Source organism: Epargyreus clarus, unplaced genomic scaffold (assembly GCF_041222505.1).
Source record: "Epargyreus clarus isolate Ecla_fem2 unplaced genomic scaffold, WU_Ecla_fem_2.2 ptg000023l, whole genome shotgun sequence".
Lineage (NCBI taxonomy): Eukaryota > Metazoa > Arthropoda > Insecta > Lepidoptera > Hesperiidae > Epargyreus > Epargyreus clarus.
This window is the reverse complement of record NW_027332230.1, coordinates 15,953,374-16,025,462: the sequence shown is the minus strand read 5'-3', so window position 1 is coordinate 16,025,462 and position 72,089 is coordinate 15,953,374. Positions and strand designations below refer to the sequence as shown.

Here is a 72,089-nt window from a genome sequence, read left to right as displayed (position 1 = left end):
ATAATACACACAAATATCACAATTAATAAATTAGAATAGATTATAATTATAATGTCAAGACTTTTCGCCAATTTATACAAAAAAAAATCAATTTAATAAAACTTAATATTACATACTAAATAAATTAATCATTTTATGTCAAGAAATTCTTGCACATTGTAAAAAACATTTGTCAATTAGCCACAATCTTAATTTATGTTTGAATTTTGTTAGTGGCAAGTCTTTTATATCCATAGGAACAGCGTTGAATATTCTTCCACATATAGCGACACAATTTCGGTGATAGAAAGCTGTTCTAGGTTTTCTAGGAAGTACTAATCGGTCTGGATTTCTAGAGTTCCTAGGGTATATATCACTTGCCTTTACAAATAAATTTTGATTAGCTCTAGTAAAGCATGCTACTTCCAAGATATACATACAGGGTAAAGTAAGGAGCCCTAGTTTTCTAAAAAGTGGTCTACATGAGTCCCATGGCGCCTTTCCACAAATTGCTCTTATACATTTTTTTGGCTAACGAATGCTCTGTTTATCTCAGAGGAAGTCAGATATCTGTAACGTTGCAGATACTGTCATCAAAAACTATGCCGCGAACGGCCAGTGGGGAGCGACTATACCTTTGGTTACAGTTCAAAATTGCTTTTTTTATAAAAATATAGGAAAAGCAGACGAGCATGCAGTCCATCTGATGGTAAGTGGCTACTGCCGCCCATGGTCATCTGTAATCAACCCCAGATAAGATTAGATATTAGAACGTCTCGGAAAAGTATGTCTCCCTTACCACAGCCTTCAAACCAGAACAGAGTAGCGTTTAATATTGCTGTTATGAGGCAGAAATAAGTGTGACAGTGGTGCCGCCGCAGTCGAACCACAAGGGGTTCTACCACCTTCACCTCTAAGGGTTCTAGTGTTCTACTACCTTGTTAATAAATACCCAGCCTAATACAATTTAGACCTTATCGGTACATATTGTGCCACTATTTGTAATCAACCTCAAATGTTTTTCAAATAAACTTGATACAATGAGATATGGAAATGTAATGAGATTTTCATGGTTATATCTTTTATTGTTATTTCTAGAAAGTACAATGGGACGTTATGTTGAAATAGCTTCAGTTAAGTGTTAATAAAAATCCATTTCTGTCTACACCAGTGTGAAAACGTGGTTGGCGGTTGTAAACCACAACAAAAGCTTTTTATTTATTGAAATAACGAGGTAAACGGCCGTTCAACACATCGAGTGAAGTAGTTATTAATTTTAAATGGAATAAATGTGTGCATTGTTATGGTTGGTCGTTGTTCGTCCTTTTGCTGGGAATGGATCTCATGCCACCACCAGGAGAGGCCTAAACACACTTTACCATGGTCGAATGCGCATTGTTGAACCATGGCCAACCCGTGTCAAATGTTTTCAAATAAAGTATTAACACTCCAAGAGTATTAACACTCCAAGCGCAAACAACGCGTGCTTCTCCGTCATATTTTTATGACTGACTGTTAATTGTTTTCATTGGATTGTATTAGGTAAGTAAAATTTAATCTTTGAAATATTTTATTTTGAATATCTTGCTTCGAGACATAACATTTACAAGAGAAACAATTTGTAATAAATGTAGTCGCGTCTCAAACGCGTAAAGTGTGAAAGACCCTTACAAAGGCCAATGTCAATAAAACTGGGGGTAAATATATAAGGCCTTTATTAGATCATACTGTTATATTCCGTTGTGAGATCAATAAAAACACAATAAAACATTAAAACGGCCCAACTGTAAAGTGTAGGCCACTTTATGGACAGTCTATAGAGTCTAGAAAGCTCAACTTTATCCTAATGGTCTCGTGTGGAAAGATATCAGTTATTATATAAACTAATGGCTATAACAGTTATATTAGATTACATAGAGATAAATGAAGAAGGATCTTGGCGATGACTTATATCTCGTAGTGATCACTATATCGTTAAACAAATACTTGTGAACTGTTGCGTATAAAAGTTTTACGTGGTACCACTTCACCCCGCGCTACTCACTGGAAATGGCTGTGTTTGCTGTGATACTATGTTAATGTTGCTTAAAGTTTATGTAACAGAAATACTTTTTTTCTTCAATCTATGCAAATTTTACGTACTAGTACCAAAGTTCGCATCGATTTGATAAATTGTAGTAGTTATAAAGTGATGGCGCATAACTCCAGTCTGTTATAAGTTCTTGCCAATGCTAACCATAAGTCAACACAAGGCCATGTTGTTAATTACTGTCCATAAAAATCAATACAATTTGGATATTTTGGTTGATACAGTTTAATGACCCTCAAAATGCGTATAAGTCGAATATGTTATAACGCCGCATATGTGACAAAAAATGTAGTTTCATATTTTATTTATTACTAAAAGTCTCTTTCGGAAACCATTTTCACGATTCGCGAGGATCGTTCAACAAATACGTGTGAACTGTTGCGTATAAAAGTTTCACGTGGTACCACTTCACCCCGCGCTACTCACTGGAAATGGCCGCGTTCGCTGCGTTACTATTCTTATGTCGCTTAAAGTTTTAATAACAGAAATAGATTTAAATAATAAAAAAAACAATTTCAGTGAAATATTTCAAATTTTTTACATTTTTTTTAACACGCTTTTATTAGCTTCAGACGTATGTATGTTGGTATGTTAGTATGTAACGGAATCTTTGAACATGATTTTAACCCCCTTCAAAACGTCGGATTAACTCGAAATTTGGCATACTTATTAAGGACCGATGACAATTCAATATTTTAAACATTAATAGTTTTGTACCATTGTCCTTATCAACATCCTCTGGATTAACGATTTTCGAGGCGAGATTTTTCAAACACCTTCAGCAAAGTTCATCGCAACTTTAGATTGCAAATAATAATTATTGCTATTTAGTTTCAATAGGCGTAACTTTTATATCGTGATTTTTAGTTTAGAAAATAATAATGTTATTTCCCTATAACTCAAATGTTCTGAAACATATCTATAATGCGCTCTTGTAGAATGATTTTTAGGATTCCGTACTCAAAGGTTAAAACGAAACCCTCTGCGGTCTGTTCGTCTGTCGTTGGGCTTTATCTCTTAAATCGTAATAGATAGACACTTGATTTTTTTACAAACGATGAATAATGGTGGTCGCTATAACGAGAAATACTAAAAATTAATAAATAATTATAGTTCAAAAAACTAAAAAACACGCTTTTATGATAAAATCAACTAAAAAGTAGAAAATAATTTTCAATCTAAGAATCAATTAAGGAACAGTAAATAGTATAATTGTGGAAAAAGTGTGGGGTGCTCCATTTATCAGGTTCGAAAAGCACCCCACACTTTTTCCACAATTATACTATTTACTGTTCCTTAATTGATTCTTAGATTGAAAATTATTTTCTACTTTTTAGTTGATTTTATCATAAAAGCGTGTTTTTTAGTTTTTTGAACTATAATTTTTCTAGTAAAGAAAATGTAGGGTGGTATTAAACCAAAAATTATATAATGTTTTGAATTACTTTCATAAGTTATTAAAATAAGTATTTAAATATAGTTTTTTTATTTCAGTTCCATTTAAAAACTTTTAACCTAACTCGCAGATATGTAGATAAGATGTTAAAAGGTAAAAGGAAAAACGGTTAAGTATTTTTAATACACATATTTCTAAAAATCAGACGCCTAGGATTCAAATCTAGTGTAAGAAGCCGCATTTTAAACCACTAGTTTATTAGTGCTTAAAAAACAGGAAAACATTTAAACCAACTTTAATTAACCATGTATAAATAAAATAAAATAATAAATAAATTTAAACCTGTTTCATACCAACCCACTTAGCTATATACTCTTACTATAAGTATAAAGGTACCCTTAACAAAATATGTGTGAAGCGTTGCGTAAATTTTTTTAACGTTAAAACCGCGACCTGCGCCATTTCCCATCGAAAAAAACTTTCCACGCGTGGCTTCAATGTTTTAAATTGTTTTTAACTTTATTAAATTTCACATTTACGTGCCGCTCTCGCTTATTTTCAGAAATTGAAGTTTTCGCATTGTTATTTTAACGGTGAGTTATTAAAAAATTGTTATAAAAGTTTCATGTGCAAAAATTGTGACCGCGTGTAAATCGGTCGGTTTAACTAATTGCGGTTGTCCCACGGAATTTTGTGATTGGTCAGAACCATGGTGTTATTTTTATAGATTGATCTTGCAAGTTTTATTCTGTCTAAGTTTCTAGTACTGGCGTTGAAGTACATATTTATTTCATAGCTATGATACTAAATCAGCGATATTAAAAATCATCAAAAAATATTTGAAAAGTTTGGTAAAGCATAAAGTGGATACAAATAGCAAATTAGTTTCAGCTCGCTCATTGCATGAAAAGTAACCATCATAATATATGAGAAAAAAAATACAATTTTTATAAATTTTATAGCAATCACAAAAACGAATGCGATATAAGTATAACATTTTATTAGAATTACCTAGAGAATTAAGGTACACACGACAGACTTAACCGTAACTAACAACGTCTCGCTGCAATCTAATACACGTAAATACTCGCAGCTTAGAAAGTGGGGGGTAAAATTTAATAAAAAGAACGATATTAACTTTAGCGTTTCATATGGAATGGTTATCGTTGTGCCGGTTGGTGGGAGGGTTATTGGTGGGATATTTTATAAGATTTAAGTAGCAAAGAAGCATGTAGGCTACGTGATGGTAAGTTGTCACTGCCGCCCACAGACTTTTGTAATCAAGTCTATATAGAACAGAAGTTCTACCCCAAGAAAAGCAGTGTTAAGCGCTGCTGTGTTCTGGTTTGAAGGGTGGTAGGGGATACATACTTTTCCGACGCGTTTCAGCTTAGCTCATGGCAGCGGCGCATCTGTGGCTGATCTCGGGTAGGAATTTGGGATTGATTTTAGATGTTCATGGGCAGCGGTAGCTACTTACCATCAGTTGGACTGCATGCTCCTCTGTTACTCCTATAAAAAAAAACTTCCACTCATGTAGAACCCTGCGAAGATGTTATGCGTTTCAGTGTAGATGCTGGCTGATATAATGCCTTATGATTTATCTTCACGAATGATACCGCATCTGTAGCAGCATCTACATCGGTTGATCGTAGGACTTGTTCTACGGAGTTGGTTACAGATATTCATGGGCCGCAGTCATCACTTACCATCAATATGGTTGTTTGCTACTCTCATATTAATATGTTTTTTTATATTTATACCTAACGATAAGGCAGACGGGCTACCTGGTGGAAAGCGGTCGCCGTCGCCTATGGACATTTGCAACACCAGAGTCGCCAATGCATCGCCGGCTTTGAAGGAGAGCTCCTTTTACACCACTCTTGAAGAGCCTCTTGAAGAGATCTTTTGAAGAGAGAGACAATATACTTCATAAAAATAGCGAATAAGTGTATATAGAATTATATATTTTATTTAAACAATCATGCAGACAGATACTATTTCGCTCCGATCGCGTTCATAATATTAATATGCAGTAATGTCACAGTTAGCTTACAAATGAGTTTTGCACATGCAGGCTACGTGCCGTCTCTCCGTCGAACAAAGGTTATCTTACTTGTAAGGCTAACGTGCGAATTTGCTTCCAAAGACTTCTTATAATAATATGTATATTGTACTTAACTAAAGCTTCGTTTGCAAACGGCAACGGAGTCTTGACTGTAATTGTGCGCCATATCGACTGACTGAAGATAACGCCATCTATTAGCAAATTAACAGACTTATATTTAGTTAATCTGTGACATGTATGTATGAATATGTATATATTTTATTGTCCTGATTGTAATTGACGACTGCCACCCATAGAAATCTGTAAATCGTCCCAGAGTCAAATCAAGAGTCTGATGGAGAAATAATTGCTCCCGTGATGCCTCTGGATTAGAGTCACGAAAGTGGAACCACTTTCCACATGTTTTCAACGAGCAACTTCTAGTGAGTGTAGAATTTAAAAGATAATAAATATGTTGGGATCGGAATATTTAGATGACAATTCATCATTATCATGGTGACATATTCAATATCAATTATTTTTATGCATTATGCCCATATATGGATGAATTTATAAGAATACCAAAAAGCTGTTTTTTTTTTAATTTATTTCAATATAAATATATTTATTTAATTTGTAATAAGTCATCGTTAATGACATTACCTGATTAAAAAATGTTGAATCCTCGTTTCGAGATATTTGTAGAATATGCAGGTATGCCTATGTATACAGTCCTAAAAAGTGGTGCATAAAACGAAATCTGGTTTAAATTAACAACAGTTTACTTTATTCAGCGGACGCCTCGCACGCGTATGCAAAAACGAAAATTTGTAATTCAATATTGTGTGTACAGTGGCGCCACCTGGCTCCACGAACCACTTGACTGTGGACTGTGGAATATATTAACAAATTAGCCTTCGAGCACCCATTTCGGTATTGGAAATTTCGAGTTCCCTTTTATCATAAAATATAAAAGTTAACGAGGTCATTTAATCTTTTAAGTGATTAACTGGCGCGCGAGCCCACCTGTCGTTAAGTGGAGTCCATTTTTAATGAGTTAAAATGAAAATACGTGAAAATTCGATTTTCTATATTTTTTTACATTTGTCTGGAAGTTTTACTAAGTGGAATAAATACCAGCACGAACTTTGATCTTAATAAATTACAATCACGATTGTTCAAAAAAGTCTGCAATTATGGCAAATGAACTGTGTATTTCAAAAACATAGATAAGTAAAGATTACTCACTCCTAACAAGAAAATGTACCCAGTTTTGAGAATTGAAATAGTTGCGTAAAAAAGTTATGCCACGTCTCCGTGCTAAAATGTCCCTAAAATATTTGAAATAATTATTTATTGATTATGTAAATTACGCCTTATTAGTTATTTATTCGTAAATTTTCTCTAAAATGTTTTATGTATTTGTTAATATTTCAAAGAAGGAACTTCCTAATAAGCCGTTTATGGCTTCATTCAATTTCAAGGCGGCGAAGTATCTTTACTAATCTGTGTTCAAAAACGACAAAAGTCGACCTTCGTGTTAACATATAATGTCAAAATAACACATACAAATAGTTCATCTGATTTCCTCATTCAAAAGAGCGGCGCTACTGGCGCTATCGTCTTTAAAGTGTAAGCTTGTGTAAATTCGATGTTTTATCACAGATTTAGCCTACGAGATTATAAACCCACCAAAATAACACTCTTGTTTTTAATATCAGGACTTATAAAAACCTAAATTACATCAAAGTATGACCATTATTACTTTTCTTTATCAAAATTTAAGCTAATTTCTACTAGACTTTAAGACTTAGACATGTAAATGAACTAAATGTTATTAGAAAATGTTTAGCTAAACACAATATTGAATACCTACAAATCTTTTAATAAAAACACAATTCAAAAATCGGTAGTGATAAAGCTGCATATCGGCCGTAATACAGCGCTGTTGCGGCTATAAATTTGAATTAAAACCTTGCACTTTATCGTTAGAGCGGAACTGCATGTGCGCCATATTGCATTCTTGTTGACACCGAAAAATAAATTCTAAATTCGATGTTTTATCACAGATTCAACCTACGAGATTATAAACCCATAAAATAACACTCTTGTTTTGAATATCTGGAGCTATTAAAACCTAAACTACATCAAAGTTTAACCATTTAAACCATTTAAGTATAAAAAATTAAGCTAATTTCTACTAGACTTTAAGACTTAGCCATGCAAATTAACTAAATGTCATTAGAAAATGTTAAGCTCAACACGGTATTGAACACCTATAAAACTTTTAATAAAAACACAATTCAAAAATCGGTAGTGATAAAGCTGCATTCCGGCCGTAATACAGCGCTGTTGCGGCTATAAATTTGAATTAAAACCTTGCACTTTATCGTTAGAGCGGAACTGCATGTGCGCCATATTGCATTTTTGTTGACACCGCTATGAGCGTTTATAGTTTTGTAGCAATACTTTCATATTTCTAAACCGGTAACATATTTTGCGGTTATAATCACATTTTATGGTTCACGTGGTTGAGCGAATGCAATACTGGTCGGATTTATGTCCACGACTGTCGTCGACGGTCGTTGTTCATTGGCGGTTGTCGCTGACGACAATCGGCGACGTTCGGCGACAGTCGGTAACGGTCGTTGCAACTTATATATACTATAAAATGTTTATTTACTCATTTTTGTCTGTCTTTATAATACACGACAGCTTAGTACTGAATTAGGAGTGCAAAATGTGTTGTTTAAAAGACAATAAACTATAAGACGAGACGACTACGAGATAGTACCTATCTCGATAACTATATCGTAGTAGGTAGGTATAATGTAGTATCCTCATATCTCAGACAAGCTTAATTCTATGAGAGGTTTTTACAAATTTACATAGTTGGAGGTGGATACTTACCATCAGCTTGTAGTTAGGGTGTATTCTAATTTCTAAACGATCGGGAATGACACTACACAAATACTTTACTGACATTGTTTATGAATTTCATCAGAGTTATGAAAGCTTCAATATTCCGGCGAAACTTCGAAAATATTTGAAGCGCACGTTCAAAAAACCGCCAGAATATCTCGCTACATGGACCTCCTTTGACGCAAGTTTTACCGGATTCCGGACCGGTACGTCGCATCAGGCACCGTTTTGTGCCGTAAACACAAATATTTCAATAAGCGCCCACCGCCCGGCTATATTAAATTCCCGGATCGGTTTAAAAATTATTCCCGCACTTCAATTACCTCAAAATTTTAATTAAACAAAATTAATCCCTTACAAATTTCGTATCGCGAAGAATTCAGACAATTTATTGGGGAGATGTAAAAAGTTGTCTTCGGATTCCGGCCCTGCATATTTCAGCTCTCAGAGTTATTGAAATAATTTTCGAGATCGAAGGGTTAGGGCGCGCCCGCCGCCTCCCTCCACGAGATCGTTGTTTGCAGGTATTGTCTTATCTATGGAAGCGAGTGGATTAGGAATAATATGGATTAAGAAGTGGTCTTCTTTGCCGTTCCTGGATGTTGTAAAAGGCTACTAAGTATTCAATCCAGGTGATAGGTAGGTGCGTCTTATTGCGAAGTTTTATATGCTGCGGTCAACATGTTCAAGCATCGTGGCTACGATATAAACCTTTTTCTGAGGGAAAATTTGCCAATAATAGTTTTAAGGCAGTTCATTTAATTAAGTCACTTTTTAAAGAAACGGCAATAAATAAAGGAAATTAAATTTCAGAGTCTTTAGTTACAAATGTCACTGTAAATTAGTAGAACAAATACAGGTATGTGGTAAATTTATTTACGTACAGTTTGCGTTGGAGTAGTGATCCAATTTGGGATTATTTTATCTTCACCATTATCTGGTCTTGATGAAAAGATGGAAGAACCTAGTATTTTTTGTGTTTGTGTCTTCTGCAAATATTCTTCGACTTATAATCAAAAATAGATCCGAATATATGGACTATTTTAGACGTGTTTTCCTCTAGCTGATAGATATTTAAAATATGCCTCAAGATCGTGATTCTGTTTTTAGCCCTTAAAACTTTTATGAGATGAAAACATCGCTCATCGCTCATTCGTTCGCGGTAGGACAATTATTGCATAATAATGAACGTAGCCACATGTATCCGGTCGTAACAATTCAGTGCCTATTATAGAGGTTACCTTTGTGTAATGAAATTTAATTTTACAGTTTCAAACAACGGTAATCGAAAATTATTAGTTTTGGTTCGCATTAAAATTTATTTAATGGAAATGATTACTTTTATTGTGGTTCAAATTTAAACTGTAATAGAGTTATGTGGAAATTGTTTAATGTATTTATTATACCGTATGAGTATAATAAATATTTCATTATATACTCATTACAGACTATTATATTTTAGTTAAATATTTCTAATTCTGGTTAAAGACATTTTATTCTCAAACAAAATATATATTTCACTTTATGAGATATCTTAATTTAAAATAAATAAATAGTGAGCAATGAGCATGCATTAAGTAAAACATTAAGACACTAACAAAAACAAATTATAGGGCCACCTCTCGATCTCTAGTTTAAGACGGGTTATGTCTCAAGCCTTATGTACCAAGCTTGCCAAGTGCTAATTGGTAGACTTTGCACATTGCACATGACATAACTTTCAGGCATGTAGGTCAATTCATGATATCCACAGTTAAACATGTGATAAATAATTATTTTTAACTTAACACACAAATCAGAAGTACATGCTTGTGATTTGAACTTCGCGGTCTTTTATAGCAAATATAGATTTCAGAAAAGGAATAAAACAAAATGTAGTAGACTTTTTATTCTATAGGTATGATGTTTAAAATACGCATGACATTACATACAGTCCATGCAGCGCCATTCACCAAAATAGTTTAGCAAATAATTCCAGGAAATTCAATTCTGTTCGAGCTTTCCATAGAACAAAAGGATATGTGGAGTCTAATTTACAAAACAGAATTGCACACATTATATTATAAAGTTGTACTCATGATATTGGATGAATTATATTAATTTGTGCTGTATTTTAGTTTCAGCGATCTTATGTTTCTGAAAGGGATCGAAAGGGTGGTAGAATCATTCGTGGTATAAGTTCAAAGCAATAATTCCACATCTATTTTGTGTGTCTGTTGTGAAGGGTGTTGTAAGAAAGCCATTAATATAAGTCAGTCCAATATAATTCTAAGTTTCTCTAATAAAAGAAAATTTTAGTTTGGCTAGGGCGATGTGGCTAAAATGTGGTAAATGCGTAGAAAATATTCTTCTTGAACACCTAATGATATGATGTGTTTTTTTTATTATGATTACTTAAGGTTAAATACAGAGTCTATGCGAACAGAGACGCGGGCGAAAGCTAGTAAGTACCTAATAAAGGTATTTATTTTGTACATTTAAAAATAAACTTTTCCTATATGATCCGTTAAGCCAGTGTAAAACGTATATTGTTTAGCGAGTTCCCGGAACAAGGATAAATATAGCGGGAGAAAATGTTGCTTTCCGGGAACACGTAGATTGTGTTTATTATACCCCAATGTGAAGTTAGTTACGTTTAGTGAATTACGTTTACGTAAAAAAATGAAGTTTTTGTTTACTTATACCCGGATAATGGGTGAATGAATTTTAGTTTGTTAATTTGGGTTAACAATAGTAGTATAAAGTATAGTATAAAGGCAACGAGGTAAATTAAAAAATATTGAATTATAATTAAAATATCAATATTTTTACACTAGTACATACAGGCATTAAATACATAATAGCTACGAGTATCTTATTCAACCATCCTCTGAATTGTACAGGTCAATTTCTTTCTTAAATACTACTAAGTAATTAACTCGCATGTAGTCACTACCGCTCTTGAATATCCTGTAATGTGGGATCAATTTGTAATAGAATTTGATTGTCTTTTGATATCGGTCGTAGATACGTTGTTACCCCAGAAGATGAAATCCCTTAGTCATCTCCTACGCTTACGGTACGGAATGCTTTTTGTAATTGTAAACCGTTACCACAGGACTATCGAGTTTATTCAATTTCCCCTTAATTATTTTATATTAAAACCTCAATAAAACCCAGATAAATTAAAAACCCACTTTGACATGCGGCCCGACGCCTGCAGCGGTGTAGCCGCAAACCCACCGGTTTTTATTTGCCGCTCGCAATCATTGGAACCGCACGATGCATGTACATAACCACAGGCGCCACTTCTGTGGGATTATATGCGGATACACGGATCTGTGGATTACAATATTGATTGTAGCCACAGATACTATGTGCAGTTTTAAAACACAATTGAATATCCAAAAAGTTCAACTGATTTTAAAAGTTTTTGGCGCATTTGCGATAACGGATCAAGCTGTTGTAGTTATCCTTTTTTGGCACGGTTGGGGTAAAGTATGAGAGTGTATTTTTAGCATGGTAGCGTTTTATTCTCTGTTAAAGCAAGGGATAATTAATTTTTAACACGGACAAGACTAAAAATTAGACGGGAGTGGGATTGGATTGGCGCATGGGATTTGTTCTTTGGATTCTGCTTCAAAGAATCCTGTTCTGCTGCTGTTCTGCTATCAAAGCAAATTTATTCACATACTTAACACTTAAGTATGTGAATAAATTATTTCCATTAATCTATAGATTGTTGCGACTTCTCGCAACTCATCAACAGATGACGCCACAAATGAGCTTGGCAAATTAATTAGGTAGGTAAGAAATCCGTATTCCTTTAAAACTTTATTATTATAAATAGTCATATTTTTTAAATATCCGGTGGAATAATTAAAAATATAAATGAAACAAACGGATAACATAACGCATTGTGTAAAATATAATATAACACCCGTGTATAAAATATTTCACAGACACCACGTAACGGAACATAATGAGACAATGGAATTGAAATGTAAATCATAAATTGCACATACGTGTATATGGCTTTGTTACACGGTACACGGTAGTGTATCAGCCAAGTTCGGAAAAAAGGAAGAAAGACGGGTCAAGGTGTATATTACACAAATGATGGAAATCGAAAATGGTACGTCCTTTCCATAAGTGCAAAACTATTTCACCTACATATTTCACACTTGAAGATCTCAGCTCTTTAATTGGTGACAACTACTCTCCCAATGATTGTTGCTTTTTTTTTCAAAAATACCTAAAAGATGTACAAGTGAACGTATATTAAAGAAAACATAGTTTATATAAAAGAATTAATCCAAATTGGTATAACTCTCTACTTCACATTTAAAACATTATAATGCTCTATGTTGAGTTAATATCACCGAGTTTCAAATTAAAATAGTTTATTGGTTACGGCTTTCGAGTAATTAAATCAAGACGCCTAATAACTTAACTTTTCTAAGCCAACACTGTTTTCGGATATTTTTCGGTTAGTAGTAGTATTAAGTTAATTTAGTAATCAATAATTGGTATTTTATCTGAAACTAGAACGACGTGCGTGTTATTAGGTCATATTCTCAAGGCTTGTAAGAATGTATACATACATTATAACAGATATCCGAAAACGAGGAGTTTATCAATTCAGCTGTATGTATTTTATTAATTTAGTCTTGAAAGTATGTAAATATATAATGCAACTAGTGGTGCCCGCGGCTTCGCCCGCATTATAAAGAAATAATATGACATACATAAAACGGAAAATATGTACCTGCATTGGAATGACAGTGGTGCCATCTGTCGAAAATTGGTCTTAGCAACTCCCAAACCCTCGTGGGCTCTTGGACAACAACTTTGCTAAAGATCATCACTTGAAATGCATAGTTTCCGATTCTATAACTACTTACGAATTAAAAATTAATTAGAAAAACCTTTTCCCACGGACTAAATTGCGAATCTAAACCATTCTCAAGTCCCCTTGAACACACACAACAAATTTCATCAAAATCAGCCTAGTTGTTTAGGAGGAGTTCAGTGACATACACACGCACATAAGAAATATATATATAAAGATGACATATTTCAGTTGTTTTCGGAGCAGATAGTAAGTAGAAGAGTAGGAATACACGAAGACGAAATACGTTGTAGGCACAACAACATGTTGTCCCATATGTGTAGGCATTTCGTGTTTTAAAAAACAAAAGCATACGAAATTGGATGATGTGCTCGATGAGTTCAGTAATCGGGGACGTTACCACCTACAGATATGGTTTCTGGTGTTCTGTTTACTCATTACCAATTTTATACACTGTCTCAATTATACGTTTGCGGCACATATAGTGGAATACAGGTAAGCCTTATTTATATATAGACCAGTGCCGAAGCCTTTAAAAATGGTAAAAACTGAAAAAAAATTACAATAGAATGAAACCCATTGGAAAAGGAGGGGAATATGATCAAAATGAAAGGAAAAATAAATTACGGTCGATCCGAGTTCGGGAAGTGGGAGGGGGTGAGCTTTTAAGGGTAAAAAATGGTTTATCTTGATTTCCGGCTAATCTACACGTCCTATGCGAAAAAGTTCAATGGCAAAGTTGTAGGTAATAAAAAGATCTACAACTTCTGTATTTGCAATTTTTTCACATAACCTCAAAATTTGGGTGAAAAATTCAAAAAACCAAGTTTTTGGTTTTTTATTTATATCGTTTTCAAAAAAAAAAAATTTATACGAAATTTGGTGAAAACTTACCTTATTATGTCCCAAATACACTGTAATTTATTTGATTAAAAATATTTATTTTTTCGCCTTATTTTCACTTAATATCAAAAAAGCATCCTAATTTTCAATCGAAAATTCTGACGTCAAAATATCAGCTTTTTTCAAAAAGTTTGTTACATAACTATAGGAAATGTTCTCAGAAAATGCAAAAAATTGAAAAAAACCCAAATTCGAAAACATTTTTTATATCATTATGTACAATTTTGAGGTATTTATTAAAATTTACACTTTAATTACTCAAAAAACGTAAGATTTCATGTTTTATTGATAAATGAAAAAGTTGCAAATTAAAATATACTTCAATAATTAACAAACAAATAAGTTAATAAAGTTAATATTTAATAAGACATCTACAATATTTTGAAAAAGTTGTAGAATCTTATTTAAATAATATTTGTAGATGTCTATTTACTGCTGTTTTAAGATAATTTATATACCTGAGTGACCTTCGGTAAATTTTAGCCCATTGTAAGTTATTTCATAGAGAAGTGGGGACGGACCTAGGAGGGTCTGGGCCTTACTACATACTCGTACCTGCTATTTCGTAGCAGCTGTAAAAACCGTTAGCCAGTATTCGAGATACAGAGCAGTGTACAACATCGTTTTTAAAAATACACGTGCAGGCTCAGTTACTTAAGTGAATTGTGAGAAATTTACTTTATTCAAAAAATCGTTTGGAATCTACATAGCAAGGTAAATACAATCTGTATTTTAATCTATATTAATCAACTTTAAAATAAAAATAGTAATATTTTCTTTCATAAATAGTATGTTTAACATAACATAACCTAAAAAATTAAAATTGAATGATATTTTAGTACAAGAATAAAAAATAGTAATTTCGTTTATTTTATACAAACAAATTTAGTTATACTCATGATAAAAGGAATTCGAATTCCTTCATACAATTCGAAGGTGGTAGAACCCTTTGTGGTTCGACTCCGGCGGCACCACCGCCACACCTATTTCTACCTAATAACAGCAGTGTTAGGCGCTGCTGTATTCCGGTTTGAAGGGTGTGGTAAAGGAGACAGACTTTTCCGAGGCGTTCCAGCTTAGTCCTCAGGGGTAGCGGCGCATCTGTGGCCGACCTCAGGTAGAAATATCTAATCCTATCTGAGGTTGATTACAGATGTCCATGGGCGGCAGTAGCCACTTACCATCAAGTGAACTGCATGCTCGTCTTCTACTCCTATATTATAAAAAAAAAAAATAATAATAATAAAAAAAAAAAAACTTTGAAGGCATTATTAATTTAATTTTGTCTTTTCAGATTATCAGTATGGATGGATCTGTTTGTATAATCTGCAATAAGTCAGATGACAAGCAAGTGTATGAAATAAAAAAATCAGCTTTGAATCGTTATAGTGGAGTCTAGCAAGAAGAGAATCGACAATAAATACAATTGGGTTTTTTTCAATTTTTTGCATTTTCTGAGAACATTTCCTATAGTAACGTATATTTTTTTTACACCATCAGAAAGTAGATATTTCAACGAACAAAAAGCCCCCAAACTTTTTAAAAAAAGCTGATATTTCGACGTCAGAATTTTCGATTGAAAATTAGGGTGCTTTTTTGATATTAAGTGAAAATAAGGCGATAAAATAAATATTTTTAATCAAATACATTACAGTGTATTTGGGACATAATAAGGTAAGTTTTCACCAAATTTCGTATAAAATTTTTTTTTTGAAAAAGATAAATAAAAAACCAAAAACTTGGTTTTTTGAATTTTTCACCCAAATTTTGAGGTTATGTGAAAAAATTGCAAATACAAAAGTTGTAGATCTTTTTATTACCTACAACTTTGCCATTGAACTTTTTCGCATAGGACGTGTAGATTAGCCGGAAATCAAGATAAACCATTTTTACCCTTAAAAACTCACCCCCTCCCACTTCCCGAACTCGGATCGACCGTAATTTATTTTTCCTTTCATTTTGATCATATTTCCCTCCTTTTCCAATGGGTTTCATTCTATTGTAATTTTTTTTGGTTTCAAAAATTATCGACCCTGGTCTAATACTGCATATTGGTCTGCTTTATTTTATGTTATTTATTAAACTTAACAAAACTTGTATAATGGGTAAAAAAGTTTCACTGTGGTGGCGTCGTTTGATTAAAACTTATTCAGTTCAAGATCATCATTTCATATTGGTGTATGCATTTATTACATTTTTATTTAAATTAAGTTTGTTAAATGTGTTTTCTTTTCTATTGGGATTTTTTTCGATTAATAAGATTGATTGTGTTATATTAACAACTTAATATGTTTATCATGATCATAGATAAATATTTTAACCTAAAAAGTATAAAATACATTATAATAATTGACGATGAACAATTATTTACTGGCGAATAAACAAAGAGATGAGAGATTTTTTCGGCTCGCAAATAGTAGACAAAATTTAAAAAAATAAATGGCCAAGTGCGAGTCGAATTCGCGAGGATTCCGTACCACCAAATTTTTATTGTTTAGTATCATAGCAGCCATTGAAGTTAATACATTGTAAAAAAATGAACTGTCTTCCTATTACAGTTCCTATTATAGTTAGTACCCAAAATGCTGAAAGACACCGGTTGAAACAACAAATACTAAAAAGCTTTTAAGCTATTGCATAGCTTTTATCGCGGGGGATTGAAAGCTGTGACCGAATCAAGAAAATAAAACCTAACACCTTAATTCGTCAACTTGAATACAGATAGCAGTAATACATATTTTGTTATAATCCGTGCGGAAATATTAAAATTTGTTTTAGTATTTTTTATATTCCTATTATATTGTATTCAAAAAATATATTACCACATTATTCAAATAATATGTTTTACCAACATAAACTATGTTGAAATTCTGGATTAATAAAATATCGTAAAAGAGTGTTTGTAATTTTTAAACGTAGAATTACAACTGACAGATTAGACAGTAAAAAATCAAAACGCCATTATGATTTCTGGCGCCATTTTTGTTTGTTGTTTCGTGGTGTTGCTGACCAGTTTGCGTAGTCCTACCGAAGAGATATTGAAAAAAATGTTTTTTGTCTTTCTCCTGACTTCGATTTGACCCTGCTATATACATTGTGACCTTGGCTTCGTTTGGACTCCGATTACCTTCGTATATCTGTTAAATAAATAATTATAATTGCAAGTTGATAAAAAATGCCTGAGTGCCGCACGGTTTTTTTTATTTATTATTTATTGGCAAAGCGGTCATCAATCTATTACGATTCAAGAGATAGAGTTCTGTGGCAGATGGACAGATAGAGGTGGCTTAGTAAGAGGGTTCCGTTTTTATCCTTTTGGTGCGGTCCCCTAATAATCCCCGTATCACATTGTAGTAAAAGATAAGATATTAATAGATGCCCGATAGCTGAGACAAAGATAATGTTTTGGTTTACTTATAATGTTGTGGTGACGTTTGATAAAAAGTGTTTGTTTCAAGGGTATGGATTAAAAATCGCGTTTCCCATCGCATATATTATGTTTACAGTTAAAATAAAAATAATATTTCATAAAAATATAAAAAATGTGCAATTTTCTAAATTCACTTGCTTTACAAGATACTAGATCCCTTTGCCCGAAGGATGATTATATTGTATTGGTATGCAAATAGTTACGGGTTCAATCTCTGTCAGGAAGGAATCTATCCTGAATACTTGACTAAGTGCTCATTTTCAATATTCCGTAAAAGTACTTTATTACTAAGCCTCCGCTGTTTAACCGTTTGTCAAATTGTCACAGGGCTTTAATTCTTCTTAATACTCACTATAATATAAAGATAGTTGTTTTTTACGAAGTTAGGAATATCTAATCCTGTCTGGCGTTGATTACAGATGTCCATGGGCGGTAGTAGCAACTTACTATCATGTGGACTGCATGCTCGTCAGCAACTCCTATATGATATAAAAAAAGATTCATGCACACACATGCTGACGTCATTAAATAGACTGTTATTATTTTTTACACTTCTCTTAATCATGTAGTAAGATCATGTATGTTTGGGTGTTTGTATGGCTCTACGGTGCCACGTACGGTAACAATGTACGTGACATACGTATGAATGTCTGTAATTTTTCGTTCCGTCTTGTGCTTCCGTTGAACAGTTCCGCGATGCGTATAAGTGTATGTATAAGTGGGTTCCATTAAGATTGTAGACAAAAATGTTGGCTTGTATATGTTTCTCGCTTGTATATTATAGAGAATGAGTGAGTGGCGAACAGAAACGCTGCCTTTTGGCATACGATTATTATTGAGTCAATATATGCGACCTCTTATTCCAATTTTTAAATATATGTAACGAAATGTGTTATCTTAAAAATCGTTCCAGTATATAAATGTATAATCGAATCTTATCGGATTTTCTCATTATATGTATGTTTATATTTCATTAATTTCCCATTTTAATAATAATATTTTTAGTACATTAATTAAATAACAAAATAATTACAGATGCAACAGTTGTATTACATTAAACTGCGAAGAATCAGGCAACAATATCATGATCAATGTCACTGCGAATTCATTTCCGGTTTAAGAACGGTAAGGAAGCAGGCACACTTTAAACATTTACAATTAATCTGTAGTGGACTGTACGCCACTTTTGTATATAAAATGTTATTTTAGGCAAACTTTGTTTAAAATAAAAATGTAGGAAAATGTAAATTAATATTAGCAATCCTCATTGGATCAGTTTGGCAGAGTACGCTCTAGGTACTTCCCCGTAGTGGGGAGAGATACGTGCTCAGCAGCTTTGTTGAAAAAGAGTTTCAAGTAAATAAGATTTAGATTATCTTTATAACTTTGTCATGATCTCAGATGTTTTAATTATCTTTTTATTACACTTTTGGCTCTCTCCACAACGGCGAATGACCTAGAGCCGCGTTTCCCAACCTGTGGTCCGCGGACCACATGTATATGTATATGTATGGGGGTTCGCGGTGCCATCCCTGGACCATACATAAATCGCTCATTTAATGCAAAAGGGCCGCAAAACGAAAAATCAGCAAACCAGTTTTATTAGAAAAATGTGATCTAAGCACATGGTACTTTAAAAAATTAAAAAGGATGCATCTAATGATGTATAATACTATTATTAATCTATAAAAAAAAAGAAAAAATACGTAAAGTGGTTTTTCAAATTTTGTTTTGGCTCTCCTGTAAAAGCATGATATTTGGGATTGCGTTTTTTTCGCTGTTTATTTTATTAAGGAGGTCCGTGAAAACTTTGCTTGATGTCCTAAGGGTCCGTGGACTGAAAAAGGCTGGGAAACGCTGACCTAGAGCGTACTCTTTTCGTTTCTCGAATGCAGATTAGTGAAGGAATTATATACAATTAAAGTAAAGTTAAAGTAGGGATGTAGATTATTTTGCAGCTTTAGTATAATTGCAGGTTTAGTTTAATTTCTGGGCTCCCATTTTTCAAAATCAATATCTCTGATCATTTGACATAGGTTTGCACATCATACTAAAATAAAGTTTTATTTATTTTACATGTTTTTATACCTTATCGAAAGCCATTGCACTGAGTGCTTATGATCACACATTCAACTTAAATAAAATAAGAGTGTGCGGCTGTGTTTGAGTCGGTAAAACGTAAATAAACCAAACACAGTTATGTCGCAACCGTCTGTAGACGCAGACGAAATTAGCGTAGTTACTCAATTATACTTAAGTTATAAATTAAATTAAGTTAAACTTAAACAAATCCATTTAAATCCAGTGTATTCTATTTAAATTATTTGATTATTAAATATTTGACTTTTATTTTTCAAATTGATTTTTAGAACGTTAAATAAAATATTTATTCAATTAAAAATATTTTTTAAATTAATACGAAAATATGGAGTGAAAGTGTAGTGGTGATTGGAAATAGTGAAATTTAACACCAAAATGGTGCAGTGTGTGTCAAAAGTAACCCCGGAGAAGATTGTGGAAGTGGACGATGTTTTGGATAAGTTTAGTATCTACAGGGTCTACCACCTGCGGGTGATGGCGCTGACCATGCTAGCCTTCGCCAGTAACACCATGTACTGTTCCAACTATGTGTTTGCTGCTGAAAATGTTGATTACAGGTATTTTGGGACCATTTTTAACCGTGCATGCACTTCAATCAGGTTGTCATGGTTATTGTTAGGACGGTTGCAAAATTGACTTTGTTCTAAAGTTTATTTTAAAAGTTAGTGTCTTTTCTTCAATAACATTTATAACGCAAATCAAAAATGTTTTCAGTAAAACTAAGTACTCAGGTATTAGAGTAGTAGACTTTTCTTTACGCATGCCAGCAACAGGTGTTTACATAAAGACAGTGTCAATTTGAATTCGCTGTAAAATTAATTGTAAATTTTAAAACTAAATTAATGTCACTGCTCAGAAAATTTAAATTTTAATAATAAAACAGTATTTTTAATAAGTCAGCGAACAGTGTAAATAAGACTCAATAAGATTTAACGAATGTCACACATGATCAACTACTCACCGTGACTTATGAAGCGTGAAACGGTTATAAAATAGTTATTACCGGTCATGTAACCAAGGATATATTGCTCTAAGTGGAGCACGGTAATTAACTATGATCTACTTTAACTGAGTACGGGAGAGATATAACTTGGTCCTTAGCTTAGTTACGCATTTGCAGCCAATCTTAAATCAAATCAAATCAGTTTATTTGTGAATAAGGTAACATATAATGGCTGTTGGATGTCAAAACAATTGTGGACAATCGCTTATTCTACCACTGAGTGGCTTATAAATATATATATGTAGGTTAATCAATCTAATTTAAAATTCATATTTTCATTATAGTAAATTCAAAATACTTATGTAGGAATCTAATCCTATCGAGGGTAGATTACAGAAATCCATAGTCAACAGTGGCCGCTTGGCATCAGTAAGATTGCATGTTTGTTTGCAATTACATAATTATAAATATATACGATAAAAAATAAGCGAAGACATTTAAGCCATTGAGTGTACACTATGTACTTACTATACGCGAAACTAATAAACTTAAGTGTATGAAAGTAGTTGTATATGAAACAATTGAATGGCATGTTATTATCTGTATTATTTCAAATATTGAGATCTCGTGAAGATGTTATCGATATATTAGAGGTTATTGAAACCAAGACAGGTAGGTCAAATGAAACAAGAAATACAAGAGATTCATAATAACCGTTGTTATTATCAGGGACGTAACATCACGTTACATAACGTTACGTCACGTCACGTCGCGTCACGTTATGTTACGTCCTTCGCGTTACAATCGGACATGTTTAAGCAATTCCAAGGGAAAAAGAAAACTCCTTGATAACAGATTGCAAATCCATGGGCTTTATATATACTATATATACTACACTTTTTCAAAAAATGTTTCTATTGTAGAGTTTATATTTCTACGTTTTCTATTAATTAATGTTACTGTTATTTTTTTCAATATATTATTATTTTAATTTACTTCCAAGTCCTGAGCGCTAATGGCTCTAAATAACGCTGAAAATATTTAGAGCCATTAGCGCTGATGTTAAAATATTGCTTTAAGGAAGAATTAGACATAAATTCACACGGCAGTCGAACTACAGTTCTAGATCCTTAAAATAAGATAAAGATTTTTAAGTTATTTTTATGATATTAATAAAAATACGTAATGCACATTATTGCATATGTACCTATGTTTAGGTGACATTGCTACTCACTTTGTAATAATATTCTGTTTTTTTAGCTGTCACGAACGAGATAAAATATTTGATGTAGTGTTCTTAACGTCTTCCTGAGTCTTTGTGTACAAATATACAAATAAAGGACGTATTTGTGCGATATTTCGAAATCACAGCCTAATAAGTAATAAATAATTCAAATAAATGAAAACATTTTTTGACGTATTCGAAAGATAACCTGTGTCAAATTTGGACACCAATTACTCTAGAACAGAAATCAAAATCCATTTAGATGCATGGCCGTCGATTGAACCTGGAACCCCGTGCAAACCGATATGCCGAACACATTGCCACGTGTGGCATTTAACACTTATCTTTAACAAACGATAATGGATAACAAAATAAATCATCGAACGAGAAAGACAGTTGCTTATAAACATACTTGCTTACTTTCCATAGAAAATACTTAGTAGGCAAAGTAGTTAGGAAAGTTAAAATTCTTTAGCCGACCTTGTTTATAAACTGGTTGCATAGTGAAGTGAAGTGATTGTGTTTTGTTCCGCTTACAAATTAGTCGCACCTTGCATTGGACAGTTGATTGAAGTATGACTTGTTTCTATGAAGATTGTATTTAAAATTCGACATTCGTGTTTTTCTATCTCTACTGAACCTGAAAGCTAAAGATACTGTTTGAATGCGCTAATTTCTAAAAGTATTGCAAAAGTGTCTTTGTATTATACAAGGCAATTATTGAGGAAGGTTTTAGGTGAAATTTAATAAAAATCGGAAATATGGAAACAGAAATCCAGCTTGACCCCTCTGAAGAACGAAGTCCCATACATAATGGAGGCCAATAAAAGTGGTCAGTAATTGATAAAGTAAAGTTGACGATTCTTCCCGTACTTAAATAGTATAAACAATCAATATATACGAGTACAGCTTAATTAGTGCGTTATATTGAGGCAGAGATACAATTTCTTGTTAGTTTTATATAAATAGACAAGAATTCTCGTGTAATAAATAAGTAATTGCTCAAGCATTGCCGCGACGCCTCGTGGAGCGTCGTGTCATTGAATCAATTATTTATTGGCAATTTATTACAAAAACAACTTGTTTATACAAAGGTCAGATTTGATGCTAAGAGCCATTTACGACCTATTTAAGTGATTACTTAAGACTGTAACTGGTATATGGCAGAAATAGGTATGGCCGTGAGTCCATCGCAGACGAATTTCGAAAAATTGTACCACTATCATGATATTAAACGATCATTAACTCAAATATGGTAGGAATTTTCCTTAAAGATGCGTTTGATCTTAAACTTCTTTGGTATTTTTATGATAAATATCATACATCATAGTATTTGTAATTCTTTTTGAATTAATTACGTGTTTACTTTTATGACAACAAACGATTATAATAATCCGAGAGAAGTTTTCATCCTGTCAATATTTATTATTTTGTTTTACTAGTTAGCCCAAAAATAAGAAGACTTCAAGCAGGACGCTAACACTATTTGGTGCTGATTACAAATATCTAAGGGAAATGCCTACTTTCCATTTGGTGGACTGCATACTTACTCCCTGCTTTAATTGTATCCATAACAAAGAAGTCTAACATGCTTAAGATAAAATCCTCGCAATTTGTTACAGATGTATCGAGCCATACAATAATATGAGCCACTGCGCCAGCAATGCTTCAGCTTGTGCTGAGTGGGAGTATGATGACCCAAACAGCTTCGTGGCAGAAGTAAGTTTTATATTGAATAAACTAATCTAACTGTCCTTATACGGACACCAGGTATTCGTTTGGAAAATGGTAGAATTATTTGTGGTTCAACTGAAGTTCCACCACCATTTCTATTTTGTAACTGCTGTAAGCTGGTGTTCAAGTTTGTACACCTTTTAGGTAAAGTATAGTATTTCTGCAATATTAGAATTCTTGTCCTATTTGGGTACACTATTCCGTACCCAGGGTCAATTAACAATAGGGAAAGAAAGGGAAAACAAGGGAAAGGGAAAATAAGGGAAAGGCCTATTTGCTTCAGTCTAACATAAAAAAATGTTAATAAGCGAAAGTGAGAGTGTCAATTGATAATTTCCTTTCAAGTTTGGACTGGCGTGTCAGGATTGGAAGAGGACATTGGTTGGGACTGTACATAGCTTCGGATACATGGTCGGCTTGCTTATCGTGGGACCTATCTCTGACAGGTAAGACTGCAACCCTTTTTTATATGTCATTGTCGAACACAGGTCTCTCAATGAAACTGATGGAAAATAAATTACTTAAGAATATTTTAGAGCTGCCTAAAATCGTTCAAACTAGACGGACTGATGCTTAATGTTCCCTCTGAACCGCTTGTGGTTTTGGATATTTATGTTGATACTTATGAGCTTAATAGATTAACTACATAAGATTGCAAAATAAAAAGGTATTTTAAATTATTATAACTAATTTATTAAACAAAAGTTGTCTTACACATTGAAACAAAACTAAGATTTCAATATAATTAAACTAAATTTGCCATTGAAATTAAGTGAACATGAAATATCAGCATTTAAGAGCAAAACTAAGATTTTAATTATAATATAATGAATTTACAATTAAAATTAAGACAATATACAATAACAGTATCATACCTGAGTTTATTATCCTGTTTTTATTTAAATTATTGTATATTATATTTTCGTACTGCGTATTTGCCCGAAGATAAGATGCGTCGTAATTCGAATAACGCAAAAAGAAGAAAATAACCGCACTTGTTTTTCCAGCCAGTTAAATATCATAAAATTTAATACTTACACAAATTAATATTTTAATGCTTATGTTAATTAAGTACATTATATTCAAATAATTAAATTTTAATATAAATAAAAAATATACATTTCTTAAAATTTGCATCATAGAGAAAATATAAACCTTATTATAGCGTAACGGTGGCTAGTAAGTGCTGTTGATGTTTAAAAACAATAACGTGTCTGAACAATACACTTTCAGTACTCATGACTTATTATTATTTGGAGGATAAATATTAAACAAGATAAATATAGCTTTATCTTGTTTAATATCATACTTTTACATTATTGAAAAATAGTTTCATAAATTACAAGAAACAGCTATGTCAGTTATTTCATAAACAATTTAAAAATAAGACTAATACTAAATTGTAATTCTGTCAAGCTCATGGTACCTTTAACATAGAGTATTCTAGTGTGGGCGTTAGGGTATAGAAAACGTCATAACAAAAAGCAAGTAGTCCGTTTGCTAAATTTAACATGCCTACATAACACTATTGATGTCGGGAGAAATAATTGTTAGTTTTAATTTTGCAATTTTGGCACATATTTTAACAACCTCTATAGAGAAACAGATAGAGTAGGTAAGGATAAAGTAGATTTCATGCAATAAAACGTAAAAATACGCGTCGAATAGATTCTTTCCTTGTGGAAGTCTTAAAAAAAATAAACATAGCTTTTATAATATCCACAATTTAACACGTTATAAAATTTCGACATACAAACGTGAGGTATACGTTTAAAGTTTAGCCATCCAGGTAGCGGTCGGGCAAAAAGATAGCGCAATATAATTCCACGTTTTATTTCCCTTGATATCTGCGTAATGTCAACCGGTCCCGGCTCAGTCGAATAAAGAAATGGATGTGTTTATCTTTTCAAGTTTTATCTTTTTTATATTTGAACGTGTGGTCGGGTTAGAGATCTTTATTTTTAAACGCCGGTACTTTATCTTTATTTTTTGTTCAGTGTTATTTAGGTGTGCATGTTTTTAATATAGGTATTTAGGATATCAGAAATGCTACCAAAAGTAATGTGATCTTAATGTGTAATAGTTCTTAAGAAATAAGTGTAATTTTTAGGGTTCCGAACCCAAAGGGTAAAAACCGAACCCTATTACTAAGATTCTGCTGTCTGTCCGCCTAATAGTCTCTCCGTCTATCACAGGGCTCTTCCTCTTGAACCGTATTTTTTCTTCGCATGTGTCACACCCACCGCCATATTATTTTAGCCACATAATAGCGATGGAAAGCTGATTTGTTTCGCTTTGAATGGTGCAGAAAGGAGAAGATAATAATGTAAGGCGTTTCAACTTTATCCTTAGAGACAATTATGCATCGGTGAACAACCTCAAGCAGTATTTACTCAATGTTGTTCATAGATTATATTATAACTATTATATTATTTATAAAGTAAAATGCACCAATGGAATTTAATAAACATACTGTGTATTTTAATTTGAGATTTAGGTACTACATTTATTGTTAAAAAAATCTTATTTGAAATGAGAGTAATGTAACATATTTAATCTCAATACTAATTAAGGAAAAAGAAAATGATGATTGTAATCAATAAAAATTTATAATGTATATTGTCTGTCCGTAGGGCGTAGTTACTTAAGCTTTTTATATCATACTCGTACGATGTATAGCTAGTACATATGTTACGTCAGGTAACTGCTTGGCCTTGATTACCAGCGGTGTGGAATGCGGACAGCAATCAGCGACTATTGTGCACGACCATTCTATAATCTCTAAAGCTGGATACGAATACTTTAAAAGTTGGTAATGCTGTTGACTTGACAGTAAATGTCAGGTTCTATTGTTTTTGGTGCCACTTCTTTGAGGCCCGTTAATTAATAATCAATCTATCTAATGTTTCGTCAAATATTGATATTTGACACTTTCTTCCTACTAGACATTGTCAAATTTCGATCTTTGGTCGGCGAAAATTGGAGTGACTGACTGATAACGGGCGTTAAAAGTCATCCCAAATTCGTAGAGATGGATTGAGATTTGACAGAAATGTGCAAAATGACAGAATAGTAAGTACTAGAAACCGTGGCCAATACGTACATGGCACATTAATTCTTAGCAATGTGTACAGTAATTCCTGAGGAAACCGTACAGTACATTAAAACCAGAAATACGAATAAGTTATATGGCAAGAACTAGTATTGTGGAAATGTCGTCGAACCCTTATCATAAAGAAATCTACTATCTGTTCGTTCGTTCACTGAGTTTCCCACACTAAAATCAGTAAACAATGCTTAATTAAACACTATATATGTATAAAAAATAGCTTCCGAAGGTTCCAAAGCTAGTTTAACGGCGCCGTTTGGTAGCGAGGTTAGGCTGTTAATTAAATGACTATTTTAGCTATTTAGTTGCTATTGATGCATTGACTTTTTTTTTTTGCACGGACACTTTTCTGTTTTATAAGAGTAAACTCATACACGTTTTTAAACCCGAAAGTCTGATGTGTTATAAGAAACATAGAAACTTTTTCTGATTTACAAAGTCTTAATAAATTATAAATATACAAGTAGGTATTAGATCGGAAAGACTATTTCTATAAATAAATTGATAGATGGATCTATCTAAGTACCTAAGTTTGTCTAAAGTTTTCTTCATCACAAGATTGTATTAAAAATAAATATGCTATGTATAGTGAAACCTCTATTTTAAATGGGCTAAATAAGACTAGACTCACAGACAGACCTGTATCTAGACTACTATAAATAAATTGTTGTCAACTATGTCTTAAAGTTTTTCAAAGTTTTCGTCCCTTCACAAAAATACAAGATTTGATAGTACTAAACATAATTTCTTATTTTTTGTAATTTAAAACCAGTCTGGTGTCTTAAAGATAAGTTAAACAAGATTGGATTATATTAAATAACTTATTTGTTCGCATTTCTTATGTTTCAGAAGGTTATCAAATATTTATGTAGCGCCGCACCTGATTAACCAATGTAATTGATTCATGACATAGGTATGATTTGCTAAGTACGAATGGAATTCACACATAGGGTTCCGAGCCACTCTATATTAAATTTATTGCGAAAAATTAATCAATCTTCCTATTACAGTTCAATAGTACGAAAATGGCGGCAAATACTGGTTTCTTGTGTGACGTTCCTCTTTTTACCCGACTGCCAAGGAAGGGTTATGTTTTTCGCGCGTATCTTGTATGTTTGTCTTTCTTTATTTGATCCGATCTAACAAACGGCTGGATGAATTTCAACAGTTAAGGTGTCATTATATTTGTCTCAATGACCCGAGTGTCCTTAGATAGGTCTAAGTAAAAAAAAAACAAAATGGCGGATTTTTGGCGCGAAATAGTAACACATGTAAAAAAAAAAGTTAACCGAACCTATCAAGTAGGGTATCAAATGAAAGGAAATTAAACGGAGATTATAAAAACATATTTGTATATATATAAAACAGCAAGGTGACTGATTGACTGACTAACTAAATGACTTTTTCATTTTTCAGAAATCAACGTACACCCTAAACTAAGGACCTTACAGTTCTGAAATTTTGCACATAGGTTCTCTATATAGCGTGAATAAGTACTAAGAAAAGCCTTTTGGAAATTCTACCCTTAAGAGGGTAAAATAGGGGAAAACAGTTTTTTTGAAATCCTTAAATTTTGAAGCAACTACTATAAAATTTTGTATTTGGCTTTTTGGATAGGAACAAGGACGCACTTATTTATCCCCATCCGAAAAATCAACCCTGTAGAGGGTAAAATAAGGGTTAAAAGTACATTTGAACAACCGTCAATTTTGAAGCAAACACTATGAAATTTTGTATCAGGCTTGTTGGATAAAAATAATGAAATTCTACCTCTAACGAGGTAAAATAATGACCGTAACTTTGAATTACTGAAGTTATATATATATAATATATTATAGACCGGAAATGGTGGACCTTTTACGAAATAGTAACACATTTTAAAAAAAGTTCATCAAACCTATCGAGTAGGATGTCAAAACAAAGGAAATTAAGAGGAGATTACACATACATTATATAATATATCTTTATATAAAATTCTCGTTTAAGTTACCGTACTCCTCCGAAACGGCTTCACCGATTTTCACCAAATTTTATATTCATATTCAGTAGGTCTGAGAATCGGCCACTATCTATTTTTTTACCCCTAAGTGATAAGGCTTGTTCAGTGTTCACCCTTAACATTTTTTTATTTATATGGTAACACAATGTTTGCCGGGTTAGCTAGTACATATATACTCGTATATACACATCGAGATGACTGTCTGACTAAATGAGAGAGTTGCTGTGCCAGAGATCAACGCAAAGAGAAACCGCTGAACTTAAGCGTATTGGAATTTTACACATAGGTTCTTTATATAGCGTAAATGAGCACTACGAGGATAAAATATGATAATATTGTTTGAAGATCTTTTGTTTTTGAAGCAGACACCGATGAAGAGATGCAGAAGATGAAACTTTGTATTTGGCTTTCTGGATAAAAATAATGAAATGCCTATTTCACTGCTTTTGGAAATTCTACTTCAGCCTTTTTGGGGCAGTCGGGTTTTTTGATTTTTTTAATTAATTACTTGTTATATTTTTACTTTTTTATATCGGTTGTTATAGTGTTCCGTTTTTAATCTTTGGGTACAGAACCCCAAAAAAGCAATGCAGTGTCGATTATATTAAATACATAATTAATCCATTTATAGACTAAGTGCCTTATTGTATTTAGTATGGTACAATAGCTCCATTGTATAGCGATATGGTACAGTTGACGTATTCTACACAGTTTAAGCATTTCACGTATTATTACTTGTTACACGGTCAGTTAGTGGTTTCTGTTAAGATAATGCATACAATGTACGTGCAGTTTCACTGCAACATATGACTAAAGATGATGTAATTCAGGTGGTAGTTTACTTTTGGATGCACTGCCATAGCATTACCTTATTTATTGTTGTCAAATCAATATTGGTAATAGTAGTAGGATCGTTGTGGGCTAACTCAGAAATACCACCACCAAATTTATATCTGCCTCATAACAGCTGTAGTAAAAGCTGTTGTGTTTCGGTTTGAACGGTGTAGAGAAATACTTATGCGTACCGGTCTAATTTAGTCCTTACAGAAGGCCCATTAGTAACCAAAATTATAAATCCGGGGAGGTACAATGTACCATATAGTTGAAAATTTCAGATGTATCAAATTGTGGGGTGACTTCAACGTATCAAATTATAATTTGTTTGGAGAACGACACGTCAGTTATAATTCTTTAAAATGTGAGGGACAGTTAAATTGAAAGTGAATAATATCTTTAAAAATGTAATTAAATTTTCTCTTACAAATGTTAACGTTATCGCGGTTTGCAATTAAAACGAAAATTAAACCTATTTTATCAGTATTTTAAAAACATGTGCAATTAAAATAAAACCATTTAAATACTACCTTATTAATTAATTACAGGCCTTGAGTAAGTTTTACCCACTCGTTTTCAATTTATTTTTATCCGACCGCATGATATTCTGCTATCGTATATATGTCATCCTTTTGCACGTCCCGCAGCCTGAACGGGTTGACGATTTTAATATAAATAAGGTGGTCGTCTAAATTGTGGAGAGATTCTCACCTTAGGTAGGACACATGCGACGACCCCTGAGGACTTAGCTGGAATGCCCCGGGAAAATATGTCTCCCTTACCAAAGCCCTCAAACCAGAACCAGAAACAGGTGTCGAAGAGTCGAACCAAAGAGGGTTCCACCACTTTTCTCTTATTTATAATAATTCAGCAGTTTGTTAACATCTCTTCTCATACAATAAAGTCATTGTTTTGAATACACTTTTCATAGCGCATAACAATGATCTATGTACACTATGTATCAGAAAACGTTCGGGGTAATGTTCGAAACGTGCCATCCGTATGTGTGGAATAAAATATATGTAAACATTTGTATCGCGGGAGTTTAGACGTCTTGCATATGCCTTACAATGGTACATTGTTAAATCCTGAACTTACTTAACCTCTTGTACCTTTATAGATAATTATTTTATTATTTTAGAAATATATATTTTACTTTATTAAAATTATATGTCATTATTCACTTTAGATGCATAAGTCGTTTTATAATAAATTCATAATGTGCATTTCCACAAAGTAATTATTGAATATTGATATGATAAAGCGTTTATAGTATGGGTGCATATAATTAATTATGATATACAAAGCCCTTTAACTTATTTATCTTAATATGGATAATGGAAGTAATAAACGAACATGCAATGCACGTAATGTCAATTGGTCAATGTCACCTATCTCTAATGAACCCCAGTTAGGATTAGTTCTATCTGAGATTGGAAACAGATGCGTTATAACTACAGGACTACATTGGAATACTTGTATAAGATTGCCATTGCCGCATTCTATAAATCAGAAATCAGCAACGCTTAACAGTTCTTATAAGGTAGAAATAGGTATGAGGGTGGAGTTTCCGAAATTAAAACACGTAAGATTCTAGCTTCAAAACAAAATAAAAATAGATAACCTCTCTTCTTTTGGAAGTCATATTATCATCTTAAATGTAGTATCTTATCAAGTCCTTTGTATGGGACACTAAATTCATACTAATATCTCAAGACTTGTGTATTATTTATCCGTTTAATATTCATTCATATCAGATGACCTTGCAATGGCAATGCAAGATGTAGAACCAAGGTTAGATAGTTTTAATAGTTCACTGCACCTTCTTTGTGCGTTTCCTGATACCGATATTGTGTGATACATACTAATGTTATTATGCGAAATCTTTTTATCTTAAAGTTGGTAGAGCTAGTAGGTTCCGAAGGGCAAGGTATCACCGTCACTATATCTAGTGTGAAGCAGTTCTTGCGTATAAGTGGAAGGGTGTGGATGCATACTGACATTTTTTTTTTATAATAGGAGTAGCAGACGAGCACGCATTCCACCTGATGGTAAGTGGCTACTGCCGCCCATGGACATCTATAATCAACCCCAGATAGGATTAGATATTCCTACCTGAGGTCGGCCACAGATGCGCCGCTACCCCTGAGGTCTAAGCTGGAACGCCTCGGAAAAGTCTGTCTCCCTTACCACATCCTTTAAGCTGGTACACAGCAGCGCCTAACACTGTTGTTATTAGGTAGAAATAGGTGTGGCGGTGGTGCCGCGGGAGTCGAACCACAAAGGGTTCTACCACCTTCAAAACAATCATGACATATTTATGAGGCGACCATAGTAGTCTGCAGCGGTGGCAACGCATTTCTGATCCACTTAATGTAGAACCACGGTAATATAAGTACCAAAACACATAAAAAACGAATAAAATCCTCTGTCCATTTTTTGTACTTGTGATATTGAAGTTTCCGAATGGATGACTTGATTTAAAGTTTTTTAGTAGATATCTAGACTCTTTGATGTTTGTTAAAAATCTGTTTAGCCTTTATATTACTGGCTGTTTTTCTAGTTAGTGTTTATTTTCGAAACACAATCGACATATTTTTTGTGTTAAGAGTTTGGCCTTGAAATATCAAGCTTTTTGATAGGTAAATAAATGAGCGTTCACCATACTAGTCCCAATGTAGAGTTCCGGGTTCGATCGCTGGACATCTAAATAAGTCTTGAGTCTTGAGTAGGTCTAAGAGAGAGTGTCTGGATTTATGTGTTTCCAAATGTTTCCATGGGACCCATAATGCTAGGTAGGAGGTTATTTTTACTTTTTAATCTTCTCAAATTTAGGTGATAATATTCAATTCACTACCAGTAAGAGTCAAATTTAACAATTATATTCTACAGGTTAGGAAGAAAACCCGCGGTGGTGATAACTGGTGTGCTTGGTGGGCTGTTTGGACTGCTCAGAAGTTTCTCGGTATGGTACTGGTTTTACATAGCCATGGAGTTCCTAGAATCCGCCCTTGGGGATATATGTTCACCCACGTATGTGTTAAGTAAGTGCTATTTATGCATATATCACTTTTTATTTTATTTACACGGACAACAGTTGATGATTTGATGAGAACAATTTATTATCAATTCGTTGTGGATGTCCATTAGGGTGGAGCGACGTTGTATGGGATTTTTTTTCTTTTTACGTTGGAGTTCTAATAGTGCGGGAAATACGTATCATACTAAGAGATTAAACTGTGTTTTTTTTTTAATTTTTTGGATGTCATCTTATGCCTCCGCCTCGCTGTCAATAATTGATAAAAAGTAAAAAAATGCTATTTACTTACAAAGGCTGCAAAAATATTGGAAAATTTTTTTTAATAATTGCAAAAAAGGTGCAAAAGTAAGAGAATATGATTCAACTTTATTGACCATTAACATATAAACAAAGAGCTTTGAAGTAGGTACAAAAAAATTGATAATTACACCCTAAAATCTGTTTTTGCCTCAAATATGGTCATTTTAATACGCTTTTATTAGCTTCAGACGTATGTATGTTGGTATGTTAGTATGTAACGGAATCTTTGAACATGATTTTAACCCCCTTCAAAACGTCGGATTAACTTGAAATTTGGCATACTTATTAAGGACCGATGACAATTCAATATTTTAAACATTCTGACCCGTTATCCTTACTAGGATAATCAGGATCAGCGATTTTTGTTTTCCTGAGACCCGGTCTGCGTTAAGACCAATAAAGGAATCTACCAGGCGCGCCGATCACGCGACCTGACCTGACCTGACCTGACCTGACCTGACCTGACCTGACCTGACCTGACTTGACCTGACCTTTTTTTTTTTTTTTTTTTTTTTTATAATATAAGAGTAGCAGACGAGCATGCAGTCCACCTGATGGTAAGTGGCTACTGCCGCCCATGGACATCTGTAATCAACCCCAGATAGGATTAGATATTCCTACCTGAGGTCGGCCATAGATGCGCCGCTACCCCTGAGGACTAAGCTGGAACGCCTCGGAAAAGTCTGTCTCCCTTACCACACCCTTCAAACCGGAACACAGCAGCGCTTAACACTGCTGTTATTAGGTAGAAATAGGTGTGGCGGTGGTGCCGCCGGAGTCGAACCACAAAGGGTTCTACCACCTTTATGACCTGACCTGACCTGACCTGACCTGACCTCAACTTCGACGCGTCCGTTGTTAATAGCATCATGAAGCGGTGTCTCATCATCCTTATTCATTCAGCACTTCAACATCTGCACCTTCCTTTAACAAGATTTCCACTATTTCATTGTTCCCATTTCTTGCTGCCAAATGTAAAGGCATATATGATTTCAGGTCATCGTCATAGTCACAACTTATATTATTAACTCGAGCTGTAAAATTAATTTAACTACTAACAGTTTTAAAATCTCTGCAGGCAGCAGCAACACAAAGAGAAGAAATTCTAGAATTATTTTTGATATTAACATCATCATGCTGTAATATTAAATCGATGATTGGACGACGTCCTTTTGAAATGGCTAGATGTAAAGCAGTTGACCGTTTTTCTCTTGAGTATTGCCATCAGCGCCTGTTTTTAAAAGATGCTCTATCATCCTTTTTCCGTGATTACTTTTATCCAAGATAGAGGACCTGGGATATGGTATAAATTATGAAAGAAAGCAGTTAGCATTGGCAATTCGGATGTCATTCAACAACTCCTCTGGGATTTTCACGTTAACAATAAAAATAAACACCAATGTAAAACACCACTTCATACAGCTGTGTTAAACAATGACCCAATATTCATTTTTGCACTGCTAAGCAAAGGTGCTGATGCTGATTCGAAAGATAAACTTGATAATACGCTACGTAATAATCGTTAAAATAATCGCTAAAATAATCACTAAAAAATGAAAAATAAATAATAGTTAAAAAAAACTAAAAAATACGCTTTTATAAAAAAATCGACCAAACAATTAAAAATAAATAATAGTTTAAAAAAACGAAAAAAATACACTTTTTATAGAAAATCCAACTAAAAAATAGAAAATATTTTTTTTTAAATTTGAATTAAGAATAGTGTAAATAAGATAAAAATATTTTTTATTGTAAAAAAAGCGTGGGGTGCTTTTTAAGATATTATCAAAATGATAATCCTTCTACTCAATATCTATCAATAAAATATTTATAACTATTGACACCATGCACCCCACGCTTTTTTTACAATAAAAAATATTTTTATCTTATTTACACTATTCTTAATTCAAATTTAAAAAAAAAAATATTTTCTATTTTTTAGTTGGATTTTCTATAAAAAGTGTATTTTTTAGTTTTTTTAAACTATTATTTATTTTTAATTGTTTGGTCGATTTTTTTATAAAAGCGTATTTTTTAGTTTTTTTTAACTATTATTTATTTGATCGAGAGTCTAGTTTTCTTTTTATTAAGTCAATGGATTAATTTCGGGCACAATAATGTAGATGAATCTGTTGTAATCATTTACAGCTCTCTCGACAACTTCATATGTTGTTTGGATGTGATATGGCAGCGTAGGACCCCGGTCCAGAAGTGCAACCGTTATGGTGGAAAACCAAATGATGTATAGTCGCTCTTGTAATATTTGGGTAACTCCCACCATATTTATCGGTATTATAGATAGTTACCCCAAAGTCAATAGTTACAATATTCTCTTGAGGAATTATTGCATGGGCAAAATAGCCGACGATGGCACACTCTATTCCTTTGGTTAAACCAGAATCAGAGCTGCGTAAGTGGTGTAAACAGATCTGGGTTCTCTTACTAGCAAGATACGTTCTTTAAGGACTGTTTGCCTATATTTTTTCCATATTTTATCCAATATTTTAAAAAGTAATCTTTCCTTCTGTCAAAATGCTATGCCGATATCTAAAGCAAAAGCTTTCTTCTCAATACTCTTTCGTGTATTTATCCTGTCACCGCGCAACATATGACGGTCTATAACAGAAATATCTGCTGTTATATTATACAAAACAATGTTTTAAAGAACACAGTATATATGTACCAAGTTGGCAAGTTGGTTTCTAAGGTTTGTAAACTTTTGTTGTAGAGATATCTACTTTTCCAATGATCATTGGCAGCGACGTTCTTTGATCCAAAAAAAAGCCTTTATTCCTTTCCGGGTACCTCTCTCTCTTTTGGAGAACCAGATGGATCGAAATATTGGCATTTGTAAGGAAGTATATTAAAGGGAACTTCTCTTGCAGTCCGAAAATTCTATAATAGTTCTTTGGAAAGTATTGTAATATATTTTAACAAGATATTTCGTTTAAGGTATTTTGCATGCAAGCTTTTAACTTTTGTTTCACTTTTGTTTGACTTTCAGTAGAAATTGAATCTACGTGTCAGCTTTATTATATGCTGGAAACAACTACGCCTCCAATATCCTTAAATGATGATTCGCAAGAATTTCTTGTCGCGAATTTAATCGGCGTCTCTTCCATTGATAAAATTTCATAACATCTTTATACACAGGCATAATATTCCTTCTTTATTTTAATTATTTCAACAAAAAATGAATATATAAATACATCAGTTACGTATTTATAATAAGAGAAGAAGATATTATAGTAATAATGTAAACATATTTTAATGAAAAAAGAAGACATGAAAACATGAGTCACCGGCGTAAGTAAACGATTAAATTGACTTACTGTGCAAGTTTTGCTTAACAAATGCTCTCCCTCTGCATTTTTATAATGACACTATTCAAAATTATTATTATTTTATTTGTTAATGCTCTATAAAATAAAGTGAATAAAATATAAAAAATGTTTAAAAAAGTTATAGACACCTTCAGCTGTAATCTGCAATTTAGTTTTAACCATCAAGACATCTTTTCGTCACTATTACATTTCCAAAAATAAAAAAAAGGAATTTCGCTCCACCCTAATGTCCATGTCCAGTCTATAAATGTTAAAACACAATTATATAAAAGTACTGTCTATAAAAGTGAAGTAGCAAAGTCATGTTTTGGGGATATTACCATATTTTATATCTAACTCTTGTTTACGAACTAGGTCAGAACATAGATTTAGCTATAAATTCTGTGGGTCAGAAAGATAGGTGAAGAATAGAGAAAGTTACGAAAAATCCCATTATTTTCGAAGTAAAAGTATGACTATGGTTTGTTGCAACATATTTTAATAATGATTTTCATAATCAAGAAAAAATAAGTCAGATTTTATGTAACTTAATATACATGAATATTCCAAATTACGGCACAATATGTATTAGAGTACAATATGTTTCATATTTTTGCAGCAATGGAAATAGTGTCAGCTAAGAACAAACTGATATTCTACTTGTACTGCAGTTTGGGTTACTCTTTCGGCGGAGTGATATTAGCAGTGGTCGCCTATCTCGTGCCTTACTGGAGAACATTCCTCCGAGTCCTGTACACTCCAGCCTTTTTATTTTTCTTCTACACCTTCCTTCTCGACGAAAGCCCAAGATGGCTGCTCATACGAGGGAAGAAGGACAAAGCGATCAAAATTCTAGAGAAAGCAGCTAAGAATAATAAGAAAACTCTAGACAAAAGTACGCTAGAGAAGCTATCTTGTCAAGAAACTAAAAACATTAAGTTCCTGGCCATTTTAGGGGAAACTTTCAAATCGTCGACTTTGAGGTTGCGATTCTTCGTCTGTTTAGTGTGGTGGACAACGTCTACCTTTGTGAACTACGGCATGGTGATAAACTCGGTGTCGTTGCAAGGGAACAAGTACGTGAACTTTGCGCTGACGTCGCTGGTGGATATTCCCGGCAATTTCCTTATCACGTACATACTGATCCATTTCAACCGGAAGTTGCCCTTGATAACATCGTTCGTTGTCGGCGCCTTGCTTTGCTTGACGCAGCCGTTTGTGCCAACAGGTGAGCGTTTAATTTGCAGTCAGTTTACACGGTAATTGGGGTCTGACTTTTTTGAACTGGGTACTTCTTTTTAACTAGCATGATGTGTATAATTTTAGGTATCTAAGTAGAACTACACTATAAAGTTTAATAATTCAGAATTTTTGATTTTCTACGATTATGATTGATGTTAGTCTACAGAGATAGAATAACTTGCTAAGCTAAAATTAATCCTTAACTTTAGGATAAATTGCGTCTTAAAACTTACATCGGGAGAAAAATAATATTAATGCAATAATAAATGAAAATACTATATCTCGTGCCTTATTTAATTTTAACAATAAACTCGTTTGACAAATTCATTGTGAAAATGAAATTGTAAGATTAAGATAAGATATATTTGTCGCTATATGAGCTTATGCCTTTGTATTTCTTGTATAGGCTCATATGTGTTATTCCTAAAATTAAAATTTACAATTTTGTCGTCAGATATGCCATGGCTTTCCATAACAGTATATATGGTTGGCAAACTGGTCTCATCATTTTACTTCAACATCACGTATCTCTACACCTTGGAGCTGTTCCCAACATACACAAGAAACTCTATGCATGCGCTGTGCTCATCGCTCGGGAGGATTGGTTCCATTCTAGCGCCACAGACTCCTTTGCTGGTGAGTTTTGACAACAATATCGTCCTTAAAGAGGATTTTTATATAAACTTAGCAATAATGAAGTCTGAAAAGGAATTCCCATCGTCTTTGGACATTTGCAAGAGAGGAGTCGCTACTCCAATGCTGATTTTGAAGACAATGTATTCTCGTGCATTCTCTAATTAATTTCCATTACGATGGCAATAAAAATAGTTGGTTACAATATGACGGTTAGAAGTGTAACAAGGATGAAAATGTACTCTTAGCAAAAATATTTTTTTAGAGAAACTAGTATAGATTAATTACAGCGAATGAAAATAGTTTGATTAGTCAGTGGTTTTAAATTTAATTTTTTCTCGTATTTGAAACCTTTTAAACACAATATTTAGAGTTATCGACACGTCTTGAGACAATTCACTCGTTGAAATTGTAATTACAAACATTGAAATTACAATTACAATGTTTGAATTGTATCACGTTACATGTTCATTGAGATTCGTTTGTACATCTGTATTATTTGATACAATGTTTTTGAAACACCTGTTCTTACCGATTGTTTAAGTAAAATATGTAAACGTAATACATTGTTCACCATTCCGAATATAGCTACTGATTAGACTGTCGTGTTATTGTAAAACTATGTGTTCAGGTATATCAGGCCGGTTTTCTTAGATTTTAGTTATTAACGTTATATGTATTATTAATTATTATTTTATTACGTTTCCTACAGTCATAGCTCCAAACTCAAATCAAAAATTCCTTGTATCGTGAGTACCATGAAGGTACAAAGACAAATAGACGAATACACCCAGGTTCAGATTGAAATATTAATTCATCATTATGTTATGCAAGTCCTAGTTTTTTCTGTTCCGTGTGTATTGTGCAAGTCATGTTAATATCTTTTAACATGTAAGTTGTTCATCATTAAGATGTGTATCTAAATCAGATCAGAAAATCAATTAGACCAGATATCCAATCCAAAAGAAATCCAATAGGAAGAGATCCAATCCAGGTTGATCTTCAAAACAGTCTGATATTCTCATTTCGTTTATACTGCTCTTTTTGTGCATTCGTGAAATCTCCGAAATGATACAAATCATTAAATTATTTTCTGAATTCATCGTGACAATTCTCATTTTCAGCTGCCAATATGGTCTGGTCTACCATCTGTCGTCTTCGGGCTCACTGCACTCTTCGCCGGGCTCGTGACGCTGCTAGTACCAGATATTTCTAACGATGCGTTACCAGACACCGTACGGGAGGCAGAGGCTCTGGGGAAATCAAAGGCTGCCAAGAGCCAGGGGATCCATAACGAGGGGTTCGATAGCTCTCAACTGTGAATAAGTGGCTTTAGAGCGGAATCAGATGGAATCTAATATGTAAGGTTATGCGCTTCGTGGTCCGAATGTGCACTTATTTAATGCCTTATACATGTTAAGCGCCGTTCTGAATGGCATGTATTTATTTTTCGTGTTTGAAAACTATAGAAGTAAAGATGGACTTAATTCTGTACACATTCTCTGTGCGATTAAAAAAATAGCGAAGAGGGTAAAAATAATTTATGACATCTGTGATACAATACAATTATATTTACAATCATATATTAATAACTATTTCAATTATACGTATACATATATCGACTTCAGACTGACAATTCCGCAAAGTTTACGATTGTAATTTATGCTCTTGATTGGTTTTCTAATAACAATGACAATTCTAGAGTCAGAAGATAGGTTGGATAGGAAACCAAAAAAGTGAAGAGAGATGAGAGGGCCAACATCAAAAGAGCGTAGAAGAAGTGACATTCTTGAAAAATTTGGTAGAGAAAGAAGAAATAATCGTATTTGACTTCCATATTGTATAGGGGATGGTTGAAAAACATGTCGAGCAACAGTGTCGAATTTACTGAGACTACTGAAGAGCTATATATAAAAATGTTCTGCGTCTGATTCGTAAGTATATCGTAGAACAGATCAATTTTATAATTTTTTTTATGCTATTCACTAGAAACTGAGATGGATATTATTAAACCTAATACTTTATGATGGTGACGTAAAGATTTAAGTAACAACTAAAGGTAGATAAAGAGGCTAATAGATATAAATAGATATCAACGAAAGGAAAGGAAAAGTTCTCAAATGTGTAAGAAGTCCTCAGAGGTAGGTGGCCGGTCGCAGGTAAAAAAATAATCTTATGTGAGGTTAATTACAGATGGGCCGCAGTGGCCACTGTGTATCTGGACTGTATGCTCTTTTGCTACTCTTATACTATAAAACAAAAGAAAAACGTATTATATAATAAGTACCTAATATTTATTTATTTATTTATATTTTATATGATGTGTACCTATAAGAATATTTTCACTGTTTACCTGAATATATTGCCCCATGTTTAGGACATTGTACTTACAAGGCATTGGGGAAATTAGAGTCGGTCGGAGGCTCCAGAGGACTATAACGAGGGTCGAATTTTTCTCGACTTTGAAAATTATATTATGGTTATGCTCCAACGGACAGATTACGTTTAGTTGCAACTGATATTTAGTAACGTGCCTTATTTTATTAGCAAGTTATGATAATAATAAAATCTTTAAAGTATATATTTGAATTTGTTATTTATGTTATTCTTTACTCCCTTTTTCAGTTGATCATGCTATTGTTTAGCCAGGTTATATTTTTGCTTGAAGGGTGTGATGAGGGAGAGACTAATACTAGAGATTGTAACTAAGCCCTCAGAGGTAAAATATATATATCACCGGCCTCGGTTAGGATCCAATCTATCTGACGGTAACTGAGCTCTATGGATGTCAGGGTCCACTTATTGAGAGATGGACTGCATACTCGTTTGTTATTTATATTTTACAAAAAAAGGCATACAACTAATATAGATTACTGACTGAAATACTGATAACGAGGATCTATTTGGAATAGTCTGTTATCCGCGCATTATGATTACAATTCAACTAACAATATAAAAACGAATAAACAAAAAAACCTCACTAAAAGGTAAGTAATGTAACCTACGTCACTGCCAAAATTTAGATGAATTCAAGGACACCATCATATGTTTAAATCCATAAAGCCGTTTGCGCTGCAGTATGCCAACCTCATTCTCTGGCATACTGCAGCTCATGTCTCAACATACATACATACGTTCGAAAAACATTACCCTCTGCAGTCGGGTAAAGAGGAAAATTCAGATAATAATTCACATCGCAGCATCAATAAACGAAGTCAGGAAGCACTATCTTATTTTCATACGGCGTCCTCGCCTTACACTCCGGCAGAGGATATGTAATTGCGACAGCGAAACGGAACTGAAACAAAGCCGCTTTAGTCGAAGAAACGTACGACACGACACGACCTACGATTACGATTGTTTTTGTAAATGTGGGTTTGGAATTGTCCAGGCGTTTATTGGTCAGTGAGTAGCGAAATAAATACTTTCGTATTGATTATTCAGGAGAGCAACGACGTGTAATGGGCCACAAGAGAAATATGTAATTTTAAATTCCACTGTGAACAACTAGGTTTTAATATGTTAATCATATATCTAAAAAAAACAATGTTATAAACGCATGGAAAGTAGGTCGGTGATCTCCATCAATAGTTTAAATATAATACGTTTGTATTATTCAGCGTACATATCACATTAATTTACGATTAATAATTGTAAATAGAAAAAAGTTTAATGTACATGTACTGAAAAAATCTCTATCGTCTCTGATATCTAACATAACAATAGTGTGGTCGTTGCCGTATCGTCCCCGTCCCGTTGAAACTAAACATCCTTCTGCCATAGCGAGCTATTTCCAATTTGGCCCCGCTTACACCTGCGGATCTGCCTGCAATATTAATCCACACTGCATCGAATGCTTCAAAATATAACCAAAGCGAATTTGAATGGAAATTGTAGGAATTGTGTGGATCAAAGAATAAAGGTATAGGGGAATCGCTTTGACAATTAGTTTACTTAAATAGTAAAATTGATAAAAAGGTTTCATAGAATTTATTAGCAGGAAAAAATTGTAAATAAATATCCCACTGGGTATGACCAATAAAAATTCACGATATAAAAAAAATAGTACCTATCATATACAGACTAGAACTTTACACATATTTAGGATTTAAAAAAATCTCCTTATCTCATAATCTTGAGAGGAGACCCGTGCCCAGCAGTGGGACAGTAATGGGTTAATGATGATGAGGATTTAAGGAGGAATTTACTTAAAGGCATGGTTGAACCAAAGGTTTGTTATATTTTATAACAATAATAAAAATACAATCGTCTACTTACATGGGATTCGATTCCCGGAAACTTAAAGTAAAAGGCCGAAATTCACAAGCTAATAGCTTGTATTCATATTATATGTATACCATAAACATAAATTGACTTACAAATATGGTCTGCGGCTACGAATGTTAGAAGTAAGTGATAAATCTATAAATTTACTTAATAATTTAATTTGTAACACAACGCTCCTACCGGACCGCTCGAGGCGTGTTCTTGTGGTCTAGATTCTCTGCTGCGGTATACTCTAGTCTACAAACCTATACATTACATGATTTACAAGTTAAGTACGGCTTCCGATTTTATAATATTTACTTAAAAGTAAAACCACTTTTAATTTTGTTTTCTGTGCACATATTGAATTTGGCCTGGTTAATCAGTAATTAATAAATACTCATAATAATATCTCCATCTATTTCTGCCGTAATAGTTTCTGCTATAACAGAGGTCATCCCCGTCTGTGCCTGGTTTTTAGAGTATTTAGGAAGATATAAAGGAACGGGGGACAAATTTTGAAAAGTTGTGAATGTTTTTTTTATAGTATAGGGGTAGCAGACGAGCATCCAGTCCATCTGGCGGTAAGTGGCTAGTGCCGCCCATGGACACCTGTAATCAACCCCAGATAGGACTACATATTCCTACCTGAGGTCGGCCACTGATGCGCCGCTACGCCTGAGGACTAAGCTGGAACGCCTCGGGTGAGTATGTCTCCCTTACCACAACCTTCAAATTAGAACACAGCAGCGTTTAACACTGCTGTTACGAGGCAGAAACAGGTGAGACGGTGGCGCCACCAGAGCCGAACCACAAAAGATTCTGTCACCTTCGAAAAAGCTTGGTAGGCACTACACTAGCACCAAAATACCTGTACAAAAGCACGACATGACAATGTTGTTTACGTAAAATACGTCGCAGAGGGTCCTTTGACGTTAAGAAGAAATAATTCACGCGAAATAATGGACAATCTCTTGGGAGGGAAGCTAGTTAAAAATTATTAGCGCGTCGCACCGCCGCTAGTATTTTACATGAAATGTGGGAACTGTGTAACTTTAATGAATACATTATACGTTAAATTATCACGCTGCATGGAATTTTATTTAACATTTAATATGTGGTATAAAGGATGTAAGCTTTTTAAGGTGGTAGAACCTATTCGACTGCGGTACCGATACGCCTTTTTGTTGTTCATAGCAGCGTTAAGCGCTGTTGTGTTTTAGTTTGAAGAATGTGAAATGAGAGACGCTTACACCAGGCGTTTTAACGAAGTACTTAAGACCCACAAATGTGAACAGCCTTAGGTATGACTCTAATTCTGATGATGAGGTTGATTATAGATGTCCATGGACGATCACTAGCAATCAGGTGAACTGCCTGGTTAGTTTTTACTGCAATCTTGTAAGTAATAAAATACATATAAATTACATCGCCGGTAAAGTTCTACTTCCTATTTGCTTTATTAAATTCAGTTATTAATTTGTGAATGACATTTATTTCCGAAATACATGTGTTGTAAGATCTCTTTGTCGCAAAATATCTATGTGGTTATAAACATTATTTGGTTTTTCAAAAATGTTTCCACTAGAATATCTTACAGGTACGTAGGTCCTATTGAATATTTCATTCAGTATCGGTTTCCTTTCAGCAGTCTGCGACAGAATCGGCCAGATTTAAAGTTCACGAATAGAAAATATATTCCAGAGTGTTGTAAACTTAAGCAGGTCTGAAATTATGGATAGAAATTTTTGTATTTTATTTTAGTAGTCAAGTTCTTAAAGGCAGAAGGTACAGGACCTTTCGACGTTTGACTTCGGTGGCATACCTATATATTCTGCCTAATAATAATAGTAATGTTAAGTACTGCTGAGTTCAGGTTCGATAGGTGTGGTAAAGTAAACACCAATACGAGGCGTCCCAATTTAGTCCTCAGGGGTAGAGCCACGTATCAATTGTCGACCGCATAGGGAAAATTAAAATTGTCGACGATAAGCAGCAGTGACAACTGAATGAGGTGGTCTACGTGCTCTTATTCCTCTTCAGCATTTTTCGGAAAAATAACTCTACTAATAGGTATACTTTGTAAGTTTTCAAGCGCAAAAATAACTTCGGCAATAAGTGGCGAAAACAATGATCGACAAACACTAACAGTTCTCTGTATCAGTAACTGCATTAAAACTATCGCTTATCGAAAACCGTTTAAGCGACCGAGACCCGTTCACCCATTCCCAGCTCTTCAGCAAACATTAGCTCCTTAGACACAGTATCGTAAAAATGAAGAGGATTTTTCCACAGATTTTGCGCCACAACGCGCCAGTGGTTCGTAAAGGAACTGCTATATTATGTTTAATATTTTATTAAAACATTTCCTGGGTTCAGTTTTTTATTATCTTGGCCGTGCGCCTCGCTCCTGGATGTTAGAAAACGGTACGTTTATATAGACGTCGATTTTATGATTATGTATCTTTTTTTGTACGGTATAGATGATTTTTGTTAGCTATAATTTACTTTTATCGTTGACATGCCGCTTATAGGCATGTCAATCACATAGACTTCGATTATGTACGCTTAAAAACATGAAAAGTAAAATAGCTACAAAACGTAACAAAGTACTACCATGGCAGGTAAAATAGACATGTTTTCCTCATAACATTTTCATTTTCAATTCTTACTTCACTCCTAAGAAAGTAAGAACAGAAAGATACGAATTTTCGACTTCTATACGCGTGTACCTTTGTAGTCTATCGTAATTGTCCATTAGTTGTGCTGGTTAAACTTTAACGAGGGCCGTGTTTTACTTCGCGTTATTGAACTAGCTCCTAATTATGCTTATCTTACGGAGTTCTTTTGTTATTTAAGTTTTAGTAATCTTTAAGAAGGTAAGTTAATCAAGCGTGCAGTTTATTCTCTACTGGCACTGCGGCTGAACATGTAACTAAATTATAGTAGAACTGTGCGCGCATGTGTGGTGTGTGTGTCTTTGCCAGTGTGCATGCGTGCGTGCTCGCTGCGTGGGTGCGTGCATGTGTGCATGCGTGTTCCGTGGTTGTATGCATGTGTGCGTGCGCGAGGTAGCTTACAAACGCGTTGTTACTTGAGGACTAGACATATATGTGAAGACGGTGCGTTCTCAGTCCAACTATGAAGGGTTCTTCCACGTTTAAGTTCTGATTTATAATGCTTATTTATAAATTTTGTAGGTAGTGGAACCCTTTGTGGTTCGAGTCCGACGGTACCACCGCCACACCTATTTCTACCTAATAACAGCGCTGTTGTTAGGCGCTGCTGTGTTCCGGTTTGAAGGGTGTGGTAAGGGAGACAGACTTTTCCGAGGCGTTTCAGCTTAGTCTTCAGGGGTAGCGGCGCATCTGTGGCTGACCTCAGGTAGGAATATCTAATCCTATCTGGGGTTGATTACATATGTCCATGCGCGGCAGTAGCCACTTACCATCAGGAATGCATGCTCGTCTGCTACTCCTATATTATAAAAAACCTGACTTATACTTAGCAGCGTCGCTCTTAAAGTTTTCAAAGTTGTTATGAAACTGAGTTAAATGGTACTTGTAGTTTATAAAGTGTTTCTTTTTTTCAATGCGTGCTCACACTTTAATATGAGCACGATTAAAATAAAACTTTTCTTCTTTTGCTACGAACAAATTCCAAAATTATAATTTACATACACTTTTAGAACAAAATAACATTTTTTTGTAGTACATAAACATTATTAGAATTGCATAGCTAATAAATATGGAATAAACAATATTGTTAAATTATATGTTTGGTAAAGTTCACTCCAAAAATTTAAGTCAAGAGCCACCATTTTCAACAAAATCTAAAATAAACTTCGTTAAATGCCCAAAATCATTAATGAAGCTCTACCATAATGGAACGTTATAATATTTTACCGGAAAAAATGTTCCCGTCTGTCAACAAAAAATTACCTATTCCAAAGGGTGACGCGCCACTTGTTTGAGCTGAGCCAACCTAATGTACCCTATTAAAATTCAAAGGTCGTGACCTCACATAAAAATTCAGGGGCGACGCTCACCGGCCCCCAGCTTCATCGCAATCTGATGATATCGAGGCTTCCACACGTGTCTTACTAAAAGCGATAAACGATAAGCGATACATTTTAGCCTGAGCTTTTCACAAGCGAAATATATATCATTAAATAAGTGCTTAGTAAATAAGACTTCATAAATAAGTTTTTTTTTCTATCATTCATTTGCAAATTTAGCGATTTACTTAGCTAAATTCTTTAAAAATATGTTAGTGAACAAAATGTAGTAAGAATAACAGACAATTCAGGCAACACTGTTGCAAAACACATACTATTGCTTGATTATTTACAATAGATTGACCAAAATAATAAATTATTTTTTGAGGTTTTATTCCTGAAAACTATTCGTCGTTCTAGATAACCACGACTCTTCGCGCGAGAATTGTAAGAGATGACCATATTATTGTGTATTTAGTTCTTCTTGGGCAATAAATACCAGTCATAAACAAACCGAGAAACACTTTCACACTACATTACTACGATAACACTAACATTAGTACGATTTTATATCTTTTTCACAACTTAATGATCTAGTTATAAAGCTATTTTTACCACGCTTTTATTACCTTGGGTTGCATGCATGCAACTTTGAATGTATGGAATCTTTGAACTCGATTTTTACACACTTTGAATGGTCCGATTAATTTAAAACTTTGAATAATTGTCAAGAACCGATGACAATTCACGATTTTAATAATTTTATCCCATTCTCCTTGTGCGATTTTAGCGTGGTTTTTAGTTTTAAATCTATAATGATTATTCAGTAAGTAATTTACCACTTAATGCTCGTACCCCGCCTACAATAAGACAAATGCTTTATAGTGGACATCTGTGCTTGGTAAGTCGTTTCGGGAGCCCCAAATCAAATCGCAATAATTTATTCAATGCACGCACGGAAATGCGTTATTTGGATTATCGATTAAAATTTAAAATGAATTACGATTGGCGAATTTTATGGCGTTTTTACATATACATGATTTTCGGACGGAAATATTGCTTGAAAAAGATAATAACTGTTTGTAAATATTATAATATAAGATATCATTCAATACGAGTCATCCACTGAAGTATTTTTTTATATTATGAGAGATTTCTCTCGATATAAATTGATACATCATAAATTGAACATTATAAATATTTTCTATTGCACCCATAGATTAGTAAAGATTATTCACTCCTAACAAGAAAATGTAACCAGTTTTGAGAATTGAAATAGTTGTGTAAAAAAGTTTTGCCACGTCTCCGTGCTAAAATGTCCCTAAAATATTTGAAATAATTATTTATTATGTTAATTACGCAGTATTAGTTATTTATTCGTAAATTTTCTCTAAAAATGTTTTATTTGTCAAGAATTAAAAAAAATAACTTACTAATAAGCCGTTTGTGGCTTCATTCAATTTCAAGGCGGCGAAGTATCTTTACTAATCTATGATTGCACCGTAAATAATTTTACGAAATTAGCGCTTGCAATCTCGTTTGTTTATTGTACAAAGTAAATTTTACTTATAAATCAAATAATAACAAGTAATATTTTACCAATAAATGAAATTTATATCTGCCTGTAATTTGAAAATTGTCGCCATTTTTAAACTTTTTTGTTGATTTGTAAGTGTTATTCACTTTTAGTTAACTATTTCATTAATCAAATTAGTTTTTACGTCGCTAATTTCGTATTTTTCTGATAATTCCTATTCTCTAGTTCTAAACAAACATTATTGTCATTCGTAGCCAAAGACATTTCATTGTACAACCACAATTTACGTATAAATCAAATACACAACCACTTAGCACCTCCTTCGCTTGCATCCTTTAAGGGACCACGTTGATCCCGGATAAAATGGTATCCGCTTATAAATGGGTAACGATAATCTTTAGATTTAAGTAATCTACCGTCGATCGTCGGCGAAGTGTCTTGAATGTGTAATTTTTTCCGAGAGTCCATTCAGAATTTTAAGTATGAAGTTGTTTTCGAGTGGATGATAAGTATTAGTGGATTTTTCAGCGTTAATATTTGAGTGGTAAAAGGCGATCGGTTGGTGTGAATTATAAAAGGTTTTTTTTTCTGATTTTGGAATAAAATTAATAATCCTCGTCAGAATATTAATGGTATTACGTGTTCATTTAATAGTTTTATACGAGACTTTGTGGTATTATTGATTTGTGTTTTAACCCTTAGAGCGTTTGTTCACCGCCGCCGTCACCGGTCAGCCGCCGAGAACCTGTACCCTTACCAGGAGTTTTTACGTTTCGACAAATATAACTGTTTTGGTATTCGTTTACGTATGGGCCAATACGATTTCCTAGTTCTGACACAATCCGCTAGGGGCGCTGATTGAAATTTGTATGGGCAAATACGTAAACAAATACCAAAACAGTAATATTTGTCGAAACATAAAAACTCCTGGTAAGGGTACTGATGACGGTGCCAAAGTGGCGGTACATACATTTACTATAGCCGCGTGTCCACCGCACGTCCGTCACGGTGCTCGCGTGACGACTTTTAAGGTCGTAGAGACTTTTATGGTTCAACTCCGAAGTACTATTGCCACATCTCTTTCTTCTTAATAACAGCAGTGTTCACTGTTCAGTGCTACTGTGTTCCGGTTTGAAGGTGGTAAGGGAAACATACTCATACGAGGCGTTTCAACTTTGTTCTAAGGGGTGTCACCACATGTGTGGCCGACCTCTGGTACGACTTTTTTCTTATCTAGGGTTGATTACAGATGTCAATGGGGGGCAGTAGGCATTTACAATCAGGTGAACTGCATGCTAGTTTGGTACTTCTTTATGATAAACTGTGTGTAGGTAAGTATTTTTGCTAGGTATAAAAAAAGAAAATAAAAATGATATGAAACCCTAACCAAAATTAAGTCTAAGTGACTACCTGAAAGGGTCACTCCGTATTCCCTTATCTGTCATTTGCCTTTTATAATTGAGGGACCTAAATCAACATTTATAATACAAAAAATCCCTTATTACCTTTTTCAGGGTTTCATTTTAGATTGGTATACCAAAAATTAAAAACAGAATTACTGAAATATGACGAAGGGTACGTTATCAAGTGTCATCTGCATAATTTATCGCCTCATTCCGCATTAGCACGATTGCCAAACAGTTACAAACTGAAGCGTGTAGATAGAGCGTTTGACTTAGTTTGTGTAAAGCTTGTAGAATAGATTTTGATCAAACCAAATGTTTGTAGAGGTTTGGAGGTTGCGGTAATAGGCAAGTGTTCGATAGAGCCACAATAAGGCCTTTCGCAACATTACTTTTTAAGAAATGGGTTTTATAGTCTTAAATCCAATTAAGCTAATAATTCAAAACTTTCAATTGCAATAGGCGAAAGTAATTATGACAGTTTTGTAACTTTCACAGTACGTCAGGTGAATTGACAAACTTTAAGAAATGGATGCTCAAATTAGAATAAACAAATTTTCTCAATAGAGGTAAAGGTTATAGGTTGAATTCAAAGTGACTAAAAAACAGGATTTTGGATTGGTTGGATTGATAATTTCACTGGTCAACAAAAAAAATATTTTTTTTTGTAACACGAAAAGTTATGTCAAATTTTGAATATACTCGTACTAGGGCCTACAAACAATAATACATCAAAGAAAAAAAATTGACACGTCAGGTATCCTTGTGATATAGAAACATATATTTAATATATTTTAGGTATATATAGAAAAAATGCTACACTTAAAGAAGTAATTGTTAAATGTACAATTTATAAACATTATTTTCGAGAATATTTAGCATCTGGTTGGTCTCTTTTAAGATTCCAACAATAATCTTCTTGCATTCGTGGACTACATTTCCCTTGGTAGCGCTTCTCCATTGAAGATATGTCTTGATGAAACCTCTCGCCTTGTTCATCATTCATAGCACCCCAATTTGTGGGAAATAAATCCAAACTAAAGTGCAGCATGTGTATTTTTAAAGACATGTTACACCCTAAAGCAATGTAAAATGTAAATTAGTAAAATACAGTAGTTATACAGTTGCCGAAATAAAGTTTATTTTATAAAAACGCGTTTTGAGGTTAGTAGGCATGGCGATTTGAGATCGATTAATCTAAGAATCGATCTTTTGGCCCAAAATAATTTGTTATTGTAATCTCCAGTAATGGATCGATTCAGTGAATCGATCTTTCATCCTATAAAATCGAAAGTAGATCTTTTCGATGTTGGTTTTGGTGTTATAGACATTTTTTGCAGATGCATACGTATTTCAGTGCTTGTTTGGCCCTGATGACCGTTTTTTCGCTATCTTCGCCCTTTTTAGCTGAAAAGATCGAAGATCGATTTCGTACAATCGATTCTTTGGGCCTCGTTTTCTTGGGAATCGATTTATTACACTTCGATTCGAATCGATATTTATCGGAAAAAATCGCCATCCCTAGAGGCTAGAAATGTATCTATAGGTGTCACAAAAAAACTGGACGTGATTGGAGGGAAATAATATTTGATTTTTAATGAACGGTTGCCAACATAATAAAAAATTACTACTAACTTCATGTGACAAAACAGTGTTGACCAGTGTTTCCAATTGGTGGAAGATAAGATTTCCTCCCCGTGACCTGAATATTGGTATTGTATTGTTGAATGTCTTTGGGCGTATTAATTCCTACTTATCAAATTAAGCTTTATTAGTTGATTTTTTTGTATATTTACTTTTTTTGCATAATATAATGTTGTTAATAGAACAAACATTCAATATCTTGTAAGAATCTTAATTTTACTTATCCTATCCGAACAAATGTTCGTATGCTTAATATTAAAGTTAATTATTTAAAAACCAAATTATTCAATACAGATTTAAGTTTATGTTACTGAAAAGGTATTTAAAATTTAAAAAGAACCCTCCGTAGTTCTACTGCAACGGCACTGCTACAACCCGTTATTGCCTTATAACAGTAAAGTTGGCACTGCTGTGTTCTGGTTTCAAGAACGTTTGAACGGTTTGAAGAACCACACACAACTAAGTCTGTGTCTTACATGTAAGTCTGTGTTTGTGTTGACATATAGGGTGATAAAATGCACCGTTAAAACAAATCATATGGATTACGAATCGTCTTAAGTGTGTTTAAGTTGGCGTTACACCGACGCCGAACGACTTTTCAATTATATTTCGACACAGACCGGCCCAATAATTCGATATCCTTATGTATCTCATTCGTAGATAGATATATATATATGTCGATATTTATACCATTATAGCCTATTCTTGTGCTATTTTAGGCAGAAAACGGTGTGGCGGTACCGCCTGCTGAATCGGACAGCGGAGGGTTCTACGGCTTTCAATACGGTTTTCCAATGTGAAGGTCGTAAATAGTCTACAATAATAAGCAATGGATATACAGGCTGATGGATGGGATGGATGGAATAAGCAATGGTATTTGATAGCAGCCATTGAGGCTGGTCAGTCCTTATACTCTGTGAGAAAATATACGATATAGGGCGGCCACTAATCCTCCTTCCATTACCACTCTGGATTGGAGTGGCTTGATGACGGTTGTGCCAAACAGTAGGATAACTAAAGGGTGCAGACTTTATTTGCAGTCTCTGTATAGTTCTCGCAAGTGTATTAAATTTTACAATTTGTACGGCCATCAGGAATATCAAGTCATTGTCATTGAACATGATGATATTTTTTTCTTACTATCTTAGTACCTTTATTCATATTTAACGAAAATAATTTTACGAATCAATACGATAACTTAACGAAATAAGACAAAATAAATATAAATAGTAAACTATATCATCTGTCGTTGTTACTAAACTGTCTTTTCGACGTACCGAAATGACGAGTAAATCAATTTTGACGCCTAATATGACGTCTCTAGAATTCATTGTCCACTCAGCTACGCGTTGCTTCTGCGTGACACTTACTCTGTGTCCCGTCACGTGCCGTGTCGGCGGAATGGCTGTCACGTCTGCCGACGTCGCCGCCAACTTTCTTGATTATCAACACGCGGCGGGAATGTCTACCGTGCCGCTAATCATAACCCCTGATTGCGGTTTGAGCTTGAATATGTTGCGGCTAATCAACTTGGACGTTGATTGGACGGTTTTTTCTAATAACCACAAGTTTTCCCATTCTATTAATATGTAAGCGAGAAGTGAAGTTATTTGATTGGACAGCCTCTTCTAAGATTAAGTGAACGACAGTAGGAAATTGGACGCATATTTTATATCAAACTTTGTAAAAAACATTACACGTTATGCGCACAGATACAGAAGTTATGTTTCGGTGTTATAACATTATTTTTGACTTGAAAAACAAAATCTCCGACTTTTAACCGTGATTAAAATAAAAATATAGGTTCCACAAGTATTATTTATGAAGAAAAGGTTATTTATGTGTATTATAATTGTTTAAATTCATAAAATAATATATTGATATATCATAAAGTTAACGTATAATACATACGTCAATTAAATTATGAAAAAGACTCGATCAACATTTACATGCTTCAAGTTCAAATTTGATAGAATTATTATGATTCCCGTTGTTTTCGTGTGACTGCGCGAGTGATGTTCAATCTCACTTGTATCTTTAAACGCGCCTAAAATTTGATATTGGTATTATATTTTACGAACCTTTTACTCCCATACTGTATTTATTATGCTTTATAAACCCTTTCTCGCCAAGCAACATAAAAGCGCACCGCAGTCCTTATTCTCGATGGCACCTAAGCTGTTATTGGCGCTGTCGTTCCTAGTTCGCAACCGAAACGTTATTCCCTGAAGGAGTAATAACGGGGAAGAAGCGGCGCGTTGGGAGAAAATCACGGCTTGATCTCCGAACCTGTACGTGATCCGAATCTGTTCGTTATTGATCCCGATAATGCCCGGCTCCGAATATGCCACGGACTCTGTATTGCGTTTTAACGGAAATGTGTCAGGTCTGTACGGTACCTGCTGTGTGTTACGTGTTTGCTCTTCAGTAAGATAACGTTTTCTAATACGTGTTTCTGTTTGTGGGTCTTAGGTTTGAAATCCAGGCACGCATCTCTAATTCTTTATAGTGGTTTCGTACTATTTTTAACTGGTGACCGCAGAAGGTGTTGATGTTACACAGGAAGCCGCTGCAGCCCATAAGTTGCTGGATTTTATGCTTTAGTAGCCTACTACGATATCCACAGGAAGAGTAGTTTTACACTAGACCAAGACCTCGTCTAAGGCTTGTGTGTTGTTGTTGCACAAAGTGTGTTGTTACTCCTAAGGGCTAAGTTCGGATGCTTCGTGTTTTTGATTTATCACACTGTGTAAACCAGACCGCACGGCTTAAGTCTGTTGTTTCAAGGCATAATGAACATGGCGATGGTGCCTTCGAAGTTAAGCTACGAACGGTTTAACCACCTAACAATATACAATACTTGTACAAAATACAATGTAAAATAAAGTAAAAAATAATAATTTTGTATGTTTTACTTTAGGATATTTGTCAAACGTTCTTCACCAACTTATTGTAATATTCCTTTGTCCTTTGTTTTTGGGCATATAAATAAAACAAAACAATTATACGGACGTTTTTCTTAGAAAAGGTTCTTTAACTAGTGTTATGGCGGCAGTGGGCGGCCGTGGGCGGAAGTGGCTGGAAGCGGTGCTACATCCGTCCGTGACGTCACTAGACGGAAGTGACGCCACTATTCACTGTCCTACGTCGGCTGTGAAAACCTATTGGCAAAATTAAGATCCTAAAATATACTGGCAGTGGAAATAAAATGGTTTAAAAATAACTTTCTATAATTTCAAGATTTCATGAAAATAACTTCAGAAATAAAAAAAACATATCACGAAAATGAAAAAAGAAAGTTAATAGCATCCCCCAAATAAATGATCTAATAACGATAATTATTAGATTAAGTTTATTAAAATTTTCGTAAAAATATTGATTAAATGACATTTCGTGTAAATTGAACAATGCCATCAAATGACAACAAAAGAAATAATTTTCTGTTTGTACATTTCAATTCGAAACTAAACGATTACCCTAGTGTGCTTTTTTTACGTTTTAATGACTGTTTTTGTATTTGCTATCCGCTAGGGGCGCTGATTGGAAATGTATGGGCAAATATGTAAACAAATACAAAATAGTACATTACGATACGAGGACGAAAAATTTTTTTCTGACAAGTGTGAGTTTGCAGGCCGAGCCGCAGGCGAGGACTGCAATCACACGAGTCAGAAAAACATTTTTCGTCCGCGTGTTGTATAAAATTTTATATTACGGGGTCGGAAATGGGGGTTTTGCGCACGCGAAGCGTGCGTAAAACGTCAATTTACGCACGCCGTGATATAAACAGTCATTTTTGTAAGAATGTAAAAACTCATACTAAGGGTACTGAACACATTAACTTCTTCCTGGGAATTGAACATACATCTTTTGATGTGAAACATCTATAGCCGCACGTAAAAAAGATTTCTGGCGTGGCGACGATTACCTTTAACTACATAGACAAATGTTCTATAAGGGACAGAGCTATTAGAACAATGTGATAAAAAAAGACAACTAGTGTTTGACCTTGCGTTTCAAGTGTACGCAAACGTAAATATTGACCATGGAATATAGTGACCAATGATTACTTCAGTCAAAACGGGACATCGATTTTTTATGTCAAATACTTTTTACTTGAAAAAATATAGTTAGAAATAATAAAAAACACGCTTTTATGATAAAATTAACTAAAAAGTAGAAAATAATTTTCAATCTAGGAATCATTTAAGAAAAAGTAAATAGTATAATTGTGCAAAAAATGTGGGGCGCTTTATGAAAACTGATAAATGGAGCACCCCATGTTTTTTTCACAATTATAATATTTACTGTTACTTAATTGACAATGGCAACGGTTCATTTCGGAGACAACGGCACGAAGCATCGAAAAAAGGGACTGTCCCGTTAAAAACGGGACGTATGGACGTATATTTCTCATTGATACTCATGCTTGTCAAAGACAATGAAATAATGGAACAGAAGGTAAAAAATGTCCAGAACTGTCGATAATAGTTTTAGTACATCGTTTACGTAGAAATGTTATAGTACAGTTTAACTAAATAAATTATTATTATATAAATATATAATTTGATGAAAGAATGTATCTATACAGATGTATCGACTGGTTTAAAATATACGATTTAAAAATTGTTTATATTTATTATCGTATATTAGTAAAGATTACTCACTCCTAACAAGAAAATGTACCCAGTTTTGAGAATTGAAATAGTTGCGTAAAAAAGTTTTGCCACGTCTCCGTGCTAAAATGTCCCTAAAATATTTGAAATAATTATTTATCTATTATGTAAATTACGCAGTATTAGTTATTTATTTGTAAATTTTCTCTAAAAATGTTTTTATTTGTCAAGAATTCAAAAAAAACTTACTAATAAGCCGTTTGTGGCTTCATTCAATTTCAAGGCGGCGAAGTATCTTTACTAATTTATGTTTATTATTTTCAGTTTTATTTTACACACGACCATTAATTGCAAAGTTGTGTACATTTTATAAATGTACTAGCTGACCCAGCAAACATTGTGTTGCCATATAAATAAAAAAAATGTTAAGGGTGAACAACCCTTATCACTTAAGAGATATGAAAAATAGATAGATAGTAGCCAATTCTCAGACTTACTGAATATGCATATAAATTTTGATGAAAATCAGTAAGAGCGTTTCGCAGGAGTACAGTAACTAACATCGTGACATGCGAATTTTATATATAAAATTCTAATCTTACCATGGTCTTTTTGAGGATTAATTTCTGGCTATACAAAGATTGTTTATTAAATTATGTTTAGGTTAATTTATTCAATTAAAGAAATTTTAAAATACCGTATACTATCCTATATAAATTTTATGGTAATATTTTTTATTATTTACCACAGATATCGAAGAAAATTTAGAGATTAGGATACAGAATTTCCCATATATCCATTTTATTTTATTAAAATAAACTATAAAAAGTTATATTTTGACTAAAACACACTAATATAAAAATTAAGCAGTGGGATCTTAAACTATAACATACACGTATGAACATCGTGAGCTTCAATAAAATGTCACTTCTGTTCTGTTGATCTATGGTCATAGATCAATGAAAATTTTTTCATTGATCTATGACAGTTCAATTCATCAATGAAAGTTTTTGTCAATGAAAGTGATAAAGACGCAAAATGCATGGTCATGCATTTTGCGTCTTTATCACTTTCATTGACAAAAACATACTTTGTCTCTTTCTGGTTACTCATGTAATCATGGCGGATCGAACACGAAAAATAAACAAAATTTAATAATTTCTCTTCATTTACGTGTGATAGGTGATTCCATGAATCTTGTTTCTTTTTCGAGCATAATTTTTGCATTTATGCATTGCACAAGAAGGCATTTTGAGGCTTAAAATTCAAAATAATGACGTTTAACGTGTTCAGTGACATTCGTGTGTATTACTACGCCGCGCGAGAGCGACTGGAGTCGTTTTAACTCGTTTTACACCACTTGACGTATTTTGTATGTTTTAAGTATTGCCCGCTTATTTTTCTGATAATAAAATGTCTGACCGTGATAATTTAGAGAGTGAAAGTGATCAGCCTTCTGCAAAGAAAGCAAAATCACACTATGACACACCATCAAGTCATCAGTAAGTTAATTATTTTTTTATAATTAAAGTATGCATTTATCTGTGCATTAAGCACGCGTATATTTGGTGTGTTTTGAGCGCCAGCAAATGTAAAATCTACTATCTTGGTAGATTAAAATTCACATAAAAATCATTGCATACAATGTTTTTAAATTATTAATTAATTTTAATGTCATTCTTCTCAGAGAATAAATTTATTAAGACTGACAGAATTGTATTTCAAAATCAGCTGATGGCGTGCAGCGCACGAAAGTTTTTTCTTATTTGTTATAAATATGAACATTAAAAAATTAATTAATTTTTCTAATCATAGTGGCATTTATTGTGAAACATTCATTATTGATACTTATAATTTACGATTTTAGTAATATATTGAAATAACTAGCTAAGATTCTTGAGTTTACTAATATATTGGAGCCAATTTATTTTTGATGTGAAACATCTATAGCCGCACGTAAAACCGATTTCTGGCGTGGCGACGCACGCTATACGATGGTATATATATACAGTCTATATGCAGTAGTGTGTACGGTGTGGCGACGCGTCGCCATGCGCAATCGAATTCAATAAATAGTCATCGTTATCTGGAAAATTATCGTAATATTTTATTTTATCATTATGACATATTTAGTTCCTATCACAATATGTTCTTTTCTGCATATTACTTTTACAAAATAATGTCGATGTTTCACATCTGCCAGGCGTCCCGTGACGGCTCATTTTTTTTTTGTCATATAAAAGCGATAGACACCTATAACAGATACGAATGCTGAACAGACAAGATTCAAACAATTACCGTTAACGCTAAAGACCAAAGGCGATTAAAAGCAGAGGCTGTTTATGAGATTATTATGCACCCCCCGAACTTACGAAGGAACAGCAATTATCTACAAAGACGCGAATGCAAAATAACAGATGTGTAAGAGACAGGCGGTAAATCAAAAAGTATTTAACAGTTTCATTGTTTAATACCCGGAATTGAATATCATTCTTAATGCTTCATTAGAGCTTCCATCTACAAGTGATAACTTACTCCAGCGACAGTCTTCGGTGATTGCTAAAGGCTGTCGCTGACGGTCTTCAGCGATAGCCGACGACTGCAGTCGACTATCACCGACAGTTAACGACAGTCGGCGACAGCTGACGACAGTCGGTGACTGTTAACGACAGTCAGCTACTGCTAATGACTGTCGGCGACGGTGGTCAGCGTGGATTTCGATGGTGTATTAGTGTATTATAGCTAGTTATTACCTCTCTTAATTATTGATAGCTTAGTTAGTTAGTGCTTAACTAAAAGTAAGAACGGGAAAAGTTGCCCTGTCGTAAAAACCAGATCTCTATAGAAGCAGAGCATAAAAAAAGCTAGCCAGCTAGCTTCCCAGCTAGAATCAATTATACGCAAAAGTGTCTTTGAAATTTGTTTCAGAAATCACCGTGTAGGACCGAATGAAGGACACGTTATTTACACCTATATTTATATTTTAAGATAAAACTGAGTCTATAAGCTCAGTCTTAGACATATCGCTTCTTTGCAAGAAGAATGGCACAACTCAAAATTATTTTTTCTGTTAAAGATACAATTTAATCCCAAATATAAGTATTATATATCCCAATTATATACATAATTACTTATAATTGTATATATCATTATTTTAATTCTCATTTAAATAAAAGATTTAGAAACAAAAACATTGTTTAATTTTAAACTGGCTCTCCTGGAAAATTGCCTTTTTTACTTCCAATTGCCATTTGCAAGCAAAAAAGCGATATCGTTACCTTATACGATGATAATATAACGTTTCGCGTGTGACTTTACATAAGGAGAATTACGACACCTGTCAATCCAGAACACAGAAGTTCAATACTGCTTGTAAAAGGCAAAAGTATGTGTGGAAATATAAATATTTCTACCACCTACCTATTTCTTTTTTATAGTAATCAATTTTTTGTATAAAAAGAAATATGATTCGATTCTATCCATAGCGTTATATTTTTAATTCCAGAAAGTACAATATTCAACGCAGATAAAATTCCTTGCTCCTTCATTTTGAAAAGCATCTATTTATAATGAAATTCCCAATCCCATTATCCTAAAACCAGGAAAATGGGAGGCTTCTACCAAAAATATTCAAAAGGGTGGCTCTGGTTTCATAAAATATTCATTAATATGAATTTTGATGCAATAGGAACACAATTTCACCAAATATTGTTGTGCAATAAATTAGGGAAAACACAAATAATGATGATTAAATCTTTGAGTTTCATTAATAACATCAATTTATTTGCAGTATATAAATTCATATAATTTCCTCACACACAAGTATCTCTATAATTTATACATGTCACTGAATAAAATTCCTAAAATCGGGAAAAAATAATCATTATTAATATATTTCTTCAAAATAAAATTCTAAAAAAAATCTCCGTGCATAAGATAACCTTCATAATTCATACACATCTGTACAAATATCTCATGCGCGGGAAAATATCCTCATACACATACACGTACACATGCGCGGGAAACAGCTATTATACATTTTTTTTATACATAGGAGTAGCAAACGAGCATGCAGTCCACCTGATGGTAAGTGGCTACTGCCGCCCATGGACATCTATAATGAACCCCAGAAAGGATTAGATATTCCTACCGGAGGTCGGCCTCTGATCCCCCTACCCCTGAGGACTAAGCTGGAACGCCTCGGAAAAGTATGTCTCCCTTCAAAACGGAACACAACAGCGCCTAACACAGCCGTTATTAGGCAGAAATAGGTGTGGCGGTGGTACCACCGGAGTCGAACCACAAAGGGTTTTACCACCTTAAGAACATGTCATTGGACAAATTTATTCTTATAACAATCCTTATAATACAACGTGTCATATCACGGCACGGCACGGCACCGATGCTGTCAGAACTTCTGTCAGTACTAGCAGTGTAGGCCGAAGACATAAATGTAAATCTAAAAGGACAGCACGTGTATCACCCTTTATATGTAACAAAGCGTACCAGTGTCATCTCGTGTAGTCTTACGAGAGTGATCTATCTGAGATAAATTACCTGAAAATTGATTTTAGGACCAAATGTATAAGCAACATAAATTAGGTAAAAAAAATCGATAGTTATATTGAAATAAAAAACGCAATAACGAAGTAAACAATTGGTTATCTTTAAGAATTTTGCTCACCGTTTCGATACGCGAAATACCTTGGTACGCAACTATGTTAATTGCGTCAGCTCTTTAGTTATTATGTCTGTGGCGCCGTTGCCGTGTCGTACCGTTGTCGTCCCAATGAAGAAGCACCCTGTCAGTATTTGTAGATAATTTTTAGCAGTCTATATCAATATTAGAATCTCATTCGCGTCCCAATATATATGACATAGCGCGTCCCAGACAGGTAATTTTCCTCGTATTCTTTGTTAAAATCAATATGAGTATATCTCACTTCATTACTTCGCTAATAAAATTGATTCTTAACAAGGTGGCGAATAATATAACGTCTATTACTTTTAAAGGTGTTGTACAGATTTAAACGGATAACGAAGGCAACGTCTGTTAAAATAACAATATATAATACAACTGTATATATAAGTAGAAATTTTAATGTAATTTACGTGGAAGATTACTGTAATAAAGTTGTTCACATAATGGTAAGTCTGGTAACTGTTGCCTGTGGACGTTTATAACTAAGTTGGAACGCTATGTGTCTCTCTTTATCAGTCCATAGGTGCGTTGCTGAACCTGAGTTTTAATTTAAAAATTCTCACATGACTTTTCCTTATCACACTTTTCAAACTTAACACGTCAGCATTTAACACTGCTATTATAAGGTTATAAAGTTGTTTTAAGCTCTTACGTACTTTTCAGATTAGTAGATAGGTATTAACGTTACATTTTAGTAAAATAAACTAATGACCAATCTTTTATAGTTAATCCAATTAAAAAGTATTAATTGTTAGAATGCAGTACAAAGTTATTACCATGAATAGCTCAAAATTATCAATGAAACTGACTGTTCAAAGTGGGTAAAAATCTAGTTTAAAAATTCCGTTTAATAAATACATACAGGACCTGGATACATACAGGCACAGTATAAGGATAGATATTTGTACCGTGATACAGGTCAAGCTAATAAAAGCATAGTAAAAATAGCTCACATTGATGCCGCTGTTACATCGTAACTGATTCTACCTTTAACCATTTCTTAACAACTAGCTGAAACAAATAAATAAAGACGATTACATTAAAAAGAGAGCAAGTAGTAAAAATTCCGTGCGCCGTCGGGCCTACGTTATATTTAACAAGGCCATCCCTCCATGTCCCTCCATAATGTACATTTACACTCGGCTTCGGCGCTATAAATGTCATCGGAGTCCGCTGGGAGGCAGTTTATCAGGTGGATGCCGTAAGTCATGAGAGGGAAGAGTTACTAGAATAAATATTATAGACTAAAAACTCCACTGTCTATGTAACTCCCATAATGGGAATGTCACGTAGAAAATTATTTTAGTTTTATTGTCCTCTTTGCTATTTATTATTATTTTTGTCTCTTTGTTAATTATGATAAATTCTACTACATAGGTTTTTAAGTGCAATGTAAATACTAACAAAATATGGACTATGTCCGAATTAAATAGAAATAAATAATTTAAACGGATTCAACAATACCTCATATATTATGTTAAAATCCTTCCATTGGTTTGGGTTATAGGACGTGCCAAAGAATAAGAATACTTAAATAGACAGGCTCAAAAAACATTACCCTACACGGTCGGGTAATGAAAAAGTCTCGTAGCGACACAACCGCCTACCTATTTTGGCTAGGCCAACGTAATCGTGCTGTGTCCCGGTATGAAAAATAAATAAGGAAGACTGTTTGTTAATATTATTGGTTTAATACAGGTAAATATATACAAGGACTATTATAAAAGCTAAAAAAATATTTCATTCGTACAAATTGAATTAAGTATTCGTAATTTTTGGAAGGAGATACAACTACTGATATTGGGTTTAAAGTGAAAGAAATTTAAGTGGCTTTTACAATTAAGCAATACGAGAAAAGTTAGGTTTGATCGCAAGGTGCTTATATCACACTAACCCGAATAGCTAATAAACAAAATACGCTCATCGCTTATGATTTAAGCACGAAAATATGCAGTGTCCACCATCAAAAATTCACTTCACTATAATGTGGACGTTCGGTGAATATCGTTAATATTTCAAAAGCTCTAGTTCTATGGATAAATATTCGCTGTACAGTATGAATATTGGCGGTACTCGTATTGAATTATGTAGGAAAATATGCTTATTAGGATATTACTACACTAGTATGTAATGTAACGGGACGGACCGTAATTATTCAGTATATTATTACCAAATATGTAAGAAATGGAACATTGCTTTAAACGGCTATAAGTAGAATCTTTTAAAGAAATTAATTATCACTTGCTTAAATGGTGAAGGAAAACTCAACTCAAGAAACCAGCACTCTTTGGAATTCTTAAGAAAAAGTTCTCAAGGGCCTTGGCCAGCGCGGTGGCCTATGGCTGAAACCCCTTTAAGTTCAAAAAGTCAGACTTATAAAAGAGCAGTTTAGCTGGTAGTAAGTAATGGTCACCTTCGCCTATGGAAATCTGTAACCAACCACTATAGAAATGGGCTCCAACAGAAACTAATCATAGACGCATTGCCACTGAGGACTAAGATCGTTGTTTTATATGTAAGTCAACCACCAACCACACCTACATAAACGCAAAACTGTTTGTTCCACGCTACAAATTAGTGGGGCGATAATATCTCTTAAATTTCATAAAATGCTTTTAATTGTGGTGTAACCTTTCACGGTACAAGGCCATAAATAAACCAAATAGCGTTGTGAATGAAAAAGAAATTCCCACACCTGTTTTTAATCACGAGTGCAAATAATACTAGCGTGGAACGAGCCACGCGGCGATATGGTATCGCGTTCACACCTCTGATAGGGTGACCAAGCTTCTTTAATTTCATAAGAATTATTCCTGTTTGGAGTATTTTCTGGATACTTTCCTAGTTGCTGTAGGTATTTATTTTATCCAAGTAAAGGTTTCTTTAATACTCACTTAGCTTAGAAACATATTGAGAGGTATATATTTAGGACCTGATACTCAATCTATTCTCGACGAGTTATGGGGCAAATTGTATACAAATGGTGATTTCACTGATAAACGGTGAATATTATGTACATTTTAAAAGTTACAAAAATGAAGTTAACATATCTTTTCTTGCAAAAAAATATTTAAAGTAATGCTTTGATTACATTGACAAACATTCCTATTTAGCGTAAAATTATCATGTAAACCGTATCACCGCTGTGACAACGAAGAAATGTCCTAAACTTTGATCGAAAAATTGGTCATATGAGTCAGAGCTAACAATTTATTTACCTTTCTACTTCGTCACGACTTGTTTGTGTTTCGAAGTAGCCAGCAGCAAGGGTTTAACACAATTAATTTTAAGCCCGTGGTTTAGTTTCAACTTCCTCTAAAACGTTTTTGAAATAATAATCAGGTTTGCTGGACATATAAATTTAGGGATACAATTGAGTTAAATGTAAATTAATACTTTATAATAATAAAGGAAGTTTTTTTTAAATACATATTTTGCCTTATTGTTAAAGTTTTTTTTTTACGATAAATAATATCCCAAGTCATTAAGTTTTGTATGGTCACATGAAAATATCGTTAGGAAGTGACGATATGCTTGTAAGATGAGTCTATTTTTTAATAATTTCGAAAAAATATCAAAGAAAAAAATATAACAGTTATTGCCAATCAAATCAAACACCAGAAATTACATCTAATTACAAAATATCACCTCATTTGTAATTAACAAGTCCCTAATAAATTAACAGAATTTTCGAAATAACTCGCTGTTAGTTAATCCGATTGAGGGAAGGAGAAGTTCCCTCTAATTATAAGCGAGCACTCAAGCTTTGATTGATTAGCGTTCGGCAAATTTAATTAAATCGATGAACTTGGAGATTTCTGAATCCCAATCATATTACAACTTCTTCCGGATCGCCTGACAATTCTAATTAGCGTCATTATTGTAATTGGCGGGGAAGCGGCTTCGCTGCTGGCTTTTCTATGGCTTTTGTGTCTACGTCTGTGTTTGTTTATGTGTCGGTGTTTGTATCAGCGTCAGTGTCTGCGGATACAATTGCGTCTGCGCAAATGTTTGCGTTCGTGTTTGTGACTCAATATATGATTGCATCTGCGTTTGCGTTTGTGTCTGTGTGTCAGTTTATGATTGCGTCTGCATCTGCCTCGGCGTCGGCATCTGCGTCGGTGTCTGCGTTTGCGTCGGCGTCTGCCTTAGTGTTTCCTTCTGCATCGGTGTCAGTGTCGGCGTCGGCGTCGGCGTCGGCGTCTGCGTCTGCGTCTGCGTTTGCGTCTGCGTCGGCATCTGCGTCTTAGTCTATGTCTACATCTATATTTGTGTTTATGCCTTTGCTTGTACTCTTTGCATTTTGCATGTACTCTTTTCCAAAAAGGCGAATTTACCTTCTAACCAGATCAAGAAGTATTTTTAGTAAAACGTTTCAGTAAATATTAAAATCCAAAATAGCGGGACTTCTATTTGCCTCTCACTAGTTCTTAAGACTGTGTGAGCGGGAAATAATATTTTGAAGGTTGGCCACCTTGGATACATGCCTCAAATATTTAATCTCCGAATACAAAGTTAATGATAAATAAATGTGACAAATACAAATACTTCCATTACTTAACTTCTTCACTTTCAAGGGAATCTACTTTAAAAACAAATCTCTTAAATACAATAACTACCCGCTGCTTCCATAACTTAAGTTTCAGGGAAATTTAGGAGTTGTGAAATTAGCAAGTTGGAAATTGTCAGCAGTTGAGAAAAACAGGGCAAGTTGGCCGTTCATCAAGGATGCAAATGCCGGTCGTGGGGTCTCCTCATCTCTTGATGCAATTATTACAATCTCGTAATATGCTAACGAGATCTGTGGGTGGCTTATATATAAGCTGACTGTATAATGTATGGTATAAGCTTAAGATGGCAGTAGTACTTAGGCAAATCTTGTCATATTTTTTGTGGTGAAAAGAATAAACATGGAATGGAAAATAACTTGTCATTAATTAAATGCCTTAGATATAAGTGAATTTGGAAAAGTAGCTCCTGTTAGCAATAGGATAAGAGTCCTCCCTGTGGTCGATTGCAGATACATTGATACCCCTTAGTATGAAGTTGGAACGCCTCGAATGAGTATCTCCTTCATAACAATCTTCAACCAATTAATCTTCTAATCATTGAAGTTTTTTATTACTAAAATACGTATATCATAAAAACATCCCCAAGAAATCTAGAACAGGTATCTCAATATTTTGTTATTTTGATTTTACTATAAAATTAATTAACTATCTGCCTGAACGGGGATAGCATTAGAAGCCTTTTGCGAGTCAGCTGGCATGCCGACCGCTTCGCCACGGGGTCGTCGTGAATACAATAATCACTGTACCGAGACATGTTCTATCAATATTTGCAGGTCCAATAATCTTGTTTTGTGCCATGCAGCAGTGTCAACAGCTGGCTATAGCAGGCACTTCGTTAGCATATTACAAGAAATTGCAACAATTGTATCAAGCTTCTGCCCCGGACGCGCTGCGATTTGCATTTCGCTATGGAAACCTGGCTACCTGGGAATACCAGGTCTTCAAATTGTTTGAGACAAGCTTTCATTCATTTTTCTCACTGACGATCCGTGTGGCGGAGCGGTCACCATACCGGTCTGACGCGCAGAGGGTTCCGGGTTCGGTCTCCAGCCAGAGAGATATCTAAGTGGTGAATTTAGGTTTCTGTTTCTGTATCTGGGTGTTTGTGTATTTCACTCTGTTTTACCGCTGTTTTAGAGTCAGGTCACAGATCCTGCTGTTCAAATTAGAATGATTATCTGTCGGTGACTTAATGTGGACAAACTTCGTTCTTGTCGCTTAGTGTGAACAACAAAATCTGTTAATCGGCGAATGGTAAAACTGTCGGGTCGACCTAATGTAGATCGGTTCAAAGATCCAAACATAACTTTAATTTTTTGAAAAGGTTATGTTGGATTCTGAGATTTTATTTTTTTAAGAACTTAGTACATTACGATAGATGTTTAATATCGTAAATGTCTAAAGTAATTACTTAATACAACATATGGATTGGTTTCTACATTCAAACAAACAAAATATCATAAATGTATGTAGGTATCAGCATTTATAGGTACGTATGTCAGAGGATTGATAAATCCGAGGTCCGTTCAAATCCAGATCTTGACACCTAGGAGTACAGAACAGTGGGCTCTGAGAGCTTTCGCAAGCCATCTGCTAATTAATTAACTCCCGTACCGCCGAGTAATTAGATCTATCAGTGCGAATGGGGCAGCACTTGCGTCAAAGCTGCACTTAGTGTCTCAATTAAATCCTTGATTGCATTGATTTCGCTATTGTAAAGGCTTTGCTGCAGGTCTATTGGCGTAGGATTTGCATTTCTGTTTTTACAATCTGTTCCACTGCTGGGCATGGGTCTCTTCTCAGAGTAAGTTAAATTTAGGATATAGAACACCGCTGGCAAGTGCGAATTGGTTGAGTTCATACTCCTCTGAAATCTTTTTCTTTAAGGAGTGTGCAGGCTTCTTCGTGATAAATAAATATGTAATTGGCACATCATTTTGAAAAATCAGGGGAGCGTGCATGAGCCTCTGGGCCCTTGGATCCTGCCTCGATTGCGAGGCCGAGTTTCAACCACAAGACTGTCATGTATAACCATTTGGGTTTAACCAATTAATATTTCTTAAGTACTTCTGTTTCCGTATTCAATAACCACAAAATCTCTAGTTTTATGTGAATTAACTCTCATTTACTGATGTGTATGTAAAGGGTGAAACCGTACAAAAATGACATTTCAATTCGAGTTTAGCAAGTAACGTTAAAATGTATGAGAGATTCGCATTCGGACGAGGTTACAGTATACAGGAATTCCATAAGCGTCCGAGGCATTCCGGTGCAGCGTGTTTTTAAATATATATTGGCGCTTTGAAGCGCTGTGGCCGCTTGATAAATAATACATGAAGTGCACCGCTGTCTTCAGATATACGGGGAATAGCCAATTTCTGAATGTCCTGCTCAGGTGTGGAATAGTTGTAGCGGTTATTTTATTTAGCATTATTATGCTTTTAAAAGCAAATTGATAACTCATTGCATAGATTAGTAAAGATTACTCACTCCTAACAAGACAGTGTAACCAGTTTTGACAATTGAAATTGTCACTGTCATCTATTCGTGTTTCAGCATTGTAACGCGTAAATTACACCATGACAGCCATTAAATGGCTGACACATTGTCAGCCATTAAAGCCATTTAAATGGCTTCCTTCAATTACAAGGCGGTGAGATGAGGTGGTATAGTTTTGAGGGTGCTTAGGACTTTTGTGGTTCGAATGTGGGCATCAATTTTGTGTTATATGAATAGTGTTAAGGGGTTCTTATTAGTGATCGAAGGTTAAGGGCTATGATTGTGTTGCAGTGTGAAGAGTGTGTTAGGTAGAGACAAATGTACGACGTGGATTTAGTCTTAGTCTGTAACTAACTTACAAGACATGTCGTTAAAGCAATTGATGTAATTTCTCATTCGCACGTAAATTCTAATAATGAAGTGCTTGCCTAGTATTCCAAACTCTACCCTCCAAATAGAAAAGTTCAATTTAAAACTATGAATCTTACGCTGCGTCTATGCACTTCTACGCAACGATACACCGAAAATCTGAAATGCTATTAACATTCAAGATTTTCACAAAACTTCTCTAAGAAAACGTTACCATTCACCGTACTAAGTAAACTAAACCTGCCAAAATAAATTCACATACATATGTGTGGATTTACCTCAAAGCCGCTTTGTGATGTAAACGGGAGACCGTTTCTCTAAGTAATTACTCGTTAGTCGGTAATTAAAAGGCCATTTCTGAGCAAAAACTTGCTAATCGTCGCCAACGTCTAATGAGACCAGAAGTTAACTACAGGTGAATAAACAGATGTAGAACAGGTGGAAAAGGTAAATGAAATTGGAGCTTGTTTGTATTATCAAAATACATTGCGATCAGAAATAAAGTTATTTTATCAGAAATTTATTGCATTTTATCATTATGCATTTTATCAGAAATAAAGGCAGCAAACGAGCTTGCAGTTCACCTTAAGGTAGGCTTTCTACCCACAGCCATTTGTAATCATCTGTAGTCAATCCCCGATATAATAGGAGTCTTATCACAAGTTGGCCACAGATGCGTTGCTAACCCGGAGGAGTAAGTTGAAAAAGTAGTCAACACAAATGTGCAAGATGTGGAATGAATTTCCTTCTGCGGTATTGGGGAAAGGTGCAAAAAGAGCTCTTCTTTAATCAGCAATGCATTAGCGACATCTTTGGTTTAGAAAACTTGTAAGCGACAGTGACTGCTTTCCATCAAGTAGCAGTCTATCTTCTCGTTAGGATCATTCATAAAAAGAGGCGTAGGTACTACGGAGAGATAAGTTAATCATCCATTAATTACCTTTCAAACTTACTCATTAGTCAACATCAGTAAATACAACATTAGTCAATACTTTTGTTGTTAATGTTGTTGATGTTAAGAGCTTAAAATGTTAAAGTAAGAATTACGTAAAGATCATCTTTGTTTCACCAAAAATCTACTTTAAACTTACGTACATTTAGTAGTCATTGGGTAACGTTACCCTTCATTCAAGTAAAGTGAATTCTATCTTTGAAAGAACTTGGGTTGGGTCTGTTTTAAGTATTCATGTCATTGAAACAGCTCTCTTTTGTATAAAAGGGTCTACATTATTGAAGTCAAATAGAAAACCAGCAGAGTTTCTATTATGCAGGAGAAAGGGTAAATTTAAAAAGATATTCGCCTACACCATACCTATGTGGGGATAGTGGGGTGTTGTGTAAAGTATGCTTGGAGATGGGATATTATAAATATGTTGAATGTTTTGTTTTAATAAATTAAAGTATTTAGGAAGATAACATTTCGAAATAATATTACGGCACGTAACTAAGATTTTCCAGAGTTAAGTACGTATTAGAAATTATCACTTGTTATAACGGTGAAGAAACATTGTGAAACCAATACAACTGAGAGTTATTTAAAAACAATTGTGAAAATTATGTGATGTCTACGAATTCGCACTCGGCCCGCATGGCGGATTTTAGCTCATGTTTTCCCAGCAGTGGGATAGTAATGGATTGACAACGACCTAATTATGACTACCACTACTCTAATTTTCGTCTAAATAAGATTCTAAAATATGTTTTATCTATAAATTTTGACCCCAGCACAACCGACATAGAATTTCAAATATTTCAAATATCATTTTACACAAAACATTATTGGTTTAATTAAATCAGAGTTAAAATTATGTCGGTTTCAAAATGAAGCGAATCAGTGTCCTATCGTCATAAATTCAAATTCTCTGTAAATAGATTATACGCCAAAAATTCAATCGGTAAATGTCAAATGATATCTCATATCTAATTTATCATTCGCGTGTGTTGTCTTTGTTTTGACTATCTCATTGAAAAATTAAAAGCAGCACCATTAATTTAAATTTTAGACCAAAATACATTATGAGTTATTACGTGAGATGTTTCATTTACGTGTAGTAATACCCACCTGTAATATGCTATCAAGTGTGACCCATTTGAACTTAGTTATCTTAATTAATGAGCTTTTGCCCGCGACTTCGCTCGCGTTACGAAGTAATATTTTTATCCCCTATTTTATCCCCTTGGGGGTAGAATTGATCAAAATCCTTTCTTAGCGGAAGCCTAAGTCATAACATCTACCTGCGTGCCAAATTTCAGCCCGATCCGTCCAGTGGCTTGGGCTGTGCGTTGATAGATCACTATGTCAGTCAGTCACCTTTGAGTTATATATATTCAGATTTATTGAAATAGTCACTCAAATTGGATACACAATGACAAAGCTATTGAAATAAAATTAAATTCTAAATATTTATTTTCATAAAAATCTTGATTAATAGTATTAAACACAGTAAAAATACGTATTTTTTCTTAAATCTAATTTTACTTCGCTTTTTGAAATATTATGAAATAAGTAATCTCTTTCCACATTTTGAAGAATTTTTCGCTTATCCGTCTGATTTTTATCAATTTCCCCGCTCCCAATAGAATACGGTATCCAGCTCCGGTACATAAATAAAAATAACCGCTTTTTGCACGATTGCTTTTTCATTTTTCTATTCCCAAGCATTTGGACTTTGCATTATGAAATAAGACCCGTTCTGAGTGGGACCTCTAGTCCACGTAAAGGAGATTCTATAGAGGATTTGGTATCAATTCCTTTTCAATTTCAGACAACGGACGCCGTATGAATAATATAAGGAGCCCTTTTAGTAACCGCTCTTACTGGGAATAGTCTTGGTTAAGATTGCTTTCAATTTTAATAGAAATCGCACGTTTTTGTGCGATGACAAATAAATGTACATTGCATATTCTTTGCTAAAGTCAATGATAGTTTTGTTGTAGACATTTTGTAACAAAAATTGAGTTTTAGCGAAGGTTTTTTCTATTTTTGCCACGATTTAGCATTTTGATTTTTAATTTAAAAAGCATATTGCTAAACATAAGAAATGTTTTTAACTGACTTTCCAAAATAAATGCGGATATTTTTTCGCGATGCATCAACTGAGATAATCAAAATGAATACCTCAGTATTATGCACTTAAGCCATTCCATTTAATAATTTTACTTATATTACAAACATTTATTTAAGTTGCTTTATCATTCATATATGTGAGAGTCAGGACTTGCAACCGAGTCTTGAACCACTTAACTTCAAGTTCAACCTTTGGACAAGTGACAACAAATTACCTTTTACACAGACACAACAGATTACCAACATCCTAAATCCAAAATGGCGGACCAATTAGTTCTTATGCTCCTTTAAGATATGGTTATCAAATGAAAGGGTTTTCTGAGAAGAATACTAAAAAGCTTGTTTCTTATACACTTTATAATTTACTGTGATATTGATATATTAGTGATTTATGTTAAAAAGTTTTTTTTCGTAATTTTATCTACTATCAATGACAAAACCTATGCGCATTGAGTGTATTTGAGATCGCATATTGGTTTAAAGAGTATACGTGTGGTCGCGCGCAATATCGGTTTAATTAACGTCTCACAAATATTTGTTCAGCTCTTCTTATTAACGTCACGTCCCAAGACCTTCTTGCGATATTACGTACCTCCTTGAAAGTGTCATTTTGTCCTATATTTTATAGCAATAAATACCTACTATATAAAAGTACAGTCAGCTTCATTAGTAGATGAGCAGATCAAAATTCCAGAAATACCTATTCACCCAAACGTTTATAAGTGGCTAAACACCACTACATTATAATTAGATGAACATCACAAAGCGTCAAAATTAGATAAACAATAACAAACGTCACTAATATGATATGTCATTGTTCAGCTATTTTTGACACAGTAATGTTCATCTACTTTTCAAACTTTACGACGTTCATTTAATTATGGTGCTAATTTTGTTTAACTACTTATGAACGTTTGAGTGTATAGGTATTTGTGAAACCTTCATATGTGTATCTACTTTTAGTGCTGATTATACATACAAGTATGAAGCTGCAAATCTTTTTGGTGCGACTCTGAAGGCACCATGGCTAGGTCTATTTCTGCCTAATATCAGCAATGTTAAGCGCCTTTGTGTCCCTCTTTGAAGGGTATGGTAAAGGAGATACCCGAGGCGTTACCTGAGGCTTTCCAACTTAGTTCTCAGGGGTAGCCACGCATCTGTGGCCAATCTGAACTTGGAATCTAGTCTCGTCGGGGGATAATTACAGATGTCCCTTTCTCTCTCTTAAAGAGTGTTGCTTAATAGTGGTATTATGAGACAGGAACGGGTGTGGCGGTGGTGCTTGTGGAGTCAATCTGTACTTTATTCAGTATTAAGTACTAATTGAAGTTTATAGATT

General features: G+C 34.0%; 1 protein-coding gene and 1 long non-coding RNA gene across 2 annotated transcripts; both read left to right on the top strand.

Moving 5' to 3' along the window:
• The first annotated feature begins 14,368 nt into the window (after positions 1-14,368).
• Positions 14,369-15,602, top strand: LOC140751731 (uncharacterized). Its single transcript, XR_012103378.1, has 2 exons — positions 14,369-14,881; positions 15,462-15,602. It is a non-coding gene; the product is annotated as an uncharacterized LOC140751731 (long non-coding RNA).
• Positions 15,603-19,865: 4,263 nt separating this feature from the next.
• On the top strand, positions 19,866-40,660 carry LOC140751608 (solute carrier family 22 member 1-like). The gene is made up of 7 exons (XM_073085576.1): positions 19,866-20,254; positions 23,488-23,584; positions 23,945-24,045; positions 32,434-32,585; positions 36,824-37,432; positions 37,901-38,082; positions 39,204-40,660. Exons 1-7 carry the CDS (start codon positions 20,073-20,075, stop codon positions 39,399-39,401), a joined length of 1,521 nt encoding a protein of 506 aa, XP_072941677.1. The 5' UTR covers positions 19,866-20,072; the 3' UTR covers positions 39,402-40,660.
• Positions 40,661-72,089: the final 31,429 nt, after the last annotated feature.

What these genes read in the sequence shown, in the direction of transcription:
- LOC140751608 (XM_073085576.1), top strand. Translation starts at nt 20,073, where the DNA reads ATGGTGCAGTGTGTGTCAAAAGTAACCCCGGAGAAGATTGTGGAAGTG. An exon ending in GCTGAAAATGTTGATTACAG is followed by an intron (nt 20,255 to 23,487) that starts GTATTTTGGGAC and finishes AATTTGTTACAG; the next exon opens with ATGTATCGAGCCATACAATA. An exon ending in TTCACCCACGTATGTGTTAA is followed by an intron (nt 32,586 to 36,823) that starts GTAAGTGCTATT and finishes ATATTTTTGCAG; the next exon opens with CAATGGAAATAGTGTCAGCT.